We start from the raw sequence: 72,089 nt of genomic DNA, 5'->3' as shown, positions 1-72,089 counted from the left end.
GGTCTTAGTCCACAGAAAGCCAGCTCCATACCTCGGAGCTCAAGGTGAGGTTAGACATGGTGGGACAGAGTGGTGAAGGAAAGCAGCTCACATCATGGTGGTCCAGAAACAGAGAGAGAGTCCATTCTCAGATACAAATATACACCCAAAGCCATGCCCCAATTCCCATATCCTCCAGCCACACACTACCACTTCAGTTAATCCCATCAGGGATTAATTTACTGATTAGGCTAAGGCTATAACCTAATCACTTCTCCAAATCTTCTTGCATTTGTCTCACACATGAGCTTTTGGGAACACCACATCTAAACTGTAAGAGTTATCATGAGACAGTCTGCAGTGAGACCTCTTCTTAGGAGTTTCAATAGGGAGTGAGGGAAAATAATACCCTTCTGCCCCAAGTTTTTCCCCTAGTCATCAAATACATAGTTAGGACAAATGTCTGATTGCTATTTCTGTCTCCCTCACTTCCTACTAAGCTCCCCAATCCTGGGGCTAAAGAGGAATAGCTTCCCCTCCCCTCTTCCTCTGTAATATACCTTCTTTCTACCATAGGATGTCTCCAGAATTGGTGGGATGGTTAATTTTATGGGTCATCTTGACTGGGCTAGGGGATACCCACATAGCTGAAAAATCATTTCTGGGTGTTTATCTCTGTGAGAATGTTTCTAGAAGACACCCACATTTGAATTAATAGACTGAGTAAAGAAGATCCATTCTCATCAATGTGGGTGAGCACTACTCAATCTGTGGAGGGCCTGGATGGAACAATAGGGTGGAGGAAAGACAGAATATGTCTATTTTTGAACTGTGACATCCGTCTTTTCTTGCCTTCAAACACTGAAGAGCCTGCTTTTTGGGCCGTCAGACTCAGACCCAATTGTCCTATGACCTGTTTAGCCTAAAGATGGCAGATGGTGGGACCTCTGGGACTCTATAATTGCAATTATAATATAGATGCAATATAATAGTTCTGCCATCTGCACCACCTGCCATCTGCAGGGTAAAGAACACACACATGTACATGCACACACAGAGCTTTGATCAGTTCTGTTCCTCTGGAGAATCCTGATTAATACATTTGGTTTCTAATGGATGAGAATGAAAGCAAAAAAAAAAAATAACAATTTACAAAATACTCTACCAATACATTAGCTTGTTGCTTTGAGGCTATTGTTTGGTTGGAAGATGCTACTTTGAAAGTCAAAAGCTGAATATGAAGTCTCTGAATGTGAAGTTCTCTGCATTATAGGTAAATACTTTAGAGTAGAGCCTGTCACACAGTAAGCAGTAAATGCTATTATTCTATAACAGATAATCTTCTGAGACTGGTTAGTGTCTTGGTTAACCAGGAAAAACATGTTCTAGGAAAGTCAAAAGAGAAAAATCATGTTAATAATTTCTAATTTTTAACCTCATTAACAGTTATACTTTATCATATTTCAAAATTATCAACTATTATCAACCATCTATTATTAATATGTGCTTGTTGGGAATTCAGATAATATATAAGTGTTAAGATCACAATGTGTTATGGTTTGGATTGAGGTCCCCTACCCCCAATCTGCTGTGTTAATGCATGAATGTTCAGAAGGATAGTGATCAGATTATGAGAGCTGTAGGTCAATCGGTCCCTCCTAATTGGCATAGACTAACTGGATGGTAACTGTAGGAAGAGGGAGTGTGATTAGTGGAGGTGGGTCCCTGGGGGTTGCCCTGGAAGAGTGCATCTTCCCTGCAGCTTCTGTCTTCTTTCCCCTCCCTCAGCTTCCAGACCCCACCATGAGCCAAGCAGCTTTCCTCTGCTGGACCCTTCCCCCATGATGTGCGGCATCCCTTGGACCCAAAGCAATGGAATCAGTCAACTAGAGACTGAGATGTCTGAAACCATGAGCTCAAATAAAATTTTTCTCCTCTGAGTTGCTCTGTTGGGTATTTTGGTCATAGCCACACAAAAACTGATTAACACACAAGGTGAAAGTCCCCGTTGAACTTCTAATACTTCCCTGTCCTGGTGCCCCATTTAATGTTTTTTCCCTAAAGATGATGGCTGTGTTTTGTTGGCTATTTTCACATGTCCATCTCCCCAATTACACATGAGTTTTTTGAAGTAAGTAACCTTGTCTCTGTAGTTCCATAGGCCATTGATAAATGCTCAAAGAATAGTGAATGAATATGTTTCATGTACTACAGAGTGACTCAACTATCTTTGAGAAAAAAATGTGGAGCTAAATAAACTTGTTAAGATGCTTAGTTATTTTTGAGCTTTCTTGATGGCATTATATCCAATTAATGTAGAAGAGAGCTTATATGATGAGACTTGCAGTTTTCTTTTAAATGTTTCCTATATCACTGCTTCATATACTTAGTGACCTAATAGTAACAGGATGAGGAAATTGATGATGACAAGGCATTTCATCAAGGCTTTTTTGCTTTTATGTGACTGTCTGATACCATAGCAATAATGTCCAAAAGCTTTCATGGCTTATTTCATTTTTGATGTGCTATAAAGTATGGCCAACTCAGCCTTGGCTGTCTAATGTGATAGAGTAGAATGGAGTGCACCGGTGATTGATCAGATGGATTTGTCAATGTCTTAAAAGGTGGCAACATGATTCTTTTTTAAATTAAAGAAGACATAACTGTGACAGTCTGGGTAAAATGGGGATGAGACATGTCAGTTTAATGAATAGATTTTGGCATATGAATATGAAACAAGATCAGTTTATGTCTAGTTTTCAGATTTGGTGAATGGCACATTTCCCCAGGTCATTTGGGAGGATTCTAAACCAATTTTTTGGAAGGTCAGTTGAGGATAGACACTCCTTTCCATTTTGTCCCATGTGGGCATCCTTGCCTGATGACTGTGCCATGAAAACACACCTGAAAACAGACAGGCTGGGTTTGAAGTGTGGCTCCATCCCTTCTTAGACTTAGGCTTGTGCAAGAACTGAACTATTAAACTGGACTTTCTTTCTTTCATTTATTTATTTTTCTTTTTGGTACTGGGGATTGAACTCAGGGGCACTCGACCATTGAACCACATGCCCAGCTACTTTTTGTATTTATTTAGAGACAGGGTCTCACTGAGTTGCTTAGCACCTCGCCATTGCTGAGGCTGGCTTTGAATTTGTGATCCTCCTGCCCTAGTCTCCCGAGTTGCTGGGACTACAGGCATGCGCCACCATGCCTGGCTTAAACTTGACTTTCTGACAGTAGTGCTGACACTTGGTGCTCAAGACTAATTGCAAATGATTATCCATGTAGAAACAAGGGATCTGTTTATAACCATATATATATTTGGATTGTTGCTGGAAGGAGCAAGCCTCCGCTCCCTGCTCCCACAGTCACCTCAACTAGTTCCCATTCTCCTCCTTGTCACCATCACAGAGGTGCAGCAGGAATGCTATGGTGGCTGCAGCTCTCCTGGTGACAATGGTGGAAATCTGGATTATAGTGGCACTGATGTGATCTTGAAGCTCAGCGGTGGTCCTCTGACTTCTGGCCCTCCAGCCCTTCCACTGATTTTATAAATACATAACTTTGTGAATTAAATTATTTTTGAAATACTGATACTAGTCTTGAAGATCAGGAATGGGTCCTTGTTCCATGGTGTTGAAGATTAAATACCTGAGAAATGCTGAGGCAAGTGTAGAGAGTAAGTTTTATTTAAGAAAAAGACAAAGATAGGCTTCTCTGAAGAGATGGGGCCCCAGAACTGGGGGTCTGCTTGGGCTCTCTCTTGTCCAGCAAGGGGGTCCATGGAACAGGGTAGAGGAGAGTGTGGCTGTGGAGTCACGAATCAACACCTCTGGAGACTAGGCTGGAAGCAGGTCTGATTTTATTGCACAGTTACCATGTATATATACTCGGGCAGTAGCCAAGCAGATTACAGGCAGCCACCAATGCAATTTCTGGCCAACTGTCCTTACGGTAACCAATTGAGGAGCAGTCCATGGAGCAAGCGCTGTGACTGCAACACGTGGCCTCATGCCCAGAGCTGAGCCTACAGGGTGAGTAGCCTGCGGCTCATGCCTAGCACAAGAGGAGTGGCCTGCCACTCAGGCACCTTTAACATATGCCACGTATGCACACTCCATGCACCTGTCCCCACAAGTGTCCATGGGAGGGGACACTTATAGTCCCCAGAACCCCCCCCCTTTTAATTATTGCCTTCTCTTTCTTCTCTGTGCGTGTCTAAGGGCAGGAAGGAGTAGGAGCATGGAGGTTAATCATTAGCAACCCACTGCCCTTTCTTTGATAACCAGTCCTCATCCTCTCTCAACCCCCACCATTCATTACCTGTACAGACTGTGCCACCTTCACCCCCTGCCTCGGTTTGCTGAGGAATGTGACATATCCTGTCCACTCAGGCTAGGCAGGGCAGCAGGCAGATTGCTTTTTGGCAAAGAAAGCTTGTGGGGGGTCAGCACAGTGTGCTCATTTTATAGGATTGTTCTCTTAACCTTATGTTCCCGATGTTCTCATCTATCTGTCCCCTTACAACTAGAAGGATTTTCAGTTTCCTTCACTACATAAGCTGAAAATCTTTCTGATAAAATCCTGGCTTCCCTTCTGGGTCACTACTCTTCTTCATAATTAAACTTCTGGAAAGAGTAGTCCTTGCATCATCATAACCTTTTTAGGTATGTTTGCATTGTATTCTACCATATTCGCCCCTCTCTCTGCCAGTGAAATGCCTTGATCAAGGACAGCAACAGTGAACCAAATGCCAATTTCAGGGGACTCTTCCAGTCCTTGTCTTCTTTAACCTCTAGTGGGCACTGTTGACACACCTTTCTTTCTGGAAATTGTTCTTCTCTTGGCCATAGGTAGAAGATAGACATGAGTGGTAGGTATGTGAAGGGAATGATTCTCTAGATTAGGCCCACGTGCTGGTCCTCCTCTTGCTTTCTTTAAAAGCTGTTTACCAAGGCCATTCTGGCCCTGCTCTGTCTTAAATGAATAGGATATTAGATCTCTCTACCAACAACCTGTTATTTTCAGGGCCATTCTCTGGGCCTTGGAATTTGGGACTCCTCTCTTAGGATAAGAATATAAATTACCCTGAAGGGGGACTTCTGAGACCTTTAAACAGACCAAAGATTCCAAGACCCAGGAAGACAGAATAAATAAATACAAGCCCACAAATCATAAAATCCATAGAGAACAAATTCCAATTAAAGCCAATCAGCAGGTGCCAATGACTGAGACTTGCCTTTAGATCTGTAGCATGTCATTTTAATATTAGAGTAGTAAAATCTGCCCCCTCCCATGAGTTTCACTTGGGTACCTGTAGGTAAGACCATAGGCAGCAGGGATTTAAAATTTGATGCCACCCCACTGTCAGTCAACAGTTAAGAGGTGGACCTGGATGGGACTCTCTGGAAAATTTCCTAATACTCTAATAAAAGTAGGGAACAAAGGGGACACTGGACCCCTCTCTCCTCAGAGAGGACCACCTCTGCCTTGAGAGGATCTTTCTTTTTTACTGTAATAAACTTTGCTATGCTTTTACTATCATTGATGTTTTGCTTGAAATTTTCTCCTGCACGGATCTAAGAGCAGATAAACACAACAAGACCCCCTGGACCACCACTGGTAAAAACCCAATCTCTCTTGATGTTTTCCTACCTTTCTGGCGGGTCCTTGTCAGACTCCATCATGAGCTCCTCATGCTGTCTGGATGGTGGTTCTTCCAAGGGCATTCTCAGCTGTTCCAGCCTCAGGGCTCTTCCCTCTTAGTACACAGGGCCATCAAATTGACTTCTGAATTCGGACACTATGCCTACAGTACCTACCCTCAAATCTCCACAACTCTTCTGTTTAGAAATCCTGCATGCTCTCAGCTCCGTAGGCTGCCTCCTTCTCTACCTCTGCCTCCAAATATGTTGAATTCTGAAACTATCTCCCAGGCAGGTTTCCTGTCCCCTGCCTTTACTTACACGGCTCTTTCTTCCTTGTTATGTTGTTATGGGCCAGGCTATATGGGCAATGACCAAGCAGACTCCATTTTGCGCTGAGATTCCATGTCCTGTAAGAAATGCTTCTCCCAGGGAATGTCCCACCTCTGAACCCATCAACAGTTGCTTAGAATAGCATGTTTGGCAACACAAAATGGCAATTGTTATACAGTGTAAAAGTGTTCTCTCTTTGGTTCCCATTTTTCTTGGACAATGTACCCTCAGAGATTGAGTGTCTAGATGTCAATAACAATTCTTTAACTTGTACTCAACTAGGGACATTTTGGCCCACTCCCTTTTCTGCTCATGATTTTAGGTCTCATGATGTTTGCTTATGGTTTTGAATCATAGCAACATACACTTATACTTTAATATGGTTTTGGACTAAAAAAGCCTACCTACTCCTTGGCCCTCCATCTGGTGGATCCGGACCACCAACTGGTGAATAAAGTTTCCATCTCCTGCTTGAAGATCGACTTGGTGATTTATTGCAATCTCACTGTAACAATCTCTCTCTGCCATCTAGTTTCCCTGACCTAAGAACACTTGCTTTTTAGACATGATTTCTTAGATACTGGACCAAAAGCATAAGTTTATGAAAGAAAAATTGACTTTCTTCTCAAAACTAAAAACCTTTTGTGCTACAGATAATACCATCAAAAAAGTGAAAAGACAATCTGCAGCATGGGAGAATTTTTTAAAAGTCACAAATAAGGAAAATTAAATTCAGAATATATAAAGAATTCTGAAAACTCTATAATAAGGAGATAAACAATCTAATTTAAAAATGGGCAAAGGATTTCAACAGGCATGTCTTTAAAGAAGATACGCAGGGGCCGAGGTTGTGGCTCGGTGGTAGAGCGTTTGCCTTGTATGTGTGAGGCCCTGGGTTCGATCCTCTGCACCACATAAAAATAAATAAATAAAATAAAAGTGTTGTGTCCATCTATAACTAAAACAAATTTTAAAAAAGAAGAAGATACGCAAATGTCCAGTGAGCACATCAAAAGATGCTCAGCATCCTCATCCATTAGGAATAGGTAAATCATCCAGACAGATGAAATACATATTTCACATCCACTGGGATGGCTATAATCCAAAAGATAAATAACAAGTGTTGGCAAGGATGTGGAAAAACACAACAGATATTCAGAGAAGCATAATTCTTAGAATCCAAAAGATGCAAACAATACAAATATCTATCAATTGATGTATAGATGAATAAAACAGTGTGTCCATAAACCAGAATATTATTTGGTAATAAAAAGGAATGAAGTTTTGGGGCTGGGGTTGTTGCTCAGTGGGAGAGTACTCACCTAGCATGGGTGAGGCACTGGGTTTGATCCACAGCACCACATAAAAATAAATAAATAAAAATAAAGGCATTGTATCCACCTATAACTGAAAAAAAAGTTTTAAAAAAAGGAATGAAGTTCTAATACATGCTACAACATGAATGAACCTTGAAAATGTGCTAAGTGAAAGAAGTCTATCAGAAAAGACTGCATATTGTTGATATTGTTTGATTCCTTACATGCAAAATACTCAATAGGTAAATCTGTATGTGGAGAAAGTAGATTACCATTTCCAGGAGTTAAAGGGAAGACTCCTGCTCTCAGAAAGCTTGCATTTAGTGGGGAGTATGGGTGAGAGACAGAACATAAATGAGTAAATGAACTTGCAAATAACTTCATTTCAGGTTATGGTAGATAATATGGAAAAAAGAGATGGCCTGATATGAAGGGAATAATGGGAGAAGGAGAGCTGCTTTAGACAGAGAATGGCAGAGTGAAGGTATGTGACTTTTGTGCAGAGAGGTCGTAAAAAGAATACAGTTCTGGTCTGGGACTGTGGCTCAGTGGTAGTGCACTTACCAGGCATGTGTGAGGCACTGGGTTCAATTTTCAGCACCACATATAAATAAAAAAAAATAAAGATCTATCAACAACTAAGAAAAAAATTTTTAAAAAATACAGTTCTTTTCTCTCTCCTTCTAACTCTCCCTTGGAACCTTGCCATCATGCTCTGACAAAGTTCCTTCCACAACAAGTCTTCACAAAGAGACCATCCAGAGGAGCCACGTGGAGATAACTGAAGGTCCTGGTATGAACCCTAGTCTTGAGATGATTCATAGACAGTAAGTCTTCAGATGATTCTAGCCCCCAACCTCTGAGTTGCATCGGCTGAATTTTGAGATGTCATGGAGCAAAGGACAAGCCCCCTCTGAATCCTGACCCACGGAACGCATGAGCACAATGAAATGATTGTTTTGCTGCACTGTAGCTTGGGATAATTTGTTACAATAATCAGTTACAATAGTAACTGAAACCAAAAGGTTTTAAACAGGGAAGTTTGTGTGATCTGTTCCTGTTTTTAAATATTAATTTAGCTCCTATAAAAAATAAATAATACAGAATATAAAGAAAAAAACTGATCAAGATTAAAAATCTCATAGCTAAAATCAATCACTCTATATTGTACATAATTCTAGCATATCAACTATAAATTTGTTATATCATTGTCTGTCCTACATCCTCCTCAAGGAGCTTAGAATTTGGAGCTTACTTTTTCTCTCTCTCTCTCTCTCTAGGAAAGCTAAAGTAGAGTTTGGAGAAATCCTCAAAGACTTGATAGTGAAAAGAATTAGTAAAAGTTGCCCTCTTAATCATGCTTGGCTATTAAAAGGAACAGGGGCTTTGTGAGTTAGGAAAGGCATAAAATTAATAAAAGCCAATTTCTTAGTCATCTAGTGGTATCCTCGTGATCTGAGTGGAGACATTTCACTTGCTGTACCTCTCTGTGTAATAGTGATAAGAGGCCCATCTCTCAGGGTCACTACAAGGCTAATGAAATGCCATCAGCAAGTCATTAAAGATGTGGATATTAAAGTTGCACAAAGAACTTGATGAGATTCTCCATTCTGACAAATACATGTGTGTTGGGGAAGGGTGTGGAATGAGGTATGAACCCCTTTCTGTTGTGGCCATTTTCTTAGACCAAGGATGTTGCACCATTTCGTTCATTCACCATGGAAATTTGAGTTGTTTCTCAACTAGTGCCAACAAATACACAATGGAATTATTTCTTTTTAAAATTGAGTGTGTAAGTACTGTGCTAAATATCCTAAAAATCTCATCTATTTTAATGTGTACCATGAACCTATGAGAGGAGTGTTACTGCTTGCATCTTACATACAAAGAAACTGTAGGCACCACAAGGTTAAACTTATTTGAACAAGATCATACAGCCAGAAAGATCCAGGATTTGGGCTCCACTCTCTTTGGCTCCATAGCCTGAGCTCTTAGCTCAATACTATACTGTTGTTGATCTTTATAGATGCTTCCCAATGGGTGGAAGGCAAACTGAAAGACATATGGCTTCTTTCCCTTATGAAATCTTCCATGACTTTATCAGATCATAATAAAGCTAACTATCTAGCTCCTCTGAGCTTTTTCAACATGTATTGTCTGTACCATTTGTTTAACATCTATCATTTGTTGTCTTTTTTTTTTTTTTTTTTTTTTGTGTGTGTGTGTGTGTTTACACCTGTCTTGTGCCTGCATCAATTGAGGGCCTTTGGCTGCAAGCTAGAGAAAATAACTTCAGCTGACTTAGGTGCTTCCAATCATCTCTTACCCCAAAGTGGGAAAATATTGAGTCATTCTTAGAATCAAAGGAAGATACACCTGCCCTTGGAAGGGATAGAAACCAGGACAATTCTGGGGCTTGTTGTGAAGAAATTTATGGACACTCATGTGGTACATCCATTGCAATGATTTATTTCCAACTATATTAATTCTATTCTGTCATTCTAGTCTAGATTTCGGTTCCTGGCAGAGAGGCAGATAACTTGATTGGTCCAGCTAATTTAGTCATGTGACCAAACCTACAATTCTACAGCAGGGACCTTGATGGATATTTCCATTGGAGTCCAGAGTGATTGCACTGTGATAAAACATGGGAAATAATCCAATTCATTTCTAGAGAAATTTGATTAATTTTATATCTCCTGATGAAGAAGAATATAACTTTTTAGGCAGAAAAAACTGGGCATAGACAAGTCAAAGAGGCAGGAAATTATGTTAAAGCCAAGAGACCCTGAGAATAAGCAAGGAAATCTCAGTTCTTAGGGTGATATCCTCAGGAGAGACACAGCACTTCAGACTTTCTCAGTCAAAAAATCGAAGTACTCAGTCTACTATTCTATTCTATTTTCTATTCAGAGTTCTGTTCATTATGATACAGGTTATGGTTTGATCAATCTTAAAGTAGATTGCTCTTTTTGAATAGACAAATATGGATATGGATTTTATGAGCATAGTTTAGAAGTGCATGTGTAACTACAGTTAACTTAAAGGAAACTTGGTTTATAAATTCCAAGAAAAGTTATTATAAGTAGATTTGAATACCACTTCAAGATTGTTCTTATCATATTAAATTTTAGGTCTTACAAATCTTCTTAAGAAAGCATGTGGTATTCTGGATTAAATGTGATATTATTCCACTACTTAAAAATCCTTTTAGAAAGTTCTCTTTCCCTAAGTGCTATAATATTGACTGGTCCATGCTGACCTCAAAGTAGTTGCAGAGTAATCGATATTGGCTTCAATTCAGTTTGGCAAAGCCTAGGGGGTAAACTAATAAGAATTGTTGGTCTAGAAAAACCATCCAAGGATAAAGATCTCTTAAAACAGAACAAATGCCTGCTATGTTAAATTCTCATGAAACCATATAAATTTTTTTCCCAAATATCCCTCAAATCTTTCTGTACATATATATTTTTTAAAAGAATTTCTTTTGGGCTGGGGATGTGGCTCAAGCGGTAGCATGCTCTCCTGGCATGCGTGCAGCCCGGGTTTGATCCTCAGCACCAGATACAAAGATGTTGTGTCCGCTGATAGCTAAAAAATAAATATTAAAATTCTCTCTCTCTCTCTCTCTCTCTCTCTCTCTCTCTCTCTCTCTCTCTCTCTCTGTGTGTCTCTCTCACTCTCTCTTAAAAAGAAAAGAATTTCTTTTTTTAGCTGTAGATAGACACAATATTTTGTTTTTAAATTTTTTTTTTTATGTGGTGCTGAGAATCGAACCACGTGCCTCACACATGCTAGGCAAGGGCTCTACCACTGAGCCACAACCCCAGCCCCTCTGCACATATTATTAAGTCATCTGTAAAACACAAAAGGATCATGATTGTGCTTTTCAAGGGCCCAAAATTACTTGCCTAAGGTTACTCAGTATATGAGTACAAAATATGGGCAAGAATTTTTTATCCACATAATGTGTTACGTAATGAAGAGTTAAACTGAAACCTCTAGTGATTAATATAACATGTAGATGGACCAGTAAATAAATAAAGACCAACTCTCTAACAAATTAAATGATTTCACTCATACTCTACAGTATTATTTTTACCTATTTTAATTGATGAGTACATATCACTCAATGTTTTTTTTTTTTTTTTGATCACCCCATGTAACCCTCCTACTTTTCCCTTCACTGACCAAACTAATAGCTCTCCCTTCAGATTTCCCACCAGGGCACTGTGTTATTCTAGAAAGGGTTCTAGTTCATTTTTCTGGTCATATCTTCTGTTCTCTACTTAGCTCTAAAGCACTATTGAAACCTGACTTTAAAATTAACATGCTAGTGCATCTAATGCAAAAACAACTCGTTACCTCTCTTGAGGAGTAAAACTGAGTTTGCAAAACCATGAATCAAACAAAATACTGGTTCTCTAACCCACAATAGTGTCCACAGTTACTCCCACCTTCTGGTTTCAGTTGCAAGTGACTAAAACCAGACTGATTTTTTTTTTCTTTTCATAAGAAACTTGGGGAAAACAAATCATTATCCTGTTATAGATCTCACACTTTGGTATATGGACAATCTAATGTATAATTTGTGAATAATAAGACTCTTAACTATGTTTCCTTAGAAAAATCCTGGGATAGTATTTAATAATCAAATGCAACACTATTGCTTATTCTGAGTAAATAGCCAATTTTTTTTGACTCAGTGGAACAAGAGGAAGTTCTGAGTATAGAGCAGGCGTGTAATAAAAATGGCTGATTGATTGAGTACAGTGTCAAGCAATGTGCTCCTTTTTGCATATCCTTTCATTTTATTGTTATAATGGAATTGTGACATAGATATCACTGTTTCTATAAGAGGAGGAACAAAACAGAGAAAGCGATGCAGCTAACAGGTATGTAAGGCCCAACTCAAGGCTAGGGCTGTCTGATGGCAAAGTTCATGCTTTTAACCATGATGCAACAACTTACATTGATAAATTATGAATGAAAGAATGAATAAAGATTATAAGTAGGAAGAAAAAGGAGTTATGCAAGTCACAGTACCATTGACTACTGTTGGTGTAAATAATAGAGAGACTGAGTTAGCTCATATAAAGAGAATGCTACAATGGAGGGTGCCTGCATTGTTGCTCTGTGGGCTGTGTGCTGGCCAACCTCTTCACATCAGAGCTGCTACAGCTCTGAAGAGCTCCTCTTCTCAACAACATTCCAAGAAGGAAGAAGAGAGGAAGGCAAAAGGCCTTGCATGCCATAGGAACTTCCCCTTTTATCAGGGTGGGAAATCTTTTCTAGGATCCCTTAGCAGTTCTTTTTCATTTCGTTGAATCACACAGATGCACACTCCTACACCAAATAGGGGCAAAGGGAGAATGGAATTGTCGTGGCTGACTCTGATCAGTTCAGCCCTAGGTATCCACTAGAGTCACCTGAGAGATTTATGAAATACCTGGGGCACAGATATCAGTATCTGTAAACATTTTCCTAGTGGTTTTAATCTGAAGCCAGTTGAGAGCCAATGGGTTATGCCAATCTTGATAATGTGCCTTAGTCCAGGCATACTCCTATCATTATGAAAAGTCAAGTTTTATTAACCAGAAGGGTTTGGTAGACTCTATGGCTCTCAAGGTCTAGCAGAGGAGCTTACAAAAGTAGATTCAGAAACTTTCCTCCCACAGAGAACATATCTGAATTCTATAGGGAACATTATTTAGTTAGGTCCCTCCATAAACTTAGTTCAATTCACAGTGTTTGTAAATTTATGCTACTGTCTGTGAAAGGCCCTGTATTGGCTGTAGGAAATAGGAGCAGAGCACAATTTTTCTTTCCCTTGTGGGCCAATTTCCTTTTAAGCATTCTTTGGAACAAGGCTGAGGAAGATATTGCACACCTGGGATTCCAGCAACTCAAGAGACCGAGGCAGGAGGATCACAAATCAGAGGCCAGCTTTGGAAACAAAAAGGGGGTGGGGAGGGGATGTACTTCAGTGGTAGAGCACTCTTGGGTTAAATCCCAAGTATCATACTCAGAAATAGAAAAAGAATCCCTATACTCAGCACCTACGTGAGTAAGTGCTAAATGTAGTCACAAGCACTTAGAGAAAGGCAGATTATTGGGCAGGCACTGGACTCAAGCAATGGGCAGAGGAGGCTGAGCCTCCAGCATCTGGACCTTCAGTGGAAAATAACACTGAAGGCAAAGTCCAGAAATATGAGTTACACTTTCCTCCTGCTGTGAACTATTAGCCTTCACTTTTCCCTTTTTAACTTAATATTAAGTACTCATATTTGCTAGACAGACACTGGCACACAGAATAGTCTTTGATTCTCCTCACAGAGCCTGTGGTCTAAGTAGAGGAAACAAGATACTAATGAAGTAAAACAGACAAATCGATTATGGTAAGTGCCATGAAGGGAAATAATAGGCTCTTATGAGAGAATTACAGGGCAATGTGTAATTTAAAGGCAGCCAGGAAAAGCTAACTGTTTAAAATTAAATGGAGGCAGGTATAAAATTCAGATTAGGGGCTGGGGTTGTAGCTCAGAAGTTGAGCACTTGTCTCATATGTGTGAGGTACTGGGTTCAATCCTCAGCACCATATTAAAAAATAAATAAATAAAAGATATTATGGAGTCAAAAAAAAATTCAGATTAGAACATTGCCCTTCAGTTTCCTGATTTCTTTTTCACTACTCTGTGCTCTAGACAATTAGGGAAAATGTTTCACTTCCAAAAAGACCCATCATTTTTTTTAAAAAAATGTTTTTAGTTATCAATGGACCTTTATTCATTTATTTATATGTGGTGCTGAGAATCTAACCCAGTGCCTCATGAATGCTAGGCAAGTGCTCTACCACTAAGCCACGACTCCAATCCAAGGAAGACCCATCTTGCATAAGATTCAGATGGACAAGTGAAATCCACTGAGATGCTGGTCTCTGAGAATCTGCTTTCTCAAGGTGGTAGAGAAGCAATATGCTTATGGATTGTTGTTACTTTATATCTAGCTTGTTACTGTCTTGGTTGCCTCTTAGTACCTCCTTTCTCTTTTCATATATTCCTCTCATGTTCGATCTGCCCAGTTGCCTTTTGACCCCTCCTTCCACCCTCTCTTGAAATTAGGAATTACTACTAAGTGTAATCAGAAGTATTTTCACTCAGGAATTTGGATAAGTGAGCATTACATCACAGTAATGCCAAAAATAACATCCTGAAACACTGTTCAAACTGCAAGCATAAATGTCAGCCATCTCCCAAGACAGAAACAACAGATAATTTCGACTTGTTTAGAGTTGTGAACAAGGTACCTTTACATCTTCAAGCTTTGGGACTCAAACTGTGGGCCACAGACTAACAGAATTGAAATTATTTGGGAGTTTGTTAGAAATGCAGAATCTTGGGCCTCAAAGAACCTACTGAACTAGAATCTGTATTTCATCCAGGTCCCCAGTTGTCTCACAAGTACATTAAAGTTCGAGAAGCACTGGCTTCTCAAAGGAGGATCCCCAAGGAGAGAGTGAACAGAAGTGATCAACTTTTTCAATAGCACTGATATTCCATATATATTACATATCTTAATTTCCTGTGTATTTTATTTTCTCAGTATTTTTTTGTTTACTAATATTCTCTCATGATTTTTATTAGTTTGTTTAAAAGTTACATGTCTTTTCTAGAAAATAATGATATAGATCTTTAAGGTCTAGAAAACTGTTGCTGAGGGGAGCAAGGCACTCCTTTTTCTTTAAAGAAAAGCTAAGATACCTGGGTTAAAAGTTAGCTTTGTCTGCTACTAGCATTTGGTCCTTCGATGTGATATATGCTTATATATGTATTATTCCTGCTGTTAGGAGAGAAAGGCAAAAGTCCAGCACTCTGAGAACAAGTTTGGTGTGGAGACTATTAGTTTTGTTCATTGACCTTAATCAAATTACCAGATCTTCCTTGGTTTCAGATTGTCATCCATAAATATCCAAGTTTAATATTATATACTAGTGGGGCTGGGGATGTGGCTCAAGTGGTAGCGCGCTCGCCTGACATGCGTGCGGCCTGGGTTCGATCCTCAGCACCACACACAAAGATGTTGTGTCCGCCGAAAACTAAAAATAAATAAATATTTAAAAAAATATATACCAGTAAAGATGTATGCACATACACACACATGTGATTTTAAAAAATTAAATGTTGAACTGGTATAAGACAGTATATATGTAAGGTATAAAGTATCAGGATACAATGAAATCTATATAGGTAGTAGAAGAACCTATAAAGAAGTACAAGAACCTCATCATGCTCCTTTTTAATCCTCTATGTTCCTGTTAGATACCACTCACTTTCTTGTTCCTCCAATCACTTCACAATTTGCAATCACTTCCTTTTCTTTAGTTTTACATTTGCAATTCTAAATCATGTATTGTTTACTTTTGCAGGTCTTTGAGCTTTTGTATTAAGAGTCATACTGAATGTGATTTGCTTTTCTCTCTTGACATTATTTTCCTAGTATTTATCTACTTCTTTATCTCTGAACCAATACAATGCTGCTTTAGCTATGATTCTTGATAAGGAAACTCCTGCCTGTCAAGCGGTGTCTTGGCTATTAGCCTTTTTTGTTACTCCACATGTATTTTAGAATCAGTTTGTCAAGTCTTACCAAAACAAAACCAAATCAACAGTTGTGATTTTGACTAGAATTGCACTAAATCATTAAATTTGGGAATGACTGTCATTTCTACCTTATTCTTATCTGGAAACATGGCAATTTTATAATTTTCTCCATAAAGGTCTTATGCCTCTTGAATTATTCACCTCAGGCTTCGATAGTACATACTGTTGAATGTGTACCCTAGAGAATTTAGTCTCTTAGTTTTGGAGGCTGGAATTCTGGCAGCACAACCGGGTCCTGGTGAGATCCCTCTTCCTGGCTTGTAAGAGATGCCTTCTCCCTGTGTCCCCTCATGGAAGGGAGAAATCTGGAGTTTTTCCTTTAAGGGTACCAGTTTTATAGTCAGGTCTCCACCCTTATGACCTCATTTAATCTTGCCTCCTTAAAAACTGTATCTCCAATGTAGTCTCATGTGGGATCAGGGATTCAGCATAATGAATTTTGGGGGGACACAATTCACTCCATAACACATCTTTTGTTAGATTTAGTCTTAAATTCTAATTATCCTTGGTGCTATTTTATGAGGTGGTATTTTTTATTATTGTCTTGTTAACCTTCTTATTACACTTTTGAAGTGTTTTGTGGTGTGTGTATGTATGTGTGTGTGTGTACACACACACATACACACACACACACTTGCAAGTAATTTTTATATACTGATTTTGCAAGAATTTGCTTTTACATAAAAGACAGCATATACAACCCCTAAGAATAATGTCACCAATTGTTAACTCTGTTGAAAATCTCTTTATTTCAGATTTATTACTACACAAGAGTTACATAATCCTTAAAACTTCAGTGTGCAACAGACCATCATATAAGCTCTGTTATTTACTCCATTATGTTCATTTACACATTAGTTAGTGGGAAAAAAGTCTGTTCAATATTTTAATAATTACATGATTTGTAACCAAAAGAAAAAGTAGCAAGTGCCAAAGAACTCCCAATGTATGACATGTAGGATAACCACTCTGAAACACAAGAAACTAGGCAATAAAGGAAAATTTCCTGCTCAGATGTTATAAAATGCTAATGGCATTTTATGATGAGATAAAGGCTTTAAGTTAGTATACAACTTACTGGGCAGATAAAATTGCCATATTATTTATACTTTGGCATTTAAATTTTTGTAGTATAGTACTATCCATTTCTTTGACATTTAATTTTACACCAATTTTTAAGTCTGGGTTCTCAAATCAGTGGCTTGATTTTTTAAATAGTTTCTGATATACCACAAGTGCTTTATTCATTTATCTTTTCTTCTTTCAAAAGGTTTAGTGGGACTGTGCAATGCTGGAGCAATAATCCAGAATGTCCTGAATAGTGAATTCCATTGTAACACCAGATCCAGGATAACATCGAGCTATCAAACCTTCAAAGTGCTTGTACTGGCGTATAAATTCATCTTGCATGGAGTGCCACACCACCTATTATTAAAAAGAAAACAAGGGTTGGGGTTGTAGCTCAGTGGTAGGATGCTTGCCTAGCATGTGTGAGGCACTGGGTTTGATTCTCAGCATTGCATATAAATAAACAAAATAGACATCCATTGACAATGAAAAAAATTTTAAAAACCCCAAAAGTCATTAAATTATGAATAGAAATAATTCATAATCAAGTCTGTAGAAATAATTGCGAGATACTGTCTAAGAATTTGGCATAGTATAGTGGTTAAGAACATGCATTCTGGAGCAAGAATCCTAAGACCTTCTGCCTACAAGATCTATGGCCTCAAGTATGTGATTATCACTGCTCTACGCCTCAAGTTCATCTGTAAACCAGGGTATTAATAATAATACCTTCTCATCCTAAGATTCCTGTGAGAGTTAAATGAATAAACACGTGTATAGCACTTACAAGAGCATCAGACACAAACACACTCATCATGTTTTAGCTATTATACCAACACAGATATGGCTATGCACAATTATGTAGAGAACTGACTATAGATTAAATGCGATGCAACAATTAATGTTTAAATTCCATTTCAGATCAAGTTTAAATTTTTCTTTATCTAAAAGTGATGATGCAAAACACAGCTTGATGCTGGGGAAAACACCAGGGTGAGAGAGATCACTATCTACAATCGAATAACTATAATCCAGCAGTGGAGACTAATATGTGGACCACTATTAAACAGAATTTGCCACACATTAACATAGTGGCTTACATTTATTTACATTTATTGAAGCTCACTCTGTATCAGCATAGTGCAAAGTGCTTTGTATATGTATTATCCTATTTAAGTCTCAAGAGGACCTGGTGAGGGTGGGTACTGTGATCATCATCTCCATTTCACAGATAAGGAAATATATTCTTCCAGGATTTTTTTTTCTTGTGAACCTCATAAATCCCAATTTTCTATCAATGTAAGACTAATCACTATTCCCTAACTGTTATTACCCTTTTCATCTTTAAGATCATGTTATTTCTTCCAGCTAGAATGCCATCCTCCCTACTTGTTAAAATTCCTCCTCTCTTATACTTTCAGATGTTAACAAAAATGTAATATCCCTAAATAGGCCTTCTATGATGTTAAAATCAGAATTACTCTCACTCATCTCTGGGCCTTTCAGCATGGTTTATAAGGAACAATGGCTTAAGTTAAGGTTTAAATCTCTTTATCATCTATTAGCTATGAGGTCTTTGTCATGTTATTCTATATCTCTAAGCTTTGATTTTTCTTATTTGTAAAATGGCAATGACAATAACAGTAGTGTCCACGTGAATGAGGCATCATTTATACTTTTCAAATAAGGAAGAGATTAAGCAACTTGCCCCAAATCATACAGCTTCATCTGGATCCAGATTATGAACCCATTTCTGATCCTAATCTCTACAAGCCCACTGTACTATATTCCACACTAAGATCTAAACAAACAAAACCAAATCCAATCAAATAAAAGAGAAGCAACTTAATGCCTTATCACAATAAAACATGGATATAAAATAAGCAGAAATGACTATAATTACAGAAATATTATTGCTTTCTTCTTCACAATTTATTAAACTGATTTGCATATTATGAAACTTTCTTCTTGTACTAAAAGTGGAAAACAGGAAGAATTTATAGAGGAATATTTTAAAGAAAAGCAGTATATATTCAAGCCAGGATGGTCAAAAGAATGAAGTAGCTGAGCACAGTGGCATATGCCTGTAGTCCCAGTGACTTGGGAAACTGAGGCAGGTCAGCCAGGACAACTTGGCAGGATCATCAGAAACTTAGCAAGACTCTGTCTTCAATTCCCCAGAAAACTTGGAATGGAACTATTATTTGACCCAGCTCTTCCACTCCTCAGCATATACCCAAAGGACTTAAAATCAGTGTACTACAGTGATATGGTCACATCAGTGTTTATAAGCAGATCAACTTCACAATATTAAACTATGAAACCAACCTAGGTGCTCTTCAACAGATGACTGGTTAAAGAAAATATGGCATATATAATACACAATGAAATATTACTCAGACTTAAAGAAGAATGAAAATTATGACATTTACAAGTAAATGGATGGAGCTGGAGAATATGATGTTTAAGTAAATCCCAAGAAACCAAAGACCAAATGTTCTCTCTGATATGTGGGGCGGGGAAGGGACTTATAGAAGTTCACTGGATTAAACAAAAGAAAAGAAGGGAAGAGAGGAGGGATGGGATTAGGAAAGACAGAGACTGAATCAGACATAACTTTCCTATGTTCATATATGAATATGTGACCAGTGTAACTCCACATCATGTACAATCACAAGAATAGGAAGTCGTACTCCATGTATGTATAATATGTAAAAACATACTCTACTATCACATATATCTAAAAAGAATAAAAAATTAAACAACAACAACAAAAAGACTATCTCCAAATAAAAAATAAGGATTGAGGATGTAGCTCAGTAGAAAGATCCTCTGGGTTCAATCCCCAAACCAAAAACCAAACAAGTAAGCAAACAATAAACCCCAAACCAAAAACCCTGAAGCATACCTGAAGTAAGTTTTCCTCTTCACATAAATGTTTGTCAACTTTCTTATAGAGGTTATCTAGGCCTTTTTTCACTTCCTTTCCAGGATATTCTTTAATAACTTTACGAAGTTCTTGTTTGTTAAATGCAAGTTGGTAGCTCACTTCCTCCTCTCTTATACCTTGTGCTACTCGAGCCTCAACACCTTCAAAGAAATGCTTTAAGGAGATGAAAATAAATAATAGTTAAGAATGACTGTTGTTATCATTACAATTAAACAAAAATCAGACAATAGCTGGGTGTGGTGATGCATGCCTGTAATTCCAGCTACTCAAGAGGCTGATGAAGGAGGATGGCAAGTGTAAGGCCAGCCTCTGCAACTTAGCAAGACCCTGTCTCAAAAATAAAAGTAGGGCTGGGTAATAGCTCAGTAATAGCACTAGCCTAGCATGTAGAAGACCCTGGGTTTAATCCCCAGGACTGAAACAAAACTAAACAACAACAAAAAAAACCCAAAATGATATTATGATACAGTACATATCCATTGTATAAAAACCAGACAATATGTGTGAAAGTATAAATAACAATCACCTATTATAACACTTAGAGATAATCATTATTAACATTTTAGATTTCTTTCTAATCTTTTGATGTAAGTACACAATTGAAATTACAACTACATACCTCGAATTTTCCACTGAATATTGTGAGTTTTTTTGGTGCTGGGGACTGAACCTAGAGCCTCATACATGCTACACACATACTTTACCACTGAACTACACACCTTGATTTCTCTTAAGTACAAATTGTAATGGTTACATAATAATCCATCTAATAACTGAATCACTATTCAGTTAATGGATATTTTTCTTTTTTGGGAGTTGACAAAATCTAGTCATATCTTTAAAAATATCTCTTATAAATATAATTGTCATAAATATCTTTTGTATAGTACTTACCCACAATACTAATTATTTTCTACTAAAAATTTCAATAACTGAAATTACCCAGTGGAGTAGTATGACCATTTTGAAGAGCTCTGTTGTGTACAAACTGCTTTCTAGGAAAGTTCAATTAATTTACATTTCTGTCAACAGTATATAAGACTGCTATCTTGAATTATTATAAAATCATGGTTGCTAGAGTACAGAAAGATTGTCATTTTATTCCATAATTTTTTGGCTAAATGAAATTAATTGCTCTCAAACATTTAGTAGTGATTCAGGAGCTATTCCTAGTTACATACTGGAGTCTTGGTACTTTACTGATCTTAAAAAGATCTTTGTTTAAATATATTGATTACAGTATGATTACAAATATTCTTCTCAGGTTGTCTTTAAGTATGTTTAGATTTTTAAAACATTTTCTTTAGTTGTTGATTAACCTTTATTTACTTACCTATACGTGGTGCTTAGAATTGAACCCAGTGCCTCACACATGCTAGCAAGCACTCTACCAACTGAGCCACAATTCCAGCCTTATATTTGAATTTTTAATATGAAATTTTGCTGTCTGATATGCCTGTATTTAAGCACTTTACAATATGATTTAATACTGATAAAGACAATACCCTGTCATTACTATTTTTTTCCCCCTTTGGGTACTAGGGATTGAACCCAAAGGTGCTTTATCACTGAGCCACATCTCCAGCCCTTTTTATTTTTTTATTTTGAGAATGGGCCTCGCTAAATTGCTTATGGCCTCACTTAATTGCTGAGATTACTGGTGTGAACCACCATTTCTGCCAATAAATGGATTTCAATATATTTATTTTTTGAATCTTGCCCCTTAATCAGAGATTAGTATTTTCAACATATCATACATATACTGGCAATGATAATCCCTACTCTCCATTCTTTAACTCTTATGTAGGTTTCAGGTCTTACTGGACTAGATAGAACTATGTTAAATAGTAAAGGCTTTTGGTGATGTTTCCACTTTAGATTTAATTTAAAAGAAAATCCCTATAATGCATTAAGCATCATGCAGGTTTTAGGTGCGAGATGGATGTGTGTATGTGTGTGTGTGTGTGTGTGTGTGTGTGTGTGAGTGATCATGGTTGAACCCAGAGGGTGCTTAATCACTGAACCACATCCCTAGCCCTTTTAAAAAAATTTGTATTTTGGGCTGGAGATGTGGCTCAAGCGGTAGCGCGCTCGCCTGGCATGCGTGCGGCCCGGGTTCGATCCTCAGCACCACATACCAACAAAGATGTTGTGTCCGCCGAGAACTAAAAAATAAATATTAAAAATTCTCTCTCTCTCTCTCTCTCCCCCCGCTCTCACTCTCTCTAAAAAAAAAAAAAAAAAATTTGTATTTTGAGACTGGGTCTCACCAAGTTGCTTACAGTTGCACTAAACTACTGAGGCTATCTTCTAACCTATGATTTTCTTGCCTCAGCTTCCAGAGCCTCTGGGATTATAGGCATATGCCACAGTGCCTGGCTGAGATGGATCTTTTGTCTGATTAATGGAGTACCTGCTGGGCATGGTGGCACATGCCTGTAATCCCGGCAGTTTGGGAGGTTGAGGCAGGAGGATTACAAGTTCAAACTCAGCCTTAGTAACTTAGTGAAGCCCTCAGCAACTCAGTGAGACTCTCTAAATAAAAATGGGCAATGGGCTGGGGATGTGACTCAGTGATTAAGCGCCCTTGGGTTCAATCCCTGGTTACAAAAAGAAAAAAATAAGTAGCTGTCTGATTCAGTTTTATAAGGAATTGGCTTTCTATATTTGATTAAATGTCTTTTAAATATTTCTTTGAATTATTTGCAACAGATATGTATTTGGTTTTAGTTTCAAATGAAAAAATTATAAAAGATGATTGATCATAATGTGGGCTAAGTTAGTTAGAAGGGTTCATTTAAGCTTCTGCTATGTTAAAAAAGTACCCTAAAATCATCATCTCCTTTTATTATTAGATCTGCTCTGTTAGGAAAGAAAGAAAAGCAAAGGTAATGTACAAAACAAATCTTGGTTTCCTTTTATCTTGGCACAGGCTGGTCATTATGAGGCAAGAATGGAAAGAGCCTGATATAATAGAAAGCCCAGCCAGCACTCCCACCCCAGCTTTGCTTTTACATACTATTTTGATGGCAGGCAAGTTTATTTACTTTCAGTTTCTTCATCTATAAAATGAGGGAATACTACCTTAGCTCAATCCATTTTCATAAAAAGAAATAATGTGCATAGAATATCTAGCAATGTCTCCAGACTGTCATCTTTGATAACTGAGTCTTTCTCCTATGTCAGTAGACCAGCAACTTTAAGATAAATAAATGCATGTTATTCACATGTAAACAGATGCACACAGGTACAAAACCAAGAAAAAATTCTGAATAAAAATATATTTACATTTAGTTTTTCAAGAGGCTGTCCTAAAGAGTAGATAACATAAGACTGAAGGTGATCTGTGTATTTCTGTTTGGCTTCTTTTTTTTCAGCTTCTAGACAGGAGATTTTCAAACGAGAAAGAGTTGCAAAAATATGGTGAAAGTTTTCCATCATAACCACATCCCTGGGGGTCTTCTGACTTTCATTTGCTACTTTCTCCACTAAAATCAAAGCAGAAAAAAAATATAAATAAAATCTCTGATATGACTATAACCATATTTAGTTATCAGCATAGTGGTGATTCTTTTTTTTTTTTTTCTCTTGTATGTTTAAGAATCAAGCACATTTCTGGACTAAATAAAAATATATATATTTTTTGTCTTGGAGAGTCTTTACAGAAACCTGAACACAGTTAAGTCATCCTAAAATAGAACCTTGTATAAATGGAAATTTAGTATGAGTTTTTTTTTTCCCCACCCCCCTGCAATAAAGGGGACTGAACCCAGGGATGCTCTACCATTGAACTTCATCCCTGGCTGTCTTTACGTTTATTTTGAGACAGGGTCTTGCTAAATTGCAGCATCTGGCTTTAAATATGCAATCCTTCTGCCTCAGCCTCCTGGGTGGCTGGGATTACAGGCATGTGCTACCATGCCCAACATAAAGGTGACTTTTTAAATCAGTGGGGAAATAAACTATTCAAAATGTTTCAGGACGAGTTTTTTTTTTTTGGTACTGTGGATTGAACCCAGAAGTGCTTGACTACTAAGCCACACCCTGAACCCTTTTTTATTTTGAGATAGGGTCTTGCTAAGTTGCTGAAGCTGGTTTTGAACTTGTGATCCTTCTGCCTTAGTCTCCCGAGTTGCTGGGATTACAGGCATGTACCACCATGCCTGGCTAAACTGGTCCTTTTGAGTACACTAAATTAAATCCCTATTTCACATCTTTCACTAAACTCCAAGATGATTAATTACTTAAAATGTAAAATAAATGAAAGGCAATTGAATTAGTGAAATACTTTATAGCTTATTCAGCTGGCAAAAAAAGTTGATAATACACAGTAATATCTAGCACTGATACAGCATATATAGTAATGGAAACTTTCACCAACTGCTCATAGCCCTTAACAGGTATGAGTTCACCATATCATGGTAATTTGGCAAAAGTCTTGAGATATACACAACCTCTTTGGCCCAGAAATTCTATTTATTTACAATTTACCCTAAGGAAATTATTCAACAAGTACACAAAGATAAATAAACTAGAGACAAAGTGAAACATATTAATAGAAGATTTTTAAAATAAATAATGAAATATGGAAGACTATCTAGTCATTAAAATGATTATAGTCACACATATTAATTGACAAGCATGCACAATAGGATTATAGGGTTCAGCAGCTTCCAAAATAGTATGTGTAAGGCATGATAAAAAATTTTGCATTAAAGCACACATGCAGGAACACCCCCACCCCCCACACAATATATATGTGCATATATATTGAGAAGAAGAGTGACACTGAACATTTTGGAAGAATAAAAATTAAGTGTCATTGCGGCTGGGGTTGTAGCTCAGTGGTAGAACACCCGCTTAGCCTGTGTGAGGAACTAGGCTCGATTCTCAGCACCACATATAAATAAATAAAATAAAGGTCCATTGACAAATAAAAAAAAAATTAAATGTTATCTCTGAACAATGAGATTACAAATGATTCTTGCTTCCTTCTTGATTTTAAAAAATCTGTTTTCCAATTTTTTGAGGGGGTATTTAATAAGCACATTTTATTTTAGAATAAACAGTACTAAGCTAATTTGAATTTTAAAAGAAAAAAAAAATCAACCAATCATTAAATCTATCTTTTCTCAAATGTTTCTATTCAAAATGTTATAAGCAACTGATGAAATGATTCCACTTCTTGTGAATTTCTTAGATTTTAAAATTCTTTTTTTTAATTTGTTTTTTAGTTATTGGTGGAAACATCTTTGTTTGTATGTGGTGCTGAGGATCGAACACGGGTCGAACGCATGCCAGACAAGCGCACTACCACTTGAGCCACATCTCCAGCCCCTTAAAATTCTTGAGTATAAGTAATCAGTACATTATTTCAAATTAAATGACATGTCTATTCTGTTTCTAATTTGATTGTGGGATTTGACAAGGAAGACAGTGAGTTATAGTATTATGGCACTAATCTCCCTATGCAACAAAAATTGAGGCCTAAAGAACTGAATGATTTGTTCACATTACATAGACATCACTGCTCATCATCTTTAGAGACTCTTATTAAAATGCAAATATAATCTTGGAGATCATTTTTTGTGTTTAAAAATGATTTTCAATTTTGTATAGTGATAAGTCCCTATAAACTCTAAAATGTAAGTGGTTTCTGAATATAAATAGGTTTTATGTAATGCTTCCTTTTCGGATTTAAGAAACCTTTAACTTCAGAAAACTTAAAATAAGACTATAGAATATGGAAAAGGAAGGTCATTTGTGTCTCCAATGTTTGAATTACCAGAAATAATGAAAACAATAGTCACAAAAATTCTTTCGAACAAAAGCTTACCATTAACAAACACTCCTCTGATGAGTTTGGTATAAGCTTTATCCAGATCTCCACGACGCTCTGCATTTTTAAAGATTGATTCTGCGAGTCCAGCAAATTCTTCAAATTCAGCAACAAATGGAAGAATTCCTACCTTACTTTTCTTTGAGATCTTTACTTCTTCCATTTGCCTTATTTGATTACTCTACAGTTAGGCAGAAAGGAGGGGAGAGAAATAGCCAAGGAACTTAGAAACTAAATATAATTATAATCAAATGCACATAAGATGAAGGCAGGAACATTAGTACCCTAGAATATTTGGAATGCTTATTTATAGCTTGAACTGTTAAAGATGAATCACAACAAGGGTAACCAAGAAATACTAATTGTATGGATTTTAAAAAACACTTTTCTAATATGTCTTATTTAAGAAAATAAGATTGAATAAGGAAAAATCAAACAAGACACACTGGAGAATTGTGAGCTTCAGGACTGTTAAATAAAAACAATAAATATGCAATTCTATCATTTATGAATTTATGGGCAATTGCCCATTCTGTGTTAGAGCAGATCAGATACCAGAGTACAGGTAAGATCTCTGTGGGTTAGTAGAACTGATGGCCATGTGGCCAAGTTTGAGAACAATAGCCATTTCTAATTTTCATCAATCTAAAATTTCTGTTTGGATAGGAAAATTTTTTCTTTGGGAGTATAGTAATGCAGAGGGAGGACAGGTATTTCTATTATAGGTTTGTATTATAAAGTTGCCCATCTATTAATGACTTAATTCTAAGTTTAGCAAAGTGCTTGTGCTTGACAAGTGATCAAGTGTAAAATGGGGATGTTTTATATAGACAGAATCCAGACACCAGCGTTGAAAAAGACCTGTTGCTTCAATTGTGGAACTATGTAATTCTTAGGGGATCTAGATCTACTCACAGTCAAATTATTTCAATTTCTTCCTATTGTTTAATGTGTCACAAATTTGGAAGTATAATTTAAACATTTGAAATGGACACATAATTATTTCAGGTATTAATATAAGAAGGCCCTGTGAGTACTGTCAACTATTTCATATTATCTTTACTAATGTTACCCTTCAGTAACGCTGATATCCATGAGGTGTAAATTTGGATGCAGCGGAGAAGGCAGTGGTAAGACTGCAGGTGCTTGAACCACAATGTCTGGGTTCGAATAGCAGCTCTGTGACTTTTTAACTGTTGACTTCAGGTAAGTCACTTCACCTGCCTAACCATCTGCCTGATGGGAGAGTGGTGGTGGTATGAGATGGTGTGTGCAAAATGCTTAGATCTGAGCCTGGTACACAGTAAACACTAATTATCAATGCTAGTCTATTGTTCTTACTAAGCTTCATATAGGTATTTCTCTGTGTAGCATTTAAAATATATAGGACATATAGTTTGAAGACACTTGAACATTAATAGGAAAAGTGTTTGTGTGTGTAAACTCAGGCTACTGTATATACTAAACATGACCTCCCACATGCTAGGCGAGTGCTCTACCTCCGAGTCACAACCCCAGCCTGCAGGGAATGTTTTAAATCCTCTCTGGATTTGTGTCAAGCACAGAGTAGAAATAGTGCATTCATTTAAGAAAAGGGTTATCAATGAGGAAATTCTAACAAAAGTCACCCAAATTTCTCTCAAGGTGGTTACCCAATCATACTGCCATCATCAGAACGACATGCAGGTTATTCACTGTTTAAGACTACAACTTTAATGATAGCCATATGTTATATTATTTGTTCAACTTTTTTCCATGGTAATTTAACTAAGTCAAATAATTCTTAAAGGTTTAAGAGAACAAGTCTGCATCACCATAGTGTGAAGAATCCTGAAAAGCAAGTGAAACACGGTTAAGACAAGTTCTGGATCACAGAATTCAGCTTGGTAGAACTTGATGTATAAGTGACTCTAAATTTTGCTCTAGTACAGGCAAGGATAGCTTTCTTGTCCTGTTCTTTGAAGAACACTTGATACTTTTTGCTTGGGCACCTGATGGAACTGTAGAACTCAGGTGCCATTCCACATTCTGTAGTCATTTGACATTTATGCTTTTTCCTCAACACACACAGATCCTGTTTATTACCTTTTCAAATTCTGCATGTCCTAGGTTTTTCTCTTGTTTTAAATGCCAAAGTATACAATACATATAACCTTGTTGGGAACATACAGTCTGCCAGACACTATAAGATATGATTTAAAATAGACAAAAGAGATGTATGATAGGCAGCAGGTAGGTCCTTTAGACGTATGAAATTTAGGAGATAATGTGAATCTATACTTTTCTCTAGGTTACACCATTTTTCTAGTACCTGTCTTGAGAGTAACAGGACCATTTTTTAATAAGCTATTCTTAATTACACAAGCTATGCGGGATTAGGCTCTTATTTTATGCCAGGTGTGTTAAGCACTTCATTTGAACCACTGTGTTCATCTATCTATTGCCATATCCTAAGTTCTACTGGGTCAAGCAAGAGGTACTCCATGAACTTACATTTTACTGATAAAAACAACTAAGCCTTTACATTCTGTAAACTTGTAGTGTCCTTATGATTTAGCATTACAACTGCATCTGTATCACATGGAACTCATTATCTTAGCCTTTGGTAGCTCTTCCTTTTCCTTTTAGCTGTCAGCCTATAGTCAGACTTAGGCTGACAGCTAAATGGTCAACTTTCATAGTATTTCCAATACCAAGTGAAATCATGTTGGTAGGATTAACAAGTTTATTAAAGAGATAGTCAAGTTTCTATAATAGATTGCTTTTATAGTTTCAGAAACTCTGTAAATATTATTTTACAGAGTATATAATATGTATAAAAATGTATATACTTTTTAATATTTTTACATAAAGTATAAAAAATGAGCCAGGTATGGTGGCATACACCTGTAATCTCATCTACTTGAGAGGCTAAAGCAGGAGGATCACAAGTTTGAGGTCAGCCAGGGCAACTTAGCAGACTCTAGTCTCAAAATAAAATGTTAAAAAAGACTAGAGATGTGGCTCAGTAATGGAGTGCTTGTCTACCATGTAGGAGGCCCTGAGTTCAATTCCTAGTAACCTCCCAAAATAAAAAATACATAAACAACATGGGTTTTTAATTGTCCTTAATATTTTTTTTACCTCTCACTATTGCATGGATATTCAAGAGTTAGCTATAACTGAGAGGTTACAGAGTAGAAATACTCAAATGATACATATCCACTTAAAAAGTAAATGCATTAATAAGATTAAACCCTTTTTAAAGGATATGATCCAGCTCAATTCAGACCTACAAACTTATGAAAACCTAACAAACAATAAAATAAGTTGCTAATGATTTTTTTACCCTACTAGAATAAGAAAAATAATGATTACTGGATATTATTATAATAATTCATTCTTAAAATAAAGCTATACAATTATAAAATTATTAAACTACTAAAATAAAGAAAACTATCAATTAAAATAATAAAAAATTAGCTTTCTCATAAGAATATAAGAAAAAATTGTAACAATAAGCCCACATGACAGTTTGACTTGTTCCATGAAGTCAATGGTCACTGAGATGTCAGTAATCAGTGGCTCTTTTACACAGCTGCTGCCACTGTGCCACCTACTCTGGAACTTGCCAAGATTCACAGCACAGCACAGATGGCATAGTGCCATCCCACTAACTGTTCATATAGGTTGACACCAATACCCATTTTTAAGGCTTTGGGGGATACAAACATTAGAACCCCAAGAGAAAGCTGGAGACCCCTTGGTCTAAGTACCTAGTTTTAAGAAATGATTAAAATTATTGTTATAAAAAAAACTTACAATGCATTTGTCAAAGTTTCTTTTGACAGTCACTAAAACATTTCCCAATGTAGTACTTAGAAAAGAAGCAGGATCCACATTTTGTGCAGTCCATACATGGTGACTCATTTTGACTAGCATGTAAAGGGAGTTAAAACTATCAATTTTGTCTCCTAATGCAATTAGGTTGTTTAGTTCTGGCTCAATGCAGCGAAATATTTTAATCATCATTTGTCGAATCATATCTTTCCTGTTTAGAAAATATAAAGAATATAAAAGTTATTATAAGCTTCAGGTGAATTAATTCACAATATAAAAATAACTAAAATTTAGTATTTCAATGAAAAATGTCCAAATTGATGAACTTACTACTGTACAATTTCCAATATAAAAATATTTTAATGAAGGTAAGTTCTTATCGTTCCAATAAGCTTTATGTCATCTGTAAAGATGGATTCTGAAATGTGTTTCATGAATACTAAGAAATTCATTACAATTCAAAGGCTGCCTCTTATAAGCAAATGTCAGAATTGGATGAATCTTCTGTGATTACTAGGAAGAAGAATTGAAGGGCCACACAACACCAATTTTAATCCAGTAAAATCTTATCAGTGCTGTCAGGTTACTGAAAAACACCTGCACTCCTCAATGAACAGCACTTCTCTATGTTTCAATTTGAAGTTTGTTTTTTTTGGTGCTGAGGATTAAATCCAGGGCCCTGCATATGCTAGGAAAACAACTAACTGAGCTATATCCCCGGCCCACTAAAAGTTAATTTTTTTTTCCAAAATAAATAAGAGACATTAACAAATACATACTCAGATGACACAGCCAATTGTGTGCTAGAATTATGTTGTCGTGATAACATTCCTCCATCCAGATCCTCTGCTTCAGTCTGTAAAAATTATTTAGGTACTTTACATAATAAAAGACCAACAATTTGACTAGTTTATATAGCAAAAGCCTGCTCAGTCTTAAAATGTCTAGGAGAGAATACACTATGAAAAGTAATGATTTTTTATTGGTAGTATAATGATTTTTTAATGATAGTATTCCTAATGAAGCTACATAATTTAGTGTGCTATTTAAGGATATTCATGAAATGCATTTTTATTAGAATTTTACCTGAGAATTACTTTGGGGTGAGAAGGTGTATTTATCTGTGTGCACATGGTGGGGGGAGGGAGAGTGCTAGAGGCTAGGAATATTAGGAATGGCAAGGCAGCTCAACAAAAAAATGGAAAATATCCAAAAACAATTTTTAAAAGAAAATTGAAACAATTAAGGAAACCTCACCAATCACTGTAACAAAACTTGAACATTTAAAAATATATCAGGGGACTGGGGTTGTGGTTCAGTGGTAGAGTGCTATGAGGCATTGGGTTTGATTCTCAACACGATATAAAAATAAAATAAAGATATTGTGTCCACCTAAAAAAAAAACAAAACTGGAAAAATACTGGCTGGGGTTTTGTGGCTCAGTGGTAGAGCACTTGCCTAGCATGTGTGAGGCACTGGATTTGATTCTCAGCACCGAATATACATAAATGAATAAAATAAAGGTCCATCAGTGTCTAAAATGAAAAAAAAAAGATATCGAAAATTCTTATAAACCAACAAATAAGCAAACTTATCACCAATACCATCATTACCAACAATGAAATCCCAACCATTTCTAGCAACAAATGAAAATCAGTCATAAAATGAATTTTCTGTCTAAGGAAAACATTTTTAAGATGACCTTAATTTAAAAAATCACTCTATTTGTACTGTGTTTTTAAGTTCTTCAAATTTTCTATGCTAGAAAATCACTTATTTTCTTTCCTCACATTTATGCCACCCCAACGCATGCTGAACAGGCATCACTATATCCACTTTATAGAAGAGAAAACTAGGGATTAAATGATTGGCTTAAGGTGTGTAGTTAGTAAATATTATATACATACACATACACATTTTTTTTTTCTTGGTAATTATTTGAAATGTTAAAATTATTTTTTAATAATATTCTTTAGAAAGTAAACACAAACATTAGAGAATGTTTCGGTGTAAGACATTCTGGACTATCAGGTGCCCAAACTATCACTGCTTTGATTATTTTATGACATGACAAAATGTTTAAAGATCACTATATCACACATTCTTTCCTTTTCTGTTTGGATAATGAAACTCTGACCACATGTTATTTAGTTTAATTATGTTACAGACTATAATACCAGTCAAAATAGATGTACATCATACCATAGTTCCAGGCATACTTGGATGTTGTTGCAGTTTGAAAAATTTACTTATGAAGTCCTGTTCTGCCAGACACAGGGGTTCTAGTTCACTTAGTACCTGTTCAAAGATCTAAAGAAAACCAAAATGATCCTATAGTGAAAAAGTTGTATGAAGTACTCAAAATAACATCCCCAATTAATTCCCTCTGTTATAAAGACCTGGATTATACTGCATTGCCTTTGGGCTTCTGTTGGGTTTACAGAACCCCATAGACACCCCCTTCCAAAAATGGTAGGACAAATACAATATAACCCAGGTAACACAGGCCCACAGAACATACTTAAAAAAAACTCAAAAGGGCTTTTCTCTTCAAATCTAGGAAGTGGAACACAGAGATAAACTTTTAAAACTTATTTGATTAATGCAGAGCCCAGTTAAGCTGTTATTTTCCCTTTGTGGTTATTTGAATAACTTAAGAGAGCACTTTATGACTGAATTATTTTTTTGGTACTGGAGATTGAACCCTGGGATGCTTTACCATGGAGTTATACTCCTAGTCCTTTTTATTCTTTATCTTGAGATAAGGTCTTGCTAAATTGCTGAGGCTGGCCTTGAACTTGTGACTCTACCTCTCAGCCTTTTGAGTTGCTGGAATTATAGTCATGTACTATAGTGCCTGGCACTTTATGATTTATGAAAATGAATTTAAAAAAACCTTTTATGTTATTCAATTGATAATTCACATTTTAGTTGCCATTTGACTAGTATTTTTTTTCCCCAGATTCAATTCGGAATTGGAAAGAAAGACATGGCTAATGTCTTAAAGAAACCCCAAAGAACCTAAATCTTTGAAAACACTTAAAGCAACCGTAAACTGCTGTTAGAAAAGAAAAAGTAATGCTAATGGTTAAGAAGTACTTGTTTTATTTTACCTTATCAAATTTGGTTCTGTCAGCAACATCAAGATCAGATGCAGACATATTTCCCATATCCAACAGGGAAGATGACTGGGATCTGCGATTCCCTGAACTCTGAACACTGAGTTTATTTAGACTAGAAGTAGATCCAGTTAATTTCCCAGAACTTCCATGAAGACCTAAGAAATAATAAAACTTTGAAAGTTGTGATCTTTACAAATAAAAGATCTGGAGTATAAATCAGGGCTACCTCCTACTGTCTTGGTCTTTTAGGACTCACATTACTTAGTGCACAAGGGGCAGGATGTACAGTGTCCTTGTTGTTTAGTAACATTTGTGTCCCATTCCAGTGCATATTGCAAAGAGAAGCAAAACTACACAGATCCATAGAATAGGACTGAAAGGACCAGTATGCTAACTTGATTTTGTTTTATTTCTGCAGAAAACTGCCTGAATCATTCATGTCCACCTTAAATCTGTATATTAGGTTGATCTATATGTAACTGCCAATACTTAATCATTTTGCCCTATAAAAAAAGAGTCAATTACATATAATTCAACTTAATATATTCCAGGACCTAGAAACTCTGCTTTTTCCAGTAAATGAACTACTTAACTCCAGTTCTTAAAAAACTAGAAAAAATAAAGAAAAGCAAAGCATACCGAGAATTTACTATACTTAAAACATAAATTAAACGTAATGCATGTATCACTAATCATACTTATTATGAGATGTCTGTGTTTAGGCTGAATTTAGGTATCTATCATAGCCATGAAGAGAAGTAAGAACATACGGCTGGACAATCTCACAACACCAAGGAATTAAAGGATTCAAAATTTATAAGAAAATGTAATATTTTGACTTAGAATTAAATGCAAATAATACATATAATATTTAAAAACATTTTTCTTCAATACCTCTCAGTTAATTTGTACTACTTGCTAATGGTCAGAAGGGACAAATGGAGATCTAGCAGTTAAGACAAACTTTGGCTTCATTATGCAAATCTGACCATATCTGTAAATTTTTTAAAAATAGAGTTTCTAAATACAGCCTGAAAATAAAAGTTTGATGGTTAAGCCTTTTCATAAATTTCTGACACTAAGTTTTACTACTTGCCATATAATTTCCTATATTACCTATTTCTTAGATATAGCCATACCACTACCATCATGTTGGTTTTCTTTCTCCAATACCTGGCAGTTCAAAGCAATTGATATTTCTGATATATTTTTCAAGACAAATAACTAGTTACTAGACATTAAACAAACATGCATTGAGAATACCTTCTAATACACTAAGCATACTCACTCTCTGTTTCCTGTTTGACAGCACTTTCTTTTCGAGGCAGTGTAGCTGTGATGGATTAGGTTGCAAGCATCAAAGACAAAGACAAGTTAATAAACTGCAATTTGCACAAACCATGCACAAGAGGAAGTTAAAGCTCTAGTTTAAAAGACACATGCAAAGAACCATGAGCATCAAGTAACAAGAAGTGGAAACACATGTTTAGTTGGTCAGCTACTGTTTGAGAAATTATGAGAGAATAAACTTTACTAGTTTTTAATGTACTGTTTTTTATATTCAGAAAAAAAATCTATATTTCTCAACACCCCCACATACTTTTAAATGATTTTTGTTTTAACGCTAGGAAGCTGGTACAGTTAAATTTAAAAGGTGATTTGCAAGTTCTGGTTTCTTGAGAAAATGAAGTTCAAGTAATAATTTAATACAGTGGAGATTTATTAGAACGAAGTTGTATATTTAGATATTAACAATCTTTGTTCCTTGAAAGTTCCTGAAAGAAATCTCTACTGTGCTAAATAATTTTGTGCTATATCTTATGAAAATTATGTAAGGGATTTAAGACCATTTTAAAATTAAAAACAAATATCGAGTTTAATTACTAATTGTCTTGTGAAAAAGCACATATTTAATACTAACAATCAGGAGATGCAGAAGGGGAAGGTTGAAGGAACAGATCTAATATAAGATTTTGAACTCTTTTAGGGTCATCTGGCATTTCTTTTATTCTAAAACTTTGCTTTATACAATATTTATATATCACTTTTAGAGCTCATCTTGTGAATGATGCTAAACTCAAATTAGAAGTTAATGTGGGGCTGGGGTTGTGGTTCAGTGGAAGAGTGGTCGTCTAGCATGTGTGAGGCACTGGGTTTGATCCTCAGTACCATATGGATATAAAATGAAGATATTGTATCCACCTAAAAAACTAAAAAATAAATACTTAAAAAAAGTTAATGTGAAAGACAAAAAAATAAACCATAGAATGAAACAGGAAGCTAAAGAATATAAACATAATCTAAAATTACCCTAAAAACAGAGAACAATGTGCCAGTTGACACCATCCCTGAACACTTCAAGGCAAAAGACCAAGTATAAGCTTCTAGCTTACTAAACCTGTGATACAGATATCTTCCCAGCCATGGCTACCTGAAGCTCAAAGGAATATGAAACAAAAATCCTGCACATTAAAGTGGCAAAGAGGAATTGCAGTAGAGATAATAGCAAGCTAATCTGAACAGTACTTTCTACTGGTCTTTGGTTACCATTATGCTATGTTCACTAGTTTCAGGACAGAGCTTAATATTTACATAATTTTCTTTTTTTAGTAGCTAATAGTGAATACAGAGTTACTAGTAGTGCCCATTAATTATAATTTGGGGTTCATAAAATTAATCTATGTTATTTATCAGCAATAAGGAGTACTACTCAAGTAAAATTTTTAATGTCTTTAAATAATCCCTAGGAGAATATAAACTTAATAAAGATAGGGTCTTTTCTTGTTGCATTCTCAGTACCTATTGTATAATAAGTAATAGGTATTATTATATGTGATTAATGACTAATTATTGAATTACAATTCTAGCCAGCTGTGATTGAGCGTTGTATTCAAGAAGGGTTTTAGCATTAACAAGATTTCTCAGTGGAAAAACAATGATATAATGATTTTGGCACATAATTTTTAAGAATTTATAATATTAAATAGGAGGGAGAATAACAACAAATGAATATATTAAGTAACTGTCATGTAGAAAAAAATGATGGTGATTTAAAAAATAATTACTAAATTTCCTTTGCCTGCTATTTTATTGAAGTACATTTGTAGCCTGTAAAGAAAAAAAAAAAAAGTACCAAAATATTCACCCTAGGGTAAAAATTCTTTGCCTCTGAGGATATCAAAGTAAACTTACTAATCAAGCTTATTAATGATCTATATAAAGACCTTATCACATACTTTCCTGGCATCTTTAATATATTTTGAATTATTTGGATTAAGTAGATATTAAAGACTTAAGAGTTGCTTAAAAAGAGAAGGATGTTCCCTTGGCTCTCTATAACTATACTGACTATGCAACTTCCTTTTGTTACATTCTATCTCACTATTCATATCAGAGTTACTAGTAGTGCCCATTTCCTTTTGTTACATTCTTATCAGCAAGTAAAAAGCAATAGAAATTTAAATTTCATTTATAATTACTTAACTTTGATTCATTGAAAAATTCTTTCCAAATTTTCAGGTTTCTATTTTAGTTTATAATTACTATTTAAAGTTCATTTAAACATCATTTGGATCATTGAAAAAAAATCTTTAAAAAAACTACATTTTGCCTTATTTAGCATTTAGGTCATTTGTATTTAATTTGAAATTTACTTTTTTTTTTTAAGTGAATGTTTCCAACTAATAAATTAGATCTTCAGAGATGAACCAAACTGTTTTTATCTTCTGAATTATTTAGTTTTCCTTCTTGCTCTTTTTTAAGTTTTCCTTCTCTTATAGCTAAGATCAAAATAACTGCTACTGTAGTTTTCTAGGCATCACAAAATTACTCTCCTATTCATTACTTTTTAATAGATACATAGGAAAAATGATTCTGACACTTCTAAAAACTATGAAACTGCCTTCTAAATGTGCATTATGTGAATTTATTTATTTATCTATTTATCTATCTATCCATCTATTTATTCTGTGGTGCTGGAGATTGAACCCAGGGCCTTGTGCATGCAAGGCAAGCACTCTACCAACTGAGCTATATCCCCAGCCCTAAAAATGTTTTTAATGAGATAATACAAGAACTTCTCAAGGAGTAAGAAAGAAAAAGTTTAGGTCTCAGGTTAATGCATTGATAACACTAAGATACTATTATACTTGATTTAAGTTTATTTTTATTATTTCATTTATTTTAATGTGGCTCTGACTTGTTTTCATATACAGAAGTTCTCTCGATATAAAATGGTTCACTAACAAGTGATGACAAATATACTTAATGAAACATTAAACATGTAACTGCATTAATAATATGCTCTTTACTCAAAAAAAAAAGCATAACATATCCACAGTGAAACATTAACAAGAATACACCACTGTTCAAGAACAATTAACCTTTAGGATGAGTTAGCATTTCTGTTTCCAAAAGCCTAATGTCCCAAGATTCTTATCAGTATCTTTACTAAAGTTTATTATATTTACTGACAATTTCTAATGTCTGGACAGTATAACTAAAATATTCATGTATTATTATTATTAATTTTTTTTGGTAGCAGGTATTGAACCCAGTGGCTCTTAACCACTGAGCCATATACCCAGCCCTTTTTATATTTTATTTAGAGACAGGGTCTCCCTAAGTTGCTTAGGGCCTTGCTAAGTTGCTGGGATTGACTTTGAACTCACATTCCTCCTCTCTTCGACTTACAAACCACTGAGATTACAGGAGCGGGCCACCATGCCCAGCTGGCGTTGTATTTTTTAAATAACAGTGAATACAAAAGAATTACCACTAAAGACAGTCTTCTCTGTCCCTATAGAAACATGTGCTATCAATTTTCGATCAAGTTTACTGGTTACTGAGCTGCTTAGGGCATAGGCTACTTTCAACAAGCAAATGCTAAACTCATTATTCTAAAGGAGAGCTATGCAGACACAGTGAGGAGGAATACACAATGTAGCCCTTTAAGGCCAGGTTTGGACTTGAATAGGCACAGAATTTCATCCAAATGGAACTCCAGAGATGGATACATGCAAGAGCACAACTTGGCCTCAGCACATCAGGGTCCTTAACTTGATACTTTCACTGGCTATTCACAAATTATGGCTTTTGTCCATTTAAAATATTTAGAAGCAACAAAAAATAACATGTGTAACAAAAAATAAATATCGCTTTAGGAAAATAAGGCATAATCAGAGGGAAATTTTGGGCATTTTTATAGTCCCTTGACCAGGGAAAAAAAATTCTTAAACTTTCTCTTTAATTCAAAATAGCCAATGAGAAGTAAGAAGCCAGGAATCACTTTCATTTCTCTGAAAAGAGCAATGACTTAAGAGATCAATGACCTGCACCCACTGTTACAAAGATCTTCTAGGGAATCAGAAACTGAACTTTCAACATCAGTCTCATAGTCTAATACTTTCTCTACCACACTGTGCTTCATCTTCTCATTAACTGCTTTTTCCCTATGAATATATATTTTTATATATAGCATAAACACAATTGCTGTCACAAACCCACAAATTATAGTTTTAATTAGTAAAAAAAGTATATGTGTTTTTATGAAACATTTATAAATCAAATATATTAGATCTCCTCTTTCATTAATTCTATTGTATCTTCTTCCATCTTGTTGAAAAATCTTAGAATTATGTCATAAATAAAACCATTTATAACAGGAAGATAATGAACCAACATGCCTAAGCTTACCAAACTTCTTGCTTTCTTTAGTTGTGCCAGTCATCTTGATTTTTGCAACTTCAAAGAAATCTTTGATTTCTCTTTCATACAGTCGGGATAAATAATCCATGTAATTCTTAAAACAAATGTAACATGTACTTCTTATTAATAAAACATATATAACAATTTCTACTTTTCAATCTCCACCCAATCCCTCAAGTTTCTTATAAATTTTTTTTTTTTTTGGTCAAAAACCTTGATGCATTTAATAGTATGTTAAAAAGTAGGCTACTTTCTTTCACACTTTTTTTTTTTAAACTAGAGACTGAACTCAGGAGTGTTGTACCATTGAGCTATATTCCCAGTACTTTTTATTTTGAGATAGGGTCTCATTATGTGGCTGAGGGCCTTACTAAAATTGCTGAGGTTGGCCTTGAACTTGTGATCCTAAACTGAGGCTCCCAAGTCACTAGGATTACAGGTTTACACCATTGTACCTGGCACCGTTGCACACTTGAAATATTGTTACAATCATATGTGGCAGAATATTTGAATCAGGGAAATCATGTTTCTGCTGTCTCATGTTGTGATGATAGCACAGTACTTTACTTTGTTAGTCTAATACAGGACACTGAAGTGGTTTTGATGTTTTGCTATGACTGTGTTACAATCCATCCCTAATAAATTGTTTCCTTGGGGCAATTTCCTAAGGTCCCTAGGGTCCAAAGAATATGATTCTTTATGATTCTTCCTCCACACTGCCATGTTGTTTGACTGATACACAGTGTCCCTGGCAATGGGGAACATTTAGTTTCACTGAGCCCTTGTTGAACTTGGGTGTTATGGCATATATAAATTATTTTCAGTAAAAATTTAGAACAACTAATTTTCATAATTAATGTGTTTTCTTGATTTGGTTAACTGTTCCTTACATGAAAACACCCATTATTTGGCATGCAAACTAATTTCTTTATCATCTCTGCTTATTGTCACATAAAAATACTTATGCCCTCAGGAAGGACTCTTCAACAGTAGGAGGCCAGACATTTTTCCAAGTCCAAAGTTTAATGCCATTATATCATAGAGTTTGACTAAATTTAAACAAAGAGAAAAATTGTTCCTAGCAATTTTTAAAAATTTATCAAGGAATCTAAGCTTCAACTTCCTTTATTTTCTCAAATTAATATATCATTCTTTAGAACAGGTTTATGTTCCTGCTTTAAAGATCAGGTATAACTTTCCAGAACTTACAAACTATGTAAACATTTGGATATTTTACTCAGAATTCACTTTATTTATTTATCTATCTATTTATTTAGTTATTAAAGTTGCAGATGGACAGAATGCCTTTATTTTGTTATTTTCATGTGATGCTGAGGATCGAACCCAGTGCCTCACACATGCTAGGCAAGTACTCTGCCACTAAGCCATAACAGCAGCCCCATGGCTATGATTCTTTATACATGAAGAATCCGGACTTGACTTTTCCTATCCTTCCAAAAAGGGGGAGTTGTGTACACCAAACAAGTGGAAATAGCTATCAGGATTTAATTAGGTATTATTTCTTAAAAAGGAAGCTCTTATTTGTCTGTTTCCTTCTTTCTTTTCTTCTTTTATTCCTTTGTTTCTTCTTCCTTTTAAACAAAATTTCTGTTTTTGATAATATTTCAGCAACCCAACTGGATTATGAAGAAAAAACCCCATAATCTTCCAAAAGCTCAAACCATAGGGTTAAGTAAGATTCCTGGGAAAGAAGTCAATTTCACTTAAAAAGCTCATTAATATTGTCACTCAAAAATATCCTCGGATCAGAGAAAAATTCCATAAATCATCACTAGGTAGGCTCTAGTCTTGTTTGTTTACTTTAAATTACATTCATGAATACTGCATTATATATAAAGATAGGACAATAATACTCACTGAGAACACAATTAGGCAAAAAGCTTATTGATTATTTTACTTATTTGAACATTCACTAGGGGACAAAGCACTTGTTGGCACAAAACTCTTAAGGAGATATAATTTGTGTTTAATTATTCAAAATATTAATCCTCCTAAAACTTCAAAAGGCAAAGAATTCCAGTACTGTAAATATTTTCCTTAAGATATGTCCAAATCAGAATTCTGTTGAATGAAAACAAAACAGAACAAAACAAAATATAACACAACAGTAAAGTTGTATAATACTTAATAGGCTATTTTTTTTTTGCTATTTTTAAATTTGTTCTAATTATACACAACAGCAGAATGTATTTCAACTCACTGTACACAAATGGAGCACTATTTTTCATTTTTCTGGTTGTACATGATGCAGTCACACCATTTGTACAATCATACATATACCCAGGGTAATAATGTCAGTCTCATTCCACCATCTTTCCCACCCTGATCTCACTTAAAATTGCTAGCTAGATAAGATATAAATAAAAACCTTAGGAGATGAAAGTTCTTTTTGTAAAGCATTTTTAAAAATATTTATTTTTTAGTTTTAGGTGGCTACAATATCTTTATTTTATTTTTATGTGGTGCTAAGGATTGAACCCAGTGCCTCATGCATACTAGGCAAGCATTGTACCACTAAGCTACAACCCCAGCCCCTGAAAAGCATTTTTAAAATTATAATATAAAAGATTATTTTAGCAAGATTACACTTTAAACGGGCAAAGGTATTTTAAAGGATGACAGATATGTGTGTATGTATGTATATGTCTGTGTGTATATACACATATACATACAAAACACTCTTTCTATAAAGAATGTTCTATCAAATACGTTGACATCAATGCATTGATATGAAAATATAGTCTTGCCTCTTTCTTTACATCATTCTTCTCATAAATCTTTATCTAACCCTCTGCCTTCTCCTGAAGTATGAATCTAAGATATTAGATAGGAATTATTTTTATATCACAATTTCAATATTCTCAATACACAAAGACAAAACATAGCACTATTCAAATCCAGGACATCTTTTAGGGTCATATTGTTCACACAATTATTAACACAGCTTATGAGCTTAGATTTTATATTTTAAAATTCTAGTTCACAAAAACTTAAAAAATTTTACATATTTCTAAGATTTTTTTTAATTAAACTGTTCTTTCAACCAGAGCTATCCAGAATACCATTCACTATTCATTTATCTGAATTATATAGGTGGAGATTCTTTTTTTCTTTTTTAAGAAAAGGGGCAAGATATCCAATTTTAAACTAAAGATTATAGCATAAATGCCAGGAAGTATAGTCCCTATGGCTTTCTGCTACAATGGCCATTACTAATCTAAGTCAGATGACATTGTTCAGCAGATCAAAACCCACTGCCCCCACCCTATCCAATGTCACACCCAGTGAAAGCCAAACCCTTTCAGTGATCTAGTCCCCTTTCAGATTTGCCCAGCTCCCACCTAGGGATCCATCCCCTTACCCACCATGTTCCTTCTCAACACAGCAGGCCTACTATGCCCCAGGGTAATGCAGCATGTCTGGAAAGCTTCCGGCCAGAGTCTCCATTGCTCACCCCATCCCTGCTTATTTTGTAATTTGTGCTCAAATATCATTTCTTCATGATGCCTTCACTGACTACCCTATTTGACACTGGATCCTTCCCCAAGTCATGACATTCCATTTTAATTTCTCCTCAGCATTTAAGCAGTACCTTCTAACATACAGTATAATTAACTTCTCTAGAAAGTACACTGGGAGAAGGTGAACATGTGCCTGTGTCCATCAACCTGACATCTATGTAAGCACATACTAGGTAACTCCATCAATTTACTGAGTGAATATATGAATGGATGACTCTGCTCTTCCCCAAATGCTAATTTTAGTCACTGATATGTACCACTGTCCTAACCTCTAATCCTGTGAAGATTGGCATCATCCTGCTGCTTGTGCCTTTGGAATCTGCCTTTAATATTCTCTTTTTATTCGTACAATCATCTTCCTGGTTCAAGACCTCATTTCATCTGAATATTACATTAGGTTCTTAATTATTTTTCTCTATGCTTGAGGAATGCCATTAGATACTATAAGTCCCATCTTTTCAACGTAAGTCCTCACAGCAGAGTATGAAATTTCTGCTTTAGTCATGATAAACCTCCTCACTGTCCTACACAGGTACATTTCCCCCATCTTTGCACATTTTGCTCTCACATCTCCTAGATGCCCTTCCTCTTATGTCTTGTTTATTTAATTCCACTAATTATTTAAAACTCAACTGAAGTCTATTATTTTCTATGAAGTTTTCCTACAGCTCTAGTACACAGATTTCCTTCTTTAAATTACTATATATTTAAACTCAATTCAGACTAACACTTAATTTTTTGCTGACTGTTTTAGGTATGATTTTTTCCAGTCACATTTAAAGCTTCTTAGAGGTGGAGGCTTGCTTGTTAGGCCCCAGGTGCCTGGCAGAGTGGAATGCTTGCTTAATAAAGAGGCACCTTGTACTTCTTACCAGAATATTTTTACGAGGCAAGTAACTCACCCATCCTCACACATTTATAAATAAATTTCAGAAAGGAGTTTATTTCTTTCATGAAGAAATTAAATTACAGCATTTAACTAAACTGAATGATGCTTTAGGCTACCGTGTGCCTTACTATTATTTTATAATAAAGTTTGAAAAGGAGCTCTTCTTTATCCAAGTAAATAAAATTACTGCTATCCCTGGTTAATGAGCACTCAACAATTCAATTATTTTCTGCTTTTTTTTTTTTTTTTTTTTGGTATCAGGTATTGAACCCAGGGATGAGCTACATCTCAGCACTTCTTAAATATTTTATTTACAGACAGGGTCTCACTGAGTTGCTAAGTGCCTTGCTAAGTTGCTACGCCTGGCTTTGAACTCACAATCCTCCTGTCTCAGTCTCCCAAGCTGCTCAGATTACAGGTGTGTGACACTGTGCCTGGCTATTTTCTTCTTTGCTAAGAACATACTTTAGTATTTCAAACTTGGGGAACTAAACATATAACATTTTGATTCTAAAAAATTACATTCTATACTCGGTGAATAACTGACATAAAATTCGTACCTTTGTTAGTCCCTCATATTTTCCATAATCTGTACTCTTTAGCCACTCCATCAGCTTGGCATATCGAAGCAAGTCTCTATGAAATGGATGATGATTGGGTAAAGTCAGTTCAATAGAGTGCTGAGCAAGAGTTGAACTCTGATCATGACCCTGGCATGAACAAATAAAAATAAACATCAGTGATAGTTCAAAGAAACATTGTTAAAATTGAAAATTCTGAACAATGACCAAATGTGGCCAAGTAAAACAAACAGATCACAGAAAAACAGAAACCAAGTACTTACTAGTGTACTTTTATCATCCTGTGTTCATCAACTGAACATCACCAACATAAAATAATGATAAACATGCAAAAATGTTACTGACAAACAAACCATTCATTCCATTTTTTAAAGAAGTTGAGAATGAATTAATTTTAATCAAGCTGTCTCTCTCACACTGTATATTTACTAAGCAAATTAACTTCTTCATATAGACTGCATTAAGTAAATCACCAAGTAGGGAAGTTGGACAAAAAAGTAAAAAAACAAACAAGCAAAGAAACAAAAAACCCTGAACTGTCCACACTTAAATCATTCCCATTAGAGTCCATAATATTTAAAACAATAGATAAAAACAAAAAAGATGCAGAATTATATAATTCTTAATAACAATGGCAGAAAAGCATCACAAAACTGGATGAATCAATTGAAAAGGGCAACAGAAGTTCAGTTTTCAAAGATGTTATATTCAAGGTATATTATATACATCCACAATCCCTTTCTGTAATTCTAAAATCCAAAATTCAGTTTAAGTATGTTGAGAAAAAATATTTTGATGATAAAACTTGACCTGAATTAACATAGGATTAGTTATAGTATTTAAAGTGGCCATTCATATTTTTTGACTACAAAAATTATATGAATTTTTGTATTATATGCTTGATGGAATGGTTATACAACATATATACAGTATGTTACCATATCACTTTTTACAAAATCTGAAAAATTCTAAAAACTGATTCCAAAAGGTTTGCATAAGGAAAAATAAACCTGTATGGATATTCTTTTCTGGATGGCTAAAATAATAACATCTTCCAACAGATCACTTATGTCTAAGAGCTATAGAGTTGAAATGGCATAATTCTCTAAATTTGGAATATTTGAACACCTACATCTTTTCTGTGAAGTAAAAGCTAACAATAAACAAAATTAATAAATAATATTCAGGTATTATCATTGATCTATACTTTCATCTCTACAGTTGCCAAACAAGGTCAGTATAAACATTGTTTTACAGAAAAGTTTTTTTTAAAAATATATTTAGTTGTTAATGAACCTTTATTTAACTAATTTATTTATATGTGGTCCTGAGAATCGAACCCAGTGCCTCACACATGCCAAGCAAGTGCTCTCCACTGATCTATAACTCTAGCCCTATAGGAAAGTTTTTTAATAGCTAATTCAAAAGGATGATCAAGATTCTACAGAATTTTTCTTAGTGACTCAAGGATCATTAATGTTCTTCTACAACTGTTTATTCAATCTATTAACATTAAATTATACTAGTTGGAGTCATATCATATATTTTCATTCCTGGAAATAGAAGAATTAATTAACATCTGAAAAGGACTTTACGGTTTACAAAGCTCTTTCACATATATTATTATTCCAAGTTTTCTCAGTATTTCCACATTATGATCATCTGAAAAATTCACTTCTAATATGAATATAATTGCCTTCAAATCATTACTACTTAAATAGACTAGTGTTTACAAAAAGAGGATAGTTCCAAAATAACTATGGAAAATAAAAAAAATAAATCTTAAATCATAACATATAGAAACTACACATGTAAAACTCTGATGTGTAAATAATTTTATTTTTTGTATATTTAAAAAGTTAAAGACATTCTTTAAATTTTCTTACTATAACTAATAATAAATTAGTAATAATTTATTGATTGCCCACTACCTTGCTAGGTTATCTATATAAAAATCTTGCAATGTATTTTTCTTCCCATTTATTTTCTATTTCCATTTGATTTTATGTTTTGCAATTCTGGTGATTAGACCAAGGGCCTTATGTATGACGTAGGCAAGAGTTCTACTACTGAGCTACCCCCATTGCCCTATCCTTATTAAAAAATGCTAAAATTCTTTTATATATCATATTTTAAAACTAATCTAAGCCATACATTTTAATAAAAGCTCTGTGAACTATAAATTTTCAGTAGTATACATATTACTAAAATTTGTCATTGAACATGTTACTATAGTCAAGCACCATTCTAAGTGTTGAACATAATAAACATATGCATCCTTATAATACCTAATGAGACAGAAATACTTATAACCATCACTAACATAAGACAATGAAAGCAGCACAAAGAGCTTAACTTGTTCCAGACTCACTCAACTGTGAGGTAGTGGTGTCATGATTTGGAACCCAGGAAGTCTGGCTCTAATGACTGTACTCTTACGCACTTTGCTGTATTTACTTCCTATTGAATGATAAATTCAAATCAAATTTTGAGTAAATTTTCAAGATTTGGGAACTTTTTGTTTGTTTGACCTGTTTATTTTTATTTTCTTCCTTCCTTCATTTCTGGGGATTGAACCCAGGGGTGCTGTACTACTGAGCTACATCCCCAGTCTTTTTTATTTTTAAAAATTTTGATATAGGTTTTACTAAGTTACCCATGCTGACTTGAACTTGTGATGATTCTGCTTCAGCCTTCTGAGCAGTTCAATCATAATTCTTTCTAAGCTTTGAACCTAAGATCATCAGTTGGTTGTTTTGAAAAATGTGCTTAATGAACAGCTGCGTGTGGTGGCACATAGCTGTAATCCCAGTGTATTGGGAAGCTAAGACAGGAAAATCACAAGTTCAAAGCCAGCCTAAGCAATGGCAAGGCATTAAGCAACTCAGTGAGAGACCCTGTCTCAAAACAAATAAAAATAGGGCTGGGGATGTGGTTCAGGGGTCAAGTGCCTCTGAGTTCAATCCCTGGTCCCCGCAAAAAAGAAAGGAAAAATATGTACTTAATAAAACATTTTTTATGAAATCTGATTGAATATTGGTGAGCTATAACACACGAGGCAAGCACTTTATCAACTGAGCTATATCCCCATCCCTATTACACATTTTTCTAAAAAAAAAAAGTTTCTATAAATAGACATTGAAAGAAAAAATTTTAACCTTAAGTAAATAGCAAAAATTTACAACATCAGTTTTTTTCTTGGTTGTTCTTTTAGTTCAGTGTATTTTAGTTAACTTTCATTTCCTCTAAGGTATCTGCATAATCAGTCTCATCATGTTGCTAAAGGCAAAGATATAGAATCATAAGGTCTCTAAAAACCAAGCGTGTATATGTGTGAGTGGGAGTAGAACAGTTATGCTTTCAAATCTTTCAAAATCCATCCCAAGGATTTTCAAAAAGACATACTCTCCTGAATTTCATTAGCCTTAATTTCACTGCCGGCTTTTAGAAATATAATTTCTGTAACTGGTCTAATTCACTTTTCTAAATACTCAGATCTCTAGTATGCATAACAATATGGGTAAGAGTCTGTAATTTTAATGGAAGCTGAGTTCATAATATTTAAAACATGTTAAAGAAGCTAGATATCTGTTGAAAACATTACTCATAGTAGGAAGTGAATATGACATAAAGATGCCTTTCGAGTTTCATTAGAGTGTAGTTTTGTGAGAGTATTAATAGGAAAGCTGTATCACAAACAGCATGCTCTGGATCAGTGATTCCCAAATGCAAGGTGTTTTTATTAGCCTAAAGAAATAAGAAAAAAATAAAATGACATGAATGAGTTGGTAAATGTGTAAAAAAATTTTTTTAACACAATACCTTTATTTTACTTATTTATTTTCATATGGTGCTGAGGATCGAACCCAGGGCCTCAAACGTGCTAGGTAAATATTCTACCGCTGAGCCACAACCCCAGCCCAAATGTGTTAAATTTTAAAGTCTGAAATTAAGTTCTTTCTATTCTTTTGGTGCCAAAATGTCATTTTAAAAATAAGGTGAGTCAAAGTAGGTGGCAGTAATTTATTTTTTAAAAGATATTTACTAAATAAAATAAAAAACTGGTGACCTGGCTAGTCTCTAAATTTTATTTAATTTTACTGAATTATGAATTTTAAAAAGACCAGGAACCAAAGCCCTGACATTACTGTTGTGATCAACAGATTATTTCCACTGGATTCTTCTGTATATTTATATTTATAAATATTATAATTATACATTTACTATGAATCCATTGCATGGATTCTGTTCAATTCCTACCTTATCTGTGATTCCATACTGAACTCCTTAAATCCTCCATAAACTTCTCTTTTGATTAAGCCTCTTTAGCACTTACAACCCACAGTTCTAGCCTTATGTACATCAGTCTTAATTTCTTATAAGCATCTTGAGGGCAGGAGCAATTACTTCTTCTGACACGTGAGTAGCAGCGAGTATATAATAGACTTACAATGAAAATTTGGTGATTGACAAAGAGATATACCATAATATGTTAATCAAGTTTTCACAGCTAGTTTGTCCCCCAATCAGGAATAAAAATTCACATATCATCAAAAACTTGCTAGGTGACCTGGTACGCTGAATTCAATGAATAGAAAAATCTCTTGCACTTGAGACATCTTCTTCCACCTTCCACTTTGCACATCCCAGGTTGTTGCAACATTCTGGTATTTAACATGCAACACTTACATATAACAATACATATTAGATTTTCAGAAATAGAAAGCATTCAATTTAAACAAAGCTATTAGTTTACAAGGCAAAGAAGCAAAATCACAAATAAATGCATGTTATAACAAATAGTTAAGGATATAAAAAGGATTATAGTTTGTTGACTATAGATGTATTTTTGGTATCATCTACAAACACAAATAACATCATTGTCAATATCATTTTTAAAAACTAAGGAATCATGAAAATAGATGCTACTGGAATAATAAGAAAAATGTGAATTAGTATTTCCTATGTGGCCTTTAAGTTTATTTTCTTCCTGACACTTTTCAAGTCAAATGAAATGTTGAGGGAGTCTGCTCTGATTTTCCCCTTCTATGCTTGGTTAGGCGATCCTCTGTATGCTCTCAGCACCACCATCACAGAATCTATCCTTCCTGCTTCCTTTCCTGAGACTGTGAGCTACACGAGGATGGTAGGATGAGTCTTTCGTCTATCCCAAGACAGTGTCTGGTATGCATCTCAACCATCTGACAAATAACTACTATGTAAATGAAGGAGGTAGTGAGTGGGTGAAAGAATAACAAGAAGATAGGGAAGCAGAACAGATTAAATGCTTATTTTGGCCAAAATAAACTCTGCTATATAACATTTAAAAACTTACAAATATAGTTAATGGGTAGCTTAAATCAGTAAGGTAAGTTATAAGCTACAAAGATGCTAAGTTTAGTAAACTTCATATATTTATAAAAATAAAAAAATCAGAGAAGCTTGAGCCAAATTTGATGTACTCACAAGAACCGAAAGAAAGTAGGACCTGTTATAGAGTTGAAGAAGGGCCTGAGTAAACTAATTGGAAATAAAATATAGTAAAGACAATTGTTTTAGAATATTGCAAAGTGGAAAAAAAGTCAAAATCTAATGATTTCAAACAGTCTTTCTTTTCTGGGGCTGAGTATAGACTCCAGGACCTTATGCATGTTAGGCAAGTACTCTACCACTGAGCTATAACCTCAGCCCCAGATGGCACTTCTCAATGAGTAAGGTTACCTTCTAACTTTTTCCACTCAATAACCCTAACAAAGTAAAAGGAATAAGAGACAAAAAAAAATCATCTACTTTATTACACCAGATATTAAAATGGCTTTTATTCAAACCCCTTTAAGGTACTTTTAATATTATCAATATATTATTGCCATATCATTAATTATAACATCCCTTTTCATATAACAAGCCTATCATTTATATGAAGATTAAATCAACTGAAATTTACATTTGAGACAGACTTTTTTTTTTTTTTTTAAATATGTGTACTATAGAACCTATGAAGAAACAGTTAAAATACTAAATCAAGTTGTGTTCCTCATCTCAAAACACTTAAAAATAAAACAGGTCCAATAGTCAACACATAACAACTTTAAATTTTTATAAGAAAGAATGCCTAAATGGTATATGCAATTAATAAACATAGTTATTTATCTGATTTCTAGAATCAGAGAGCTCCAGCTGAAAGGAACCAGATAATTTATGTAAAAGGGGCAACTGAAGCCCAAAGTATCTCTGTGAGAAAATATGTACATATTTCAAAAATCAAATAAATGTACAAAGGAATATACTATAACATCAACTGAACACATCAAAAAAATTTTTTTGTGGGAATTTAAGTTTAAGGTAATATAAGTAAACTATAGAAACATGCCAATTTTAATAATAAATTAAAATTACCTGTTGAACAAAAACATTGTTGAGGTGACTGGCCAGTCTCCGGGCAAAATACTCTCGCAAATCACTGAAGTGCTGCTGCTGCTGTTTGACTGCCAGAAGCATGTCATGGCCTGAAATCAGAACAGCATTTCTTGACTGATTCAATAAGGTCAAAAGTATTTCCTCAGTTTAATGAAAACATTTCTAACAGTAGTCACATTTAAGTTTTGAAGAATCCAAAGTTTTACTAGCTTATTTATTTGCTCTATAAAAGTAAGTAGGATTAAAAACAGCATAGCACAGTGGTCCTGCTTCAAATGTGGTTTCTAGGACTTCAGCCCAGATCTACTGAATCTGGGAGTGGGGCCTGTCCATCTGTCTTAACGAGCCCTCTAGGTGACTCTGATGGATATTCAAGTTTTAGAAGAAGAGCTTAGAAAAATTTTATGTTCTCTGGTATAATCAAAGCATCTATGTTGTGTTGTACTAAAAGATCATGATTTTAACTAGCATCAATAGCGGTCAATAAGAAGGAATTGAAATGAAAAAGCTCCTATGGTCAATAGAAATACCTGGGGACGTAAGTGAAACTTGTCTGAATAGCTAATATGTAAGCCTGAACTATTTGCCTATGTAATTTCTTGTCAAAATCTTTATATGAAGCTACCATCTTAGACTCAATTCTTAGTCAGATTTTATCATCTCTAGTGAACAAACCTGGTCGAAGAGCTACATTCATACATTGCAGAAGGGCATCAGCAGCATTGGTGCAGGCCTCAATGCCTCTGGATGAAGCAAGATCCCCTTCCTGAAGAGCCTTTATATGACCTTTGGCCAAGTCCATATGGTTCTGAAATACATGCAAACATACCCCTTACACATAATTTTAGGAAATTTATAGGCAAGATGCTACTCAATCCTATTACTAGGTCTTTGGAATTCTTTTAAATCCTGCTATCATAAGGAAATTAGAAAATATTTACAGATGAATTTTAGATACTGTCACTAGTCTTTGTTTTTATTTTTATTGGTAATTTATAACAACACCTACCACAAGGAACTCTATCTCTAATAGGAGTTTCACATTATTAGTGTTACTAAGATGAATTAGGTGATTGCTTTCAGAGATCTGATCCATTTGTTCTTTTACACTTTGGAGCATTTCCTCGTAACTGCTCAGTTTCAATTCAATCTGATCCACTTCCTTTAGAGCTTCATCTAGCAACTTCATTAGGATGTTCACTTGTTTCTCAGAGGCCATGATGGACTGGATGTTGGCCTACAAAGTGAAAGACAAAAGTAAAAGTTCATGTTACTCAAATGTATAAAAGATATATAATATTGTTAAATCTTTTTGAAAGTAGAATAACAAAAATTGCTATACATCTACCCTAGTTTAGTTTATCACTTTATGTTTTACTTTTTATACAAACAGTCCATGTAGATATATCTGACATCATGCCTCTATATTCTGTATTTCCAGAGAGTGAACAGGAAGAGTTTGTGTCATCAGTAAAGGCACATCTTCTTTTCTGTAAATTTAATGCCATTATGATATGTCATCTTTAACGTTTCTTTCACCAGCTACAGAAATGTTCTATACTTCTTAAGATCTATGTACAGCCCTAAATAAGACCAAAATCACCTAAATAATATCTTAGATGAGAGGGGCGTAATGTCACACCAGTCTTTGAAGGATATGGGGAACTAACTTATAGCTGCAGGATGACTAGTCCTCACAGGATATGGAAGAGTATATGGAAAAAAGCTAGCTCCTCCTATCATTTTTTTTCTTTTCTCTTGCAACTATATTCCATCAAGCAAAGCAGTTATAAAACCACTATCCCCTTATCACTGTTTTCTAAATGTTCTGCCTATTGATTCTAAATTCTCTAATGTAAGGAAGCTGCCAAATTTAAAATTAAGCTGCTAATATGACTTAGAACATATATCCAATAAAAATTAGAAAATATAAATCACTAAACCATAGTAAGGCAAGTAACATGGTATGATGAAAAACCTGGACAAGGAAATAAAAGAAAAATCATATAGTCAATGCTATGATTTCATACATTTTATTTTATATACTGTTCACAATAACTCAACTGTAAGTACAGCCCCACAAGTACAACCACAGTCAGTGTGGCTCAGAACACACTGATGTCTTTCAGAGCCATGGTTTGATTCATCCTAGGACCAATTCCACTTTAATATCTTGAAATCTCTTCTAGGTTTTGCTTCCAGTGAGTTTTGCAAACTAGTAAACTTAGACTGTTTGGTTATTTCTCTGGATCTGAGTTAGATCCCACGATTTCTATACCTTTCATGTATAAAGAATTCAAACTTTTTAAGTCTTTAAAATAGTTCTTATTCCCTCAGAAATTTCTTAATGGTGTAATTTTTCTTAAAAATAAAACAAAACAAAAAACCCCCAAATGATTTATTTTATTCTGACATATGTGGTGCTTTGCATTTAGATTACAAACTCAAAAAATGGTGCTTATAAAAGTTTCTATTTTAAAACATTTTAGTGGACAAGCCCATGATCAGATTTCCTAGCTGTCTTGTTTCCTCCACACTTATTCTGTTCCCTTTTGGTAAATGATTCACTTATTTCAGCCGCATTTCTCTTACTTTAATTTGCACTTATTTTTTTCCCCAAACCACAAAAATGCTGTTCTTCGCTATTGAACTATTCTGAGGTGTTTCAGAGGCTGGGGGAAACAACCTCTAAGATGATTTCTGGTTGTCTACCTTCTTCTTCCCTTATTTCATATCAAAATTCAGAACCTCAGCTACTGCCTTCATTGGCTTATTAGGAATGGTTCTATCTTTTGAACAAGAACAGTGAAAGACTGATAGCAACTTGTATTGTTCTTATAGAGGACAGCAATAATCACCCTGGAAAAGTTGAAGTGCCAAGGCAGTAAAATATGAACATCACAGTCTTCTCAATGTACGACACATCACTTATTCATAGATTACAAGAAAGTCTTACCCCATCTAGCACCTGTAGCTCTCGAGACAACTTTTCTGCAAAGGCCTCAGCATTAGAGATTGCATACTCACAGCCTTCCATCATTATTTCAATATCTTGCTCTTCTCTTGCATTTAATTCTTGGTATTCATCTACTGCTTCTTCATCTCCTCCTGTCACACTCTGATTTTCTCCACTTGGAACAGATTCTTAAAGAAGGCAAATATTCAAAATAAAGTAGTAAAAAACTAGGAAGGATTAAATATGGTACTTATAGCTAGCTATGATCAGTTATAAGCACAGGTCACATTTAGTGGCTGAAAAACAGGAAAGAATGATTCAAAATATATGAAAAAAAAACCCTAAAACTTTATTTTTATATAGGAATACATATATTAATGAAATAAAGTCCTAAAAAATAACAAAAAGCATGCAGTCTAATACACTGACTTATAAGTGTTAAAATAGGCTTTAGTTATAAATTCCCCAAACACAAACTAAAATACAAACAAAACACAAAAACATGAAGAAATGCACCTAATATTTTTTCCTACCTGAGGTGGATGGTGCTCTAACAAAACAATGATTTTTAATTCAGTACACATGAAAACAATTTGTTTTCCTTTTTTCACCAAGTAACATTTTCTTTTTTTTGTTCATCTTTGTTATATGTGTATGTGTGTGCGTGTGTGTATGTGTGTGTGTGTGTATTTTTTCTTTCAAACAACTGAGATGAAAGATGCCTCTATAATAATTTATTTTGGATACTGAATATATTAACTAAATTTCTATATTTTTGCTTAAAAATTTCACATTAACAAAATAGCTAAAGATGAGCTATAGAAACTTTCTTGGTGACTCTAATGTAAGAGGTAAGACTAGCACAGTGGTTTGAAATTACAAAAAATGTAAAAGATCTTTCATGCTTCATAACAAAAGACCAAGAGGTCAAATCTGAAGTGCTTTTTGAATAAATGTTTCAGTCCATTTTTTTTTCAAAGAACATACTTAGCATATGGATATTTTACATAAAACTTGAGGTTAGGAGATAAAATGAACAAATCATTTTTAACCCTATGAGGTTATTTTACAACTTTAAATAAAATTACTGATTTTCTAGGCTTAATGGAATATGACTTAAATCAAACTCTGTATGCTTTTAGTCTTCATTATTTAACGTGAAAAAAGTGTTTACATTCAGCATGACCTGACATATATTATTGTCCCAAAACAAAACCAGCTAATTTAAAACAAAAAGGATTTACTCTGAAGAATGGTAACAAATTGCCCAGATTTAGTTACAATCTCAGAAAAAAAATAGGACCAAATGTTTTGTACAAGCAATTATAATGACTATAACATTACAGCATATACATATGAGAGGCATCAACAAGTTCCCTATCCTTTCTATAAGGTCATTTTAGTTCACTGCAGAAATGTTAACACTATCAGGTATGAATGCTTGTTAGCCACTAGAGGGCAGGGATTGCTCAAATCCTTCTGTACAGTTTCTTACACAAGTATATGTTTCAAGTAAACAAATATTTTAAATTATTATGATAAAGGTTTCAGAAGTATTTTTCTCCTCTGAAACAGTTCTTTGGAGGCCAATAATGAATACCACTATTAATTTTATTACTATGTGGATTTTTTAATAAATTTACCCTATTACACAACTTTATAAAATATGCAACTGACAGTACATAACAATGGCAAGTAATTAAAACATATGAAATAGAATAAGAAGAAAGGTGTTACGCACCTTCTGTAACTTTAGGCAGTTCTGGAGAATAAAAAGGTATGAAAGAAGCAGAAGAAAGTAAGCAAAGAGTATTAGCTGGGTAGAAAGTATACAAGCTTAAAATTGTAAAATACTACCCAAATTTCAAGTTAAATTAAGGTTCAAAAGACAATATTAAAATTAACTACAAAGTGGAAAATTTCCATAAGCAGCTAAATTTCCAGGATTAATTTTTCTTATTCATTTTGGGACAATGATTAAAAATGTATTTATCTTTCTATTTCCTTTTAGTCTTTTAAGAAACAGTACTAACTAGTCCTTAAAGGAGAAAACTGGGAAACAGAACATTTCCTGGGGATTATTTTTAGGTCAGTTGTGACTCACGCATTTAGTGTAGTTATTTTCACTCAAGGCCCAAGTCTTTACCCAGACACTCCCTCAAAAAGGATTAGTCACAAAACACTGTTAGGAGAGACAAGACTGAGGCAAGTGCAAAAACATGAGATATCAGTTCAAGCTGACATTTAAGGTTTCGAGTCAAAGATTATTTCAAAATCTGGCTGCAAGGAAAAGACTGAAAAAAGAAAACGCCAAACAAACTTCACTCTACTTCAACCACTAAGAAATTCCCCTTTTTAAAAGAACCTTACTTTGACTTAAACATTTAACTGTTACTGATAAAAACTACCAAGTTACCACCACTAGTATTAACAATTAGAACAGTCTTACTTATTTAGTTTGTCAAATAATTTTTTATTTGTCTTCTAACCTTTCTCAAACCTTAAAGACACTTTTATAAAATGGGAACTAGGCTGGGGATATAGTCCTTGCCTATCATGAATGAGGCCCTTGGTTTGACCCTCAAAAATCACCCAAAAAAAATGAATAAAATTTTAAAATAATAAATTAAAATGAGAATTAATAGCTAAGATTTCAAAGTCCATTAGGTCAGGTTTTTAGTCTTTAATAAAGCTATTCTCTGAACACTAAAGCAAAGCAACCATTATTAATCATAGTGAGATCCTAAAGGATCTTCTCAGTATCTTAAAAATTGACCTCAATTAGAGTTAATGTTTGTAAACACAAAAATGTCTACACTTTTGTTTTATGCCCGAAAGTTTAAATACTTTTTTTTTTCCTCTGTAAGTTAGAAACTTGATTCTCAAAAACAGTAATATTCTTCTCATTGCTTTTGGTAGTACTTCTTAATGAGTTAAATCAGCACAATATGTGTTTTTCCACCTGGTTGTCTTAATGAAATATATGGGTTTAAAATATATAGTAGGCAACAAATTTGAAAATAGAAATAAGCTTGTCAATGAATAATTGACAATAATTGTCAATGAATAACTCAGAACAATGTTTAATCCTGAAATGGGAAAAAAATAAAAGCCTTTTGAAGTAAATTAATGTCCAATTTAAGGTATAAAAAATTATCATAAATTTCTGGAAGGTCATTTACTTAACACGTGTAACTGCCAAGACACTGGGGTCTAATACTGGTGAGATGGTAACCTCGGGGAATCCTACTGAAGGCCAGCTCCTCTGGGAAGAGCAGCTATAGGGTCTGACAGATGGCACTTGCCTCTGCCAGTTCTAAGCATCTGCCTAAACCAGCAGCAGTTCACCAATTAAATGCTGGGAAAGTCAAGAAGGGAAAGGTCTATCATCAAACAGAATTAAAAAAAAAAGTAAAACAAAACCAAAGCGACAGAGGCAAATGACTAAATACAGGAAGAGTTTTTTTTACACTACATATTAAAATTGTTCAATATTGGTAATTTCAGATGTTTCAACCTTTCTGAAAGAAAAGAAACTTCTACTGTTAAATATTAACTTGCAATTTGGGACAAATCTCATTTTTCCTTCTAATACATAACTTAGGACAAATCTTTTTTCTCTCAATAAAGAGGAGCAACAACTCTATTTTCTTGCATAGTAGCTATTATTTCAACTGTTTTCTTTGAGATAAAGAATACAATATTTGGACTGGGGATGCGGTAGCGCGCTCGCCTGGCATGCGTGCGGCCCGGGTTCGATCCTCAGCACCACATACAAACAAAGATGTTGTATCCGCCGAAAACTAAAAAAAAATAAATATTAAAATTCTCTCTCTCTCTCTTAAAAAAACACTATATGAATTGCATCCACAAGGCCTTTAGAATCATTTTCTTATGCTTATGCCTTTATGAAAGAAAATTTCAAAGTATAAAATCTCACTGTACATTTTCAATTTTAACAGTAGTTTTTGTCCACCCTTCCTGAAGACAGACTGATCAAAAATAACCCAAATTAACTTCATATCTAAGGATTTTATGCTGATAATAGATTAATAGCTAATATTTGTTAAGCATTTACTATATACCTAGCACTGTTCTCCTCATGTTTATGATTTAAGAAATTTTATCCTAGCAGTGAGTATCTCTATTTCTATTATAAGAGACACTGAAACAAGAGATTAAGTAACTATAAAGTCATATAGTAGGTAGTAAAGCCAGAATTTGAACCCAGGCAGTATGACTCCACAGTTGAATTCTTAACTACTACACCTATACTCTGTACAAAAATAATGCCACAAGAATATTTATCCTGGAACTGCTTAAAAAAGTAAAAAAATGGGAAACTAAAAATAAATGATTAGTTAAAATATTATGGTATATTCATAGAACATAAAAATGATGGGGTAAATATTTAATAATGTAAAAAATGTTCATGATACATTATTATATGAAAAAATTAGAAAACAATGTAAATTTATTTTCAAAAAAATATTTATATATGCATACATAAAAGACCAGAATAATATCTACCAAAATGTTAATAGTAATTATCTGAGGAGTAAGTTTACAAGTGATTATTATTTTAATTTAATGTATCAATATCCTACAATAAATAAGCACCATTTCTTCAATAAGAAGTTATTCTAAAATTTTTTTAAAAGGTAATTCAGTATTCTAATTGCTTTGAGTAATATAAAATTATATAGTCACTTAAAGATACACTTGAATTTATACATACATTCTTATTTAACTTTACCTTCCAAAAGCTGTGAGCTAACATTGACAAAATCGATTTTCTTCCGGAGATATCGCTGATTCAATTTCCAAATGCATGAGATAAATGCATTCTTTTCAGCAGTGCTGCTGGCAACCCATTTATATACTTTTTCAAAATGTAAATCAAATTCAGGATTTTCCTGAAATGAAAATATACAAAAAAGTAGTTTTTGATCAGATTCCTTTTCATTATTAATGTAAAATCCTTATTTTAAAAAAGAACTAAAGCTGTTCTTGGGGTGGGGAGACAACTCAGTGGCAGAACACTTGCTTAGTATGGGCAGAGCTCTGGATTCAATGCCTGGTACTTTAAAAACAAACAGAACAACAACAAATTAGTTAAGTAATTTGAAGATAAGGCTTCCAAGAATTCAATTTATAGTAAAAACTTTATCACCCCAAAATGGCTAGATAAAAAACAAAACACACGGTTGGGGTCATTTTCTTTCTATGCCCTGCAGGTCTGTGACTGGAAGTACAGGTTGAATACTTCAAGGCTTTGTGTTTCAGCTTCCTTGTCAATAAGATAACAATGGTCTCTAGTTTTGATGTGGATCTAATTTTTTTTTTAAGAATTGCCATGGAATTTTAGAGTTACATCTTTGATAATGTATTATTATTCATAAGTGTAATTTAACACTAACTCCCTATTAAGGAATACATTTTTCTAATTATAACACATGAGGAAGAAATACAATCTACACCCTGGTGTGCTTTTCAAGAACAAATGAGACAAAGAGAGAATGATTACTGGTGTCTCAAAACCCAAAAATGCTGGCAAGATTTAAGGTTCTTTCAAGTGACAAAAAACCTCAACTAATCTGAGAAAACTGCATCATGCTTTCTACATGTCTACTAAGCCACATTTGAGCAATAATTTCATGTCAGGCTAATACTTCTTCCTTAATTGTAGAAGTACTTAAACCATTAGATAATAACCAAAAATGTATGAGTGTACACTTTTCTTCACTTCCAAGGAATTAAATAAGTTCAAATGCTCTACAAGGTACATTGCATTTATTTAAAGCATAACGTAAGGGGAACTAAATGTGAATACAACACCTAAAAAGCAAGGAAATTTATATGAGAATTACTTTGAAGAGTTGGGTTATTTTAGGGATCAGGACATGACCTTTGGTACAACAATTTTAACAGTAATGTAGAACTTCTAATTAGCTCAACTTACAGCTTAAAAGAATTGAAGCATCAAAAAAATTAAAACCTTCCTTTATAGCTAATTACGTTATTACTTAAAAAAAAATCTAAGAGTATTGGCAGCTAACATGAACTTGATGGGAAATGATCTCTTCCCTGGGAATACTTCCCATAATGCCATAAAAGAAGCTGAGTGCTCCAGTGGCAACATTCACACAAATCAATGTGTGATACTAAATGGCTAATGTTAGGCTATGTATAAAAATTTTATGTTTTCTATCCATATATAGTGTACATACACCAAGGTGTCTACATAAAATGAAAAAACATCCATTAAGCAGTCAGAAAAGAGGCATTGGCTTTAAGAAAGCATTCAAATAGGCACTCAGCAATGTTAGTGATTTATGCAAGTCAACAGGGTCATGAAGTGAAGAACTAGTGAAGAGAAAAAAGCTTTTTAATCAAGATGCATTTCTAATAAGCCCTTAAAATATTCTTAAACAGAAACCTACTCAAAAATCTCTTGATTCCTCCACATATTAACAAATTATTTACTGAAGTTGGTTAAAAATTTCATTTCTTGTTTTCTTTCTAAACATACGAAATTCTCTTTCTGTTAGAGCTTGTAAAACTGTTTCCACATTTCACATTTTTTGAAAAACTGGGTACTCTTCAGGGATAAAGATTACTTAAAATACTTAAAAATACTTAAAATACTTAAAAGGCATTCATTATCTGTATTGGAAGCAGTCTGAATCTCATGGATAGGCAGGGCTCTCCTAAAATTGTTTTGCTTCCTTTTTTTTCATCTAACTCAACTACCTGTTGTTTCGTGTGGCTCTTTGATCTTCAGAGATTTATGTCAAGGTAAGAGTAAAACCAGAATTTTATTTTACCAGAGTGCTTTTCAAAGGTCATTTTTAACTTCTTTTTGCCTTTTTAATAAATGTATGAGATATACAGAGTTAAATCAAAGAGTGCCTGTAGTTGCATTAGTATAAGCCTTGCTATTAATGCCATCAAGAGCACAAGTGGATGTGATCCAAAGTATTCTCTAGTGCTTTGGAGGTGTTTCTGATCTACAGAAGAAGAGAAAGAGGAGGAGAAGGTGGAAGAAGAACAGGAGGAGGCCACACCTAATTGAATCAGAGGAGCTCTATAGTTTCTACTGTTTGTGCAAGGCTGTGAAAAGCCTTGAATTTCCAGGGACTACAAGAGGTCGTTTAATGTGACTATCACATTAAGTCATCAGATTTATATTCTTTTAAATCTCAATATTTAAGTTCCTTACGATACTCATAATCACTTCTTTTATTTGAATAAGAAACATCAAAGTCATAAGTCATGCCCTCCAAAGACCAACTTGGCTACTTGGCTGGTGATTCTACATGAACTCATGAGGACACACTTTGGTTATATCAGACTTGATTTGGAACTAAGTTTTTAAAAACAATGAAGATTAAAAAAAAAAAAAAAGAACTCATATGACATACTGCTTTAAAACCCACACTAATTTACAGATTTTATACTTACCTAAAATAGAAATATATGGAGTCAAGGTTATTTTGCTCTAGTTTATATATCTTTTGCACAAACTTAATTTTCGTTCCAAAAAAGCAACAATAATAAAACAAACATACATGTTTCATTCCAAGTAGCCTCAGAGTGGGGGGTACGGAGGCAAAAGGTTGAACAATACATCTTAGACTATTTCTTAGGTGGTCACAAATCAGCAAGTTTAGATCATCTTTGTATACATAATATTATAATATAAAATTAAAGACGCTTCTGAACACAGGTCAAAGAACAGAAAAACATACTTTGATAGCATCTTTGGCATCTACCACAGCAAGGTCTCGGAGAGCCCAAGCAATCTGCCTTTTGTAGAAATCTCCCTTATCAGATTTCTTGACTTTGACCACTTTTACCTGCACAGGGCGTTCAGTTGTCACTGTTGAGCAAAATACATAACTTTTGTTAGAAATATCCTTCACTTGCTCAATCTTCATCATTCATTCACTCTTGTAAACATAGTTTTCAGGTGCTTGGTACATAATATTAAAACACGTGCAATGTTTTAAAAGTAGAGACTGAGGAATGTAGAATCCTAAAGAAAGCATTTAAATCAGACCAGAGGGTCAGAGGCAGATGCCTTGAGAAAGAAAGTTTTAGATCAGTTTTATGCCTTTTTTTTTTTGCAGTGCTGGGGATTGAACCCAGGGCCTTGTGCATGCGCAAGGCAAGCACTCTACCATTTGAGCTATATCCACAGCCCAGATCAGTTTTAAAATCTAAAGAATGACTGATATATGTGAATCCCAAGAGGCTTGGAAGAGAATAATTGCTTCAAAGTGGCACAATAAATTGTTCAATAAAGGCAGTATGTGTAATAAGGTGGAGAGAAATGATGTTACTACAAAAGATGGGAGTTCAGATCATAAAAGGTCTTTATATGAAGTTGTGGGGTGCTGTTTAAGAAATGTGGCTAAGGAAATAACATTACACTGTCAACAGAATGGGGAGTGATTGGAATGAATGTCAATACATATAAAAAAGTAAGTGGTTTCCTCCAAAACTCCCCCAATTTTTCTTAAAAATGGAACATATCAAAACTGACTCAAGAATAGAAAATATGGAAATTGTGTAATCATTAAAGCAATTGCTTTGCTAAGTATAAATCTTCCCTCATCCTCTGCCCCCGCCAAAACTAGTACAACAATTTTACTGGTGTCTTTTGCCACATTTTTAAGGAATGAACAATTCCAAACACACACAACTAATATGTGTGAGAAAACAAGGAAATGCTTCCCAATTTATTTTATAACTTTAGTTACAAAGTCAGACAAAGACAGTGAAGAAAATTATGACCATGTAACAAATCAACATGAACGCAAAATCTTAAATACTGTATTAAAAAAGTATATTTACAAAATATATTTCATTTCATCAAATCTAAGATGTACCCTTTTCACATTTAAAATGTGTAAAATCAGGGCAAATATTAACAGTAAATGCAATATCATTCTTTTTTCCCCTTCCTCTCTCTCCCTCCCTCCCTCTTTCTTTCTTTCATCCTCCCTCCCTCCCTTCCTTCAGCTCTGAATCAAACCTAAGCCTGGCAAACATTCTACCAGTGAGTTATACCCCTAGCCCCTATTTACTAGTATATAAAATAATAATATATGCAAATGGTACATTATGACTGAGTTTGGTTATTCTGAGAAACCAATTTGTCATTTGAAAATCCAAATTTAATTATTCACCACATTAATAAATTTAGGGAGAAAATTATCTGATAACTTCAACAATGTGAAAATGCAACTGATAAAATTTAATCCCCATTTATGATTTATAAAAAGATAAAGAAGTAGGAAAAAAGTGTAAGAAGCCAGGAATAGATGAGAATGTTCTTAATATCATAAGGGATACCTATAAAAACTTATCGCAACATCATACTGAATATGAAATCATTCCCTTGAGATCAAGACTGTACTGATAGTCCTAACTAGCAGACTAAAGTAACAAAAATAATGAAAGATATAGGGACTATGAAGGAAGGAAAATATGCTATTTTCAGAGTCTATAAATTATTACAATTAATAATAATGTTCAGCAAGATTGATAGATTTCGTATTTTAAAAAACAACTCATATGTTTTTTTTAAAAATGTACTAATTCTGGACTGGGGATGTGGCTCAAGAGGTAACACACTTGCCTGGCATGCGCAGGGCGCTGGGTTTGATCCTCAGCACCACATAAAATAAAGATGTTGTGTCCACCAAAACTGAAAAATAAATATTAAAAAATTCTCTCTCTAAAAAATAAATAAATAAATAAAAATAATAATGTACTAATTCTAATAAGGACTATTACTCATAGTAATATCAAAAAAATCAAATCCTACATAATTACATAATTACATAATGCAAAGCCTTTAGAGAGAACTATGAAATTTAGGAAAAGGCATTATAAAAGACCTAGATAAGTGAAGAACTGCTCCAAGTCTAGGGATGTGAATACTTAGTATCATAAGGAATGTAGGTTCTCTTCAAATTGAACCAAAACAATTCCAATCAAAATCCCAATGAAATCTGAAACTTCTAAAGGTAGGTAAAAGAGAAGAAAAAAATCAATATAAAACAAAAGCAAAACATAATAAAAAACTCAGAAACAGACACAAACACACATAGACCAGAATGCAGACACAGGTAAACCAAAGACAAAAATGTGAAAGGCAAAATTATACAACTTTTATAATAAAGAAAATTTTTATGAGTACATAAAAGATATCTGGGAAGAATATTTTTAAAAAGATACCAAAAAGGAAAGCCATAAAGGATCAGATTGATTTACTTTAATTACTTAGAATTATAAATTTCATTAAGAGCCATCATAAAAAGTGAAAGCCATATACTGGGTTGAATATAACTGACAAAGGATTAATATTCAGACAATATAAAGAATTTATACATATCACTAAAAGGCCAATCAACATAACAGAAAAATAAATTAAGGCTTATATAGGTAAATTTCATAGACAAGAAAACTAAATGATTAACAAATTAATAAAAAGATGCTCAATCTGATATTCATTAAGGGAACTCCATTTAAAAATCCTAATGAGACACTATTTTGCTCCCATTGGATTGACAATAATTATCAGTCTGATAGAATCAACTGTTCATTAGGATGTAGAAAACACATACCCACTGCTGATGGGTGTGAAAATTAAAACTACTTTTGAAAATACTTTGGTATTAGAGCAGAATTGGTTACTCATATACCTATGATTCAGCAATGCCTCATGTTAAGAATCTACCTTAAATTTTTCTTTTTTGCTTGTATATACTAGGAGATAAAAACAAACACATTCATGCAAGTGCTGACTGAGTTGCAAAACCTAGAAACAAACTCAACCTTCATCACTGTTAGAATGGATAGGTGAACTGTGGGACACTTACATAGTACAATAATCCAGAGCAATAAACATGAAGTAATATGACTATATGAAAGAACAAAAGAAAAACTCATGAAAAATGGACTCAGGTTGAGTGGGGAAAAAAAAAATCCCAAAGTATATATGCACTATGATTCGATTTATATAAAGTTCAAAGAGATGAAAAACTATAATGTCTGAAATTTAAAATACATATGGTAACATGATAAAGAAAAAGTAAACAAAATTCAAGATACCAGTTACCTCTTAATGGAGAGGGGAAGGGAATGGGGTCAAGGAGGGGCATGCATGATGCTTCAAAAGTAATGTTATAGGTTTTTATAGGACCCAAGTGTTCTATGAATAAGCTGTCTTTATGCCTTATGTATATATTATAAATTTTTAAAAAATATTTGCTCAATATTTAACAAAAAACTAATTTATTGGTCCTCCAATTTTTTTCCAATTATAAAGACAATGAGAATATTTTTTAAAAGAAAGAAAACATCCCCTAAGAAATAAAAGAATGCCAAACAAATACTTTTTCTTATGAAATACCCACCTGTGGCACACAGAAAACAGTTCTTTTTCTTTTTTCCTGCTTTGCAGACATTCACAATACTCAGCAGGCGTTCATCATTTGGTGTAAAAATATCTCTTTGTAATGCGTGTTTGATTGCTGTCATCTTTTCTCAGCTGAAAATTCAGAGTGTAGATATTTAGCTCATTCTCAAAATCATTCCACCTTATTATTCCATTTATGATTTAAAAATGACCTAATTTTGGTTAATAAGTATAGAAAAATGATATATTAATGCATCAGCATCATAAAAACATAAAGCTGTAAGTGTGAAATGAAATTAGAGAATCAGTGTTACCAAACTCTAACATCTTTAGAAATGCTCACCAAGTATTGTTATCTCTCCTTTCACCCTTCTCATAGAGATTTATTTAAATAAAAATCATGCTCAATCTTTACATACAGTCTCCTATATAAAGAACACTTAAAACTCAACAATAGAGACAAATAACTAATTAAAAACTTAATAAACATGTCTTCAAATTAGGTACACAAATAGCCAATAAGTACCTGAAAAGATGTTCAACATCATTCACCACTAGGGAAACACAATTCAAAACCACAATGAAAAACCTAGTACTCTACATCCACTAGTCTAGCTAAAATCAAAACAACAGACAATAAAGATCTGGAGAAAATAAAATTCTCAGGCATCGCTAGTGGGATTGTTAAATGGTGTGGATTGTTAAATGTTAAGTGGATTGTTAAATGTCTCCTTTGGAAAATGGTTTGGCAGTTCCTCAACTAGTTAAACATAGTTTACAATGTGATTCAAAATTCCACTTCCAAGAGAAATGAAAAAAAAAAAAAAAACATTTCCAGGGCTGGGGTTGTGGCTCAGTGGCAGAGCACTTGCTTTGCATGTGAGACACTGGGTTCAATCCTCAGCACCACATAAAAAAATAAACAAAATAAAGATATTGTGTCCAGGTATAACTAAAAAAAAAATTTTAAATATTTCCAAACAAAACTTGTACATTAGTATTCACAGCAGCATGATAGTCTTCCTCCAGTATCTGTGGAACATTGATTCCAGGACCCCTTGAAGATACTCAGATATACAGTTCCTCAAGTCCTTTGTATTAAATAGCATAGTATTTGCATAAACTACAAAATTTAAATAATCTCTATACTACTTGTAATACCTAATACAATGTAAATGTTATGCACTTGTTATACTATATTGTTTTGGAAATAATGTCAAGTATGTACACGTTGGAAATAATGTCAAGTATGTACACGTTCTGTATATTTTATAAATGTTTAACAAATTAACTAACATGACAGCACTAAGTAACAACAACTGAGGCTCCCTCAAGACTCCCATATTCCAACTTCCACATCTGTAAGCAAATACCCAGGTTCAAAATCTGTCATATTTTATTTCCTTCTCCATTGTCAACATGGCATTTGCAGTGAGATCACATTTTGTGATTTCCTACATTTACATATAATTTATTTCTTTTTGTTTCCACTTCCAATATTACCAAGGTTCATATTAACTTTATAGAGTGCACCTGGTTATCTCTTTGCAAACTGTTATAATCCTAAAAAACAAACAAATAATCTTAAAATATACTTTTCATCAAATCATACCCTCGCTCAACATTCTTTTAATGCTCCAAAATACAAAACTTCCACTTACTCTGTTCATTTTGCTTAGGCACATTTCCATCTCCTCCCTATCCAAACTCTAATTACATTTCATGGTTTATATAAAGTTAATTCAATAAAGACTTTCAATCCAAATTGACCTCATCTCTAAATTTCTATAGCACTTATTGCATTTACTGAATAATCAAGCACTTGCTGTCTACTTGGCTCATGTGAGCATAAGCTCCTGGATCTTGGGAGCCCTATTAACAGAGTAAGAGAGGGTAGAGAAGGACAGGAGGGAGGGCAGGGAGGCTGTATCATTTTTGTGTTCTTGATAAGTACTTAACAGATATTTCTTGAGGAAATCTGAGCTGAACAGTAAAAAATGGTCAAATCAGTGACTACTCAATGACTAATAATGGCCAGTGTTTACCACACAGTCTCTCCTTAGTCTAAAGCAATGATTGGGTGCATGGTAACTGGTAAAAAGAGAAGACTGAGCATACCTCATAAAAGAGGCAGTCATAGTGAAAAGCTGTATGTGACCATTCGTTCATTCGGCAAATACTGATGTCTACTAAGTACCAGGTGCTAGTCTATTACAGTGGTGAACATGACAAACATGTTCTCGAAGACACAAACACCTCTACTTACATGGAATTTACATCCTATAGGTCCAGTAATGATCTCTCCAGTTTTTACAGTACCTTTCTGTATGTCAGTAAACAAATCACTAGCGATCATATAAATCTATTTTACAGGTCTAAAACCCCAAGTTTGACCATGTGTCAGAGACAGCAAGCCACTGTTGGTTCTGTATTGGTTCTTGCTTCCTTAAACTCAGCTGGGCCATTACACTGCATGACAAATAGTTGGTCAGAGTGAGGCCATGTGGGTTGAGCCTCGAATGCTGTTGAGACAATTATGGGCAGGGAGCACCATCATCTAGAAGACAAAACTGCATAGAGACAGGGAAACACGCTTAAGAGATTTCGAAGAACATGTTCCTTAGGACAAAGGAGAAGGCACTGTCACGCCCTTCTCTCCTAGTCCACGCCAAAGTACGGTAAGGACTGTTTGTCAAATATGAAATATGGATCCGATGGGCGGAACTGCAGAGGAACTTAAGAGGACTGTCCTCCCAGCTCCGCATTCGCCCAGCAAGGGTTGGAGGATGCTCCCACTGGGCTTTGCTCCTTATACATCAGGCGGGGTTGGGAAGAGGCCTGGCCAGCGAGAGTTCAGTGCCCGATGCCCGGCGCGGAACCAGTAGCGGCAGTGACAAACCGGCTCAAACCCTGGAGCCCGCCCGTCCACTCCTCGGGCCGCCGCCGCCGCGGCCAGGACCTCGGAGCAGCCGCGGCCGAAAGCTTACCGCAAGGCCGGACCGAGCCCGGCTATGCCGAGGCGGGTCCTCCAACACAGAGACCGGATGGGGCTGTGGCGGCCACCGCCACAGGGACGTGCCCCTCAATTAAACCGCCAACGGGAAGCTGCAGTTTCCCCACAACTTCCCACATCCGGACACGTGACAAATTCCGCGCCGGAAGTTGATTCCGTAGACAAGGAAGGAGAGGCGGTGCGAAAAAGAGAGAGGCCAATAGATGTGGAGGGGGCGGAGCGCCAGCCGACGGGCGCGGCTATGCGGGAGATGACTCTCGCTGGAGGGGCGTGTCTTATAAAGGCAGGGGCGGGACGTCAAATGCGCGAGGCCTAAGTGAGACTGGGGATTTGATATTATGGGATATTTCCCTTCTTTATAAATGTTTATTCTGATATTTGCGGCAACTTAAGAGAGCTGATTAAATCTTTTTGTTTTGTTTTGTTTTGTTGTTAGCATATGTAAAGCACTTTTAATTCTAACTCTTACTGCAGTGTGCTCTGCTGTCCAGGTGCTTGAGCATCATGTGAGGGCTCTTTAGAAAATGCAGCCTCGGGCTCACTTCACATCTACCGAATCAGAACCATCTATATCTTAACAAGATGATGCTTTTGTATATTTAAGTTTGAGAGGAAAGTATAATGACAGTGCTACTGGTTATGAGGCAGGTGGTTCATTTATTCTACATTCCTTTGTCACTTTATTTATGACACTCATGCCAGGTACTTTTACTTCTGGTTAGAGAGGTGATTCGCGCCGGAATCCCACTCTGAAGGAGTTCACAGTGTATTAGTGCTTAACAAGGGGAATGCAAAAGAGGGAGTAACTCACTCTATCAGTGATGGATTCACTGAGAAAGTGACAGATGAGCTGTGCAAAATATCTTTCACTGATAATCTCAAGGTAGAATTTGGTGGGAAAATTAGCAGACATAGTAGGGAACTGTTTGTTACTGAGATTAATATGCTGTAGTCGCCTTTCATTTTCGTGGAATGACTTCCCTTTTAAGAGCAGGGTCTAGACCTATCTTTACAAATACCTGTTATGTCTTTCCTACTCAGTCCCGGAATGCATACTTTGCATACTTTATATGGCAATTGTATGCTACTTTCTTCCTTAAAATTGGGAAATGATACAGCAATCTGTATACGGGGTAAAGTTGGGAGTTCATAACCCGCTTGAATCAAACTGTGAAATATGATGTATTAAGAACTGTGTAAGGTTTTGAATGACCAACAATAAAAAAATAAATAAATAAATAAAAAATAAAAAAAAAAAATTGGGAAATGAATTGTATTTCAGAAATCTAAACTTCCCTGAACTCCAGATTTGTCTACCCACACCCCTATCCTGGCTTTTCCATTCAGATGATTCAGAGGCATCTCAACTCAATAACTTAATTCTCATTTCTCCCCTCCCCTCCTTGATTCTCCCTGAAGTGAGGCTTCTGAGGATTTGACTCCAAAGAGCAAAAGTGAGGGAAGGGGGAGGGAAATGAAACATAGAAGACGGAGAGGCAGTCTGAGGCAGAGTTATTGAGTTGATGATCATCATTATGTGTGACTGTTTTCCCAGTCCCTTAGGACCATCTAAGAAGCTTGATGAAATGAGTCCCAGAACTGTCCACTGAAGGAAACAATGGAGGAAACATTTATCTGTCAACTCCCGTCCCTCTTCCATCAAAGGTTAATACTCCTGAGCATTAACTCTTCTACACTTCAAAATTATGCAATTATGAATGCCACTCTCATATCAAGGATGTGCTGAGGCAGAAAGTGAGAGGAGAGGTGCTGTCATGTTGCACTTGCTCAAAGCTCATCAACTCTGTTCAGAACAGTTTGCTGCAATGGTGGTTGAAATAAGAGTCTGAAGGGATTTGAGAAAGTGCACATAAAGAGTCCTTTACACCACTTTGGTTAAATCCAGTCCTTCACATGGGTCTCTCCAAGGTGATGGCCAGCCACAATCTCTGCAAGGAATTAATGTAAAAGAGTTATGGAATAAGCTTTGTTCTTAGTGATGCACTAATATTAAGACCATACTTGTATTCATTAACTTCCTTCTCTATCATTCATTCTAATTTTCCCCACCCTTGGGTAACATATCAACTGATCTAGATTGTTTCTATGGAGTGATAACCATTTTATTTATTTTCCTTCTTTAATTGGGCCATGATTTCAATAATTGCCTGTTCAACCTATCCTCGGGTACAGAACCACCAAGATAAGCTCCAGTGAATTCCTTTAACTACAGATATATTCATCCCTACTGCTACTGTGTAGCAACAATCCCAGATACTTTGCTAATCTCAGTTGATTGCTCCCACCAGTATTGTAACTGCTTTCTATGGAGGCTGGTCCACTGTTATGGCAAACCCAAAGAGACAAAATGATAGTGAGAGCTTCAAGTTCAGAGAATTTCATACTGTGTATCCTATTGGAAGCATTCTTCACTCAACCCTGGAGAAACAATCATTGCAGTTATTATAGCAAGGTCTAAATTTGAGAGGTACAAGATACAAATTCTGCAAGTAGGTCACTGGGATTGATATGATGGATCAGTCCTGCTCCTATTCCTGGTTTTCTGGAGCTAAGTCTTGAGCTGCTGGGAATGTTTTATTGGTTCCTTCAGTGCATTTACTAAAACTGTAGGACAACATTCCAATTTCAAGAGGGCACATTAATGAAGACTATTACAAACCATTCCACCATTTTACAAGGCTAACTATGTTTAAATGGTGAAGAATATGACAATATCAGTGAATATCAGTGATCATGCACATATTGTTACTTTTTGGGGAGTGTGATTGGTTGAAGTAATGTTGATTCAGAATGCTATAATTCTGGTGATTGTAGATGTAGGCAAGAAAGGCAAATCTAGGAGTCTGTAAATATTTTTACTTTGGGTTATTTCTCCCTTTTTATAAAGTGAATGATAAACTGTGTTGCTCCAAGCTTTGCCACCTAGAAAGTTTCCTCTCCAGGGCATTGTTCCTTAGAGTGATCCCTGAGTGGGGCTAAAGTACAGTCCTTTCTCAGTATCCATTAAGATTGTTATAGCATCTTAATCTCATTTAGTACAGGCTGTCATCATATCCAGTTCTTATGGAGATGAAGGCTGTGTATTAGGACTTGCCAAAGTATTAAACTATAGGTTATCCCCTACATAAAATTTCCCCTGTCTAGTCTTGTAATGTTGTTCCTCTGGTCTAACACTCTAAATACTTATTCTTACATTCTCCTCATTCCTATTAGTAAATGTTAACCCATTTTGTAATTTCTTTTGAGTTAGTCTACTTCAATGATTTTCAACAGGGGACATTTCTGTCTAGACATATTTTTTGTTATAATTACTGTGAGAGTTCTACTAGCACTTAGTAGGTAGATGGCAAGAGACTATTGGCAAGAGGAAGAAAAAAATTGGGGAGTTTAAGATTATAAAGCCCACACAAATATTTCCATTTCAAATCTCAAATTTCCAATATTTTCTTAGTAGCATTCTGGTGATATGCCAAGGCTCTGAATTTGAATTCCTTTGTGGCTCTGCCACCTTTATGATTAGATACTGGGGCTGATTTTTAGCACAGTTGCTCAGTAGCTTACACAGGAGAACCTATGGCTTTCATAGGGTGCCCTGGTTTGATAGTTGGATGAACTGAGCCTGTCACTTCCTTTTATAAAGCTTTCCAAACCAGTTAACAAATGCCAGTCTACTGTATAATTGCTACCATAATGCACAAGTACCATACCCACCATATAATCCATGGATTTATTTTCTGTTTGTACCCCTTTCCAATATACTACAGTTGAGAGTCTTAGTAATTGTGACACTACTGCATGCTATGAGTTATCATTACTTGCAATTTACCACTCACAGCTAGTCCAAGGACTCTTTGTAGATACATAGTAATTTGCAATAAATTTCTTTTAAAAATATCACTATAATCCTCTGCAAAAATTAGACTTGAGAAACAACATAGAATAGTGTGAAGTACATTGTTACTGGAATCACACAGACTGAGTTCAAATCTCATCTTTACCCTATACTAATTCAGTGATCACAGTACAAATAATTTAATCCTTCTGAGCTTCGGTTTTCTCATCTGTAAATTAACAATAATAGTCCTCACCTTTTAGGACTACAATGCGTATTTGCTAAGATATTTGTTGTAATACATGTGGCACATTGCTTGGTATATAGTAAACACTCAATAAATGGTAGCTATTAGTACATGCAGGTTGGTTTAGAAGATTAAATTGAGTAGCTTAATGTTCTTGAAAATGTGTCATAGTCATTCAGTTCTCTGCCCAAGGAATCTCTGAAGTTCTGCTTCCTTTTCACAGAAAAAAGTTTTCCTATATTAAGATACACCATGTTATGAAGTAATCTCTTATATTTGGATAGTGTGAATTTTTCTGTTGTTAACAAGCTCCAAAGGAAGTTGCTTCTAAGTGGTAAAGCTAGTGAATATTGATTTACTGAAGTTAATTGTTTCCTTGGAGAAACTGCTTTTGTTACTGTGCACCAAAGGAGCAGAGGTAGGGAGCTTACAGAGACTTAATGTACTTAGAAGGGTATTCAAGCAAATTGCACTCATTTTGCACCTTTTGGAGAGGTAAGAAGTTCTTACCTCTTGAAAGCCTGATCAAAGAAGGATGGAGTGTCTTACTTCCTCCAGGGCTCTGCCTGATGAAAGTACACACAGGTGGTAACACAGATGGCTCTGAGGTGGTTGTTCGGTGGGAAACATCACAGATTTCTCAGAAGTTCACATAGCCCACTTTTACTGAGTCTGAATGGTTTCTTAATTTAAGTTCAGTTGATTTTTAAGGTGAGACAAGGG

At 34.9% G+C, this 72,089-nt stretch overlaps 1 protein-coding gene across 5 annotated transcripts; it reads right to left on the bottom strand.

Annotated features, from left to right (window-relative positions):
• Positions 1 to 16,663: 16,663 nt before the first annotated feature.
• Positions 16,664 to 67,395, bottom strand: Exoc1 (exocyst complex component 1). Of its 5 annotated transcripts, none has more exons than XM_021722814.3 (20): positions 67,241 to 67,395; positions 64,252 to 64,385; positions 60,574 to 60,704; positions 57,579 to 57,738; positions 54,564 to 54,584; positions 52,823 to 53,010; positions 50,876 to 51,103; positions 50,542 to 50,674; positions 49,846 to 49,955; positions 43,429 to 43,578; positions 38,426 to 38,531; positions 34,020 to 34,064; positions 32,723 to 32,886; positions 31,812 to 31,919; positions 30,389 to 30,465; positions 29,592 to 29,820; positions 25,788 to 25,971; positions 23,240 to 23,439; positions 19,910 to 20,104; positions 16,664 to 17,358 (listed from the first exon to the last, which is right to left on the bottom strand). In XM_021722814.3, the coding sequence occupies exons 2-20, from the start codon at positions 64,373 to 64,375 to the stop codon at positions 17,206 to 17,208; spliced, it is 2,706 nt and encodes a 901-aa protein (XP_021578489.1). In that variant the 5' UTR covers positions 64,376 to 64,385; positions 67,241 to 67,395; the 3' UTR covers positions 16,664 to 17,205. The 5 variants fall into 5 exon arrangements, with proteins under 5 accessions (XP_021578489.1, XP_077877438.1, XP_021578491.1 ...); XM_078021312.1 differs by lacking the exon at positions 67,241 to 67,395 and adding an exon at positions 66,520 to 66,753; XM_021722816.3 differs by lacking the exon at positions 34,020 to 34,064.
• Between the last annotated feature and the right edge of the window lie 4,694 nt (positions 67,396 to 72,089).

Source organism: Ictidomys tridecemlineatus, chromosome 9, assembly GCF_052094955.1.
Source record: "Ictidomys tridecemlineatus isolate mIctTri1 chromosome 9, mIctTri1.hap1, whole genome shotgun sequence".
Lineage (NCBI taxonomy): Eukaryota > Metazoa > Chordata > Mammalia > Rodentia > Sciuridae > Ictidomys > Ictidomys tridecemlineatus.
Note: the sequence above shows the minus strand (reverse complement) of the source record. Positions and strands in the feature narration are given on the sequence as shown.

What these genes read in the sequence shown, in the direction of transcription:
- Exoc1 (XM_021722814.3), bottom strand. Translation starts at nt 64,375, where the DNA reads ATGACAGCAATCAAACACGCATTACAAAGAGATATTTTTACACCAAAT. An exon ending in ATGCCAAAGATGCTATCAAA is followed by an intron (nt 57,739 to 60,573) that starts GTATGTTTTTCT and finishes TTTTCATTTCAG; the next exon opens with GAAAATCCTGAATTTGATTT. An exon ending in TAAAGAAAGCAAGAAGTTTG is followed by an intron (nt 34,065 to 38,425) that starts GTAAGCTTAGGC and finishes AATCCATCACAG; the next exon opens with CTACACTGCCTCGAAAAGAA.